This window comes from Macaca thibetana, chromosome 7, assembly GCF_024542745.1.
Source record: "Macaca thibetana thibetana isolate TM-01 chromosome 7, ASM2454274v1, whole genome shotgun sequence".
Classification (NCBI taxonomy): domain Eukaryota; kingdom Metazoa; phylum Chordata; class Mammalia; order Primates; family Cercopithecidae; genus Macaca; species Macaca thibetana.
The window spans coordinates 97,423,850-97,495,938 of NC_065584.1; the positions used below are offsets into that span (position 1 = coordinate 97,423,850).

General features: G+C 44.9%; 1 pseudogene; it reads right to left on the reverse strand.

Annotated features, from left to right (window-relative positions):
• Nucleotides 1–552: 552 nt before the first annotated feature.
• Nucleotides 553–39,789, reverse strand: LOC126959230 (putative uncharacterized protein UNQ9370/PRO34162; annotated as a pseudogene).
• Nucleotides 39,790–72,089: the final 32,300 nt, after the last annotated feature.

Consider the following 72,089-nt stretch of genomic DNA (forward strand, 5'->3'; position numbering starts at 1 on the left):
ATACAGCCTTTCTGAAATATGTTCTATTAGTTAGAAATTCATTGTCCATGACTTTTTCCCTAAATACAAGCCTCTTCTCTGAACAAACCACAACTCTGCCCAGTTCAACAGTTAAGAGTATCAGAAAACTCAGCAAACAGCTCCCCTCTCCAACTCTGAAAGCAGCATCTTAGCCAAGAGCCTATGCAGGGCCTGAGCCCTCGGGAAGTGTATGTAATGTGGGGTGGGCCTCCTCTCTGTTTGCCTAGGACTCATGTAAAGTGTAGCCTTTCAGAAATGCTTGGGAGAGCTGCCTTTCTAGGCTGCTGGGACCAGATACATCATCATTTGATTCCTGGACTCAAATAAATATAAGCGCAGAGAAGAGCAATCTGAACATCTCTAATAAAGCCATTTCAAAACAGAAAATTGAAGGTGATGGGTGTTGTAACCCTCCCATGAGCAGATCTTTACTGAGCATGCATGGGGAACTCAGCTCTGGATTAAGCCCTCGGGAGTCTTTATTAATGAAAAGTCCTATTTTCTGTGATGGGATCCATAGAAGCCCAAACCTCAGCACCACCCGATATACCCTGGTAACAAACCTGGACATGTGCCCCCTGAATCTACAATAAAAATGGACTTGTTTTCAAAGTCCCATTTTCCAAACCCAAAGGACTTTTTCAGAGATAGCCTGTGAATAGATTTCAAAGGCAAACTGAGATTGAGGTAAACTGCAGCCATGGGGCGTGGCTTTCAGTACAGACTATGGAAATTCAGGTCCAAGAGTCACTCAGCATGCTTTAGGGCTGTGGTCAGCTTGGGTGTCAGCTCTGGGCTGACAATGTTCAAATGTGAAGCCCCCCCAGGAGCAGTGGGGAGGTTTGGAAAATGCTGAGCAGTCTGCAGGGCGATGAGCAGGGAAAAAAAGGTCCCCTCTGCTCTGCCAGGCCCTCTCCTGCTTCTTCCAGCCTTGGGCCAGGCTCACCCGAAGCCCAACCTGAGCTATGGCTAGGGTTGCATGATCCGTGCATGTCCTGTTCATGGCAGGTGAGCTCATTTTGCAGATCATCAAGAAACTAGGGACCTCTTGGATCTCTAGAATTTACAAAAAGGTGATGTCTGTCTTTGTAGCATAAGCTAAGATACCTCTCCTAACATATTGAACCCGGAGGAGTTCCACACAATGTGTGTATGCAGGTGAGAAGCTACATACCTTATTTGTGAGTGAGAGTGTGTGTGTGTATCCTTGTTGATGTCCAGGGCCTTAGAGTTTTATATAAGGAAACCCCGGGAGTAAAAATATGTTTCTTTGTGGAAAAGGGGCACGGTCATTAATTCGACACTGAACACTGCTCACCAAGCACAGTGGTAGGAAGATTTAATGAGATCATTTATGTGAAAGCACTTGGTAAAAGAAGATCCCTCAAGTATCAAGGATTGTATTATGTTAACATGTTCTGATGATCAAGTAGAAAGAGTAGTAAATTATGGAAAGGAGAGATGAAAGTGTGGGAAAGGAATTCAGAAGCTAGGATTTGAAAGAGACATTTTAGGCAAAAAATTGAGAGGGCGTGTTAAAAAAAAAAAAAAAAAAAAGCCCCTTCCAGTAGCAGACAGGGTTGGGAGCCATTTCCCTAAAGACACACCACATGGCTCCCTGCAGCTGTTTGTTGCAACCTCACACTTACAGGATTGCTCTGATGCCCCTAACTTCAAGCACAGAGACAAAGCTCCAGCCGAGATCCTGAGAACCAAAGGCAAAACTGAAGAGAGGGTTGATATAGTTTAGCAGCAGAACATGCCAAAACAAACAACTATACAAACCACATACCTTGGATTTAGCAGAAAATAACATAAGCCAACGGGAAACAAGAAAGTGACTGTATTAATTTCCGATTGCTGCTTAACAAATCGCCACAGGTTTCGTAGACAAAAACAACCCCTTATTTATTCTCATCAGTCTGGAGGTCAGAAGTCTAAAGTCAAGGCATCAACAGGGCTGTGTTCCTCCTGGAGGCTTTCAGGGACAATCTGTTCCCTTGCCTTTTCCAGCTTCTAGGGGCCACCTGCATTCCTTGGCTTGTGACACCTTGTTGTGCCAAGCCCCATTTGACTCCAATGGGGAGGACACCATGTTCAAAAGGCCAAAGAAGAGACCAGGAGCCAGTAAATAAGACATGGGGTTTTACTGAGAGCTTACAAACAGGGAAGAGAGTCCAGTGGCAGCAGGCTGGGCAGAAGAACCGCAACCACTTATAAAAGGCATGGAGTTTATATAGCATTTTCACTTAGCACCCTCCCCCTAACAATCTTCACCAGGCAACCTTCATTTTATCCAAAATAAAGGATCTCGATCCCCTATACAGCCTGCATTCCATGGGCCAGGCCAGAGTCTCAGATGTCCCTCATAGATAAGGAATGGATCTCCAGGTTGGCTACTCCCGAATTTCTTAGCCTGGGACTCTGAACACACATTCAGAAGCATCTGCCATATGGAGTGTATTAGTCCATTTTCACACTGCTATAAAGACACTACCTGAGACTGGGTAATTTACAAAGGAAAGAGGTTTCATTGACTCACAGTTCCGCATGGCTGGAGAGGCCTCAGGAAACTTACAATCATGTTGGAAAGCAAAGGGGAAGCAAGGCACATCTATTATGATAGCAGGACAGACAGAGACAGAGAGAGAGAGACCACAAAGGGGAAGTGCCACACTTTTAAACCATCGGATCATATGAGAACTCACTATCATGAGAACAGCATGGGGGAAACCGCCCCCATAATCCAATCACCTCCCACCAGGTCCCTCCCTCGACTTGTGGGGATTATAATCCGAGATGAGATTTGGATGGGGACCCAAACCAAACCATGTCACAGGGTCATTGTTAGTGTATGCTCAAATCATCACTGTCAGGTGTGTTTACCATACACGCCTTCCTCCATCTTCAAAGCCAGCAGCATAGAATCTTCCAGTCTTTCTCTCTGTCTCTCTCTTTCTCTCTCTCTCTCTGTGCTTCCATCGTCACAGCACCTTTTTCTTTCTTATAAAGACCCCTGTGATTACACTTGGCCCATCTAGCTAATCCAGGATTATTTCCCTGTAAGAGTTTTAACTTAATCATATCAGTAAAGTCCCTTTTACTATGTGAAAAATATCATATTCACAGGTTCCAGGGATTAGAACATGGACATTTTGGAGGGGACATTGTTCAGCCTACCATAGTGACTATCTCTTAGGCTATATCAATTAAGGTATTATGCTCAGGAAAAAGAAGGTGATGGAGTCTGTTCCTTTCTATCCTGGAGTCTGGGTTCACTCCTAGGGACTTCATCTTCAAAGGAATGGAGATCACCTATTACAATGCAAACACAGTATTATTTTATTATAGTATTTAATGTTGGAGAAAGTGTCAGAAAACAAATCTTCCAACAGGTAGCTGGAAGCAGTGCCAATTATTTTAAAAATTTTGGAGGGTAACCTGGCAACATACAGTAAAACTTTCTCAGATGTTCATTTCTACTGATCTAGAGATTTTACTTCCGCGGATTTATCCTATGGAAATAAACATGAACACATGCAAAGATTTACTGACAAGGATATTCACCAAAGTACTTTCAAAGTCATAGGAAGAAAGTAAATTGGGAGGAAAAACTAACTTCCTATTCCTCAAGGTTGAAATAAACTCTGGTACATTTGTTTTAAAATATATCTAAAACCTACTCAGCCATTCATCACATGTTGTAGAGGAATATTTAACAACATGAAAAGAGGTTTTCGATATCCCAAGAAATGACCCAGCAGGTTATATGTCAGTGTGCAGAGTCTGTTTCTCATTTGCAAAATACAATCATATTAGTTTTAAGTTCCTACTGGAAACAGCACTCAACTAGGACAAGGAAGGATGGGTCATTGACAAAGGGGTAGGAGCAGGGAACTACAAAGGCCAGGACAGTAGCTCAAAGCTAGTAAGTAGCAAAAGGCCCAGGACAGAAGCCACTACAGTCATGACAGAGGGAAGTGTTAAGTAGGCTGCCCTGAGTGGGACAAGTCAGCCCCAGGCAACTCCACAGGGAGGAATCAGGGACATAAACAATTTGACCTCTCTCCTCTGTCAGATCTGTGCCCTGAGCACCTCATTGTCTAAACCCAGCAGAAACCCAGGGACACAGAAGCCCCTGTGAAAGTGTGGCCCACTGTAGGCCAACCTCTTGGGCAGAGAGAAGGAAGAAGGGGGCACCACACCAGCACAACCACGTGTGCACCACATGCGTAAAACTAATGGAGGAAGAGCCATCAGAAGGTCAAAGGGGCTCATGTCTTGGCCGCTTACTCACAGGTGAATTTTCATTTTCTTCTTCTTACCTTTCTGCATAGTCTATGATGGACATATAGTACTTTAGGAATCACAGATGAAAGCAATCCCAGTTGAAATAAATTCACAACCCATTATAGTATGCTCATGGTAAGGCAGTGAAGAAAACCAACACTGGCCCCACTGGAAAAGCTGGGGACATTTTTCCGGTGTGTGATAGAGGAGGCTTAGCTATTTTCAACAATCTGAAAGTCAGTCCTGTGAAGGAAGGATTAGATTTGGTCTGCAGTTAGCTCAGGACCAAAAGGCAAAATGACAGGCGGGCAGATGCCAATCAGCCTGATTAAAGCTGCCTAGAAATGGCACATGTTTCCTCAAGCATTCCTGAGCTGTCTGGTCCTGAGGATAATTTAAGCAGAAGCCAGAAAACCTCCTGGTGGACATTCTGTAGAGGCACCTGAAGGATCAGATGGAGCTTTGTACTAGACAAACTTCCAAGTATCTTCTAGGAGCAAAGAGAGTAAATTACTATTTTAAATTATATGACAATGGTGACTGTCATAATTTATTTAATAGTGCTTGCTCTGGTTTTAGGGGTGGAGCCACGTGGGAAGGGGATGTTTAAGTGAATTCTTGTTATATCAGACATTTAGCTCCAAGAAAAAGTATCTCATGAAAAGCATATTGGTAAAAACACTTGGAGAGAAAACTCAAATTGGCATAACCAAACAGCCTAGACGCCAGGCTTGGCTGGATCCAGGCACTCAAATGACTCATCGAGGCCCAATATTTCTCCACATCTTGGCTCATTCCTTTATCAGGCTCTCTCTCATGGGGAAAGGGTATCAACAGGCTCACATCCCCACCACTCCAAGTCCAGTGGAAAAGACAACACCTGTTTGTAAATTGTTCGGCCTCAATTCCTGAGATAAGCTCTATTTGAGCCTGATTTGTTTATGGGTCAGCTATCTGTTCCTGAAATATTTACTTTGGCCAAAAGGATGCTACATTCTGGCCACCTCTGGTTCCTTCTGAATAATAGAGAGGAAATAAGAAGCTGGCATTAAAAACAGCCTCATTTGGCCTGCAATCCCAGAACCTGGGGAGACTGAGGCAAGTGGACTGCTTGATCCAGGAGTTTGAGACCAGCCTGGGCAACATGACTACCAAAAACATAAAAATTATCCAGGCATGGTGGTGTGAGCCTGTAGTCCTACCTATTCAAGAGGCTGAAGTGGGAGGATCTCTTGAGCCCGGGAGGTCAAGGCTGCAGTGAGCCGTGATCAAGCGACTACACTCCAGCCTGGGAGACAGAGCGACACCTTATCTCAAAAAATAAATAAAAAATAAATTAGTAAAAGTTTCATGCTAAGTTCTGAATGTTTTTTCCTTCTGTGTGGGAATTTGACTCAAGTTCTTTTCAGCTATTGGTCTTATTCTTCAAATGAAATCACAAGCAGAGCTACTCTATCTGGAATAATTTGGAGAGTATATTGCTAAGGAAAAATTCCCAAGTTGTTGATGCCACCAGAGAGGAAAGGAGTAGCTTCAGGAACACCACTCTGTGAGCACATCATGGACGCCTCGATTTCCCAACCTGGAGGCCAGCCCTTCTTGAAGTTCCATCTATTTGATATCAATGGGTGCCTCCTCCACCAAAAATGACTGGAATTCCCTGGCCAATTAAGTTTGAGAAATTTTCAGTTCAATAAAGTCAGAGAATTCTTGACTATAGGATATTTCAGAGCCTTTAGTGTTTGAATGTGTATTGGGAATATCAAGAGGAAAACACCATGTGCAGAATTTCTAAACCTACTTGATCATGAAACCATCTGAAGCATCTCTTGGGACTAGTATTCCCCATAACAAACTCGGGGACACACTGCTCTAGGGGAGACAGTTTTTCTGACTCTGCCCTACCCTGCCCTGCCCATCATTTTCATTGGGATCACAAAGTAATAAAAGATTACTGAGAAAGGCGGGCTTTGTTCCTCCATCACCTCTCTGGAATGTTTAGAAATGAATATAATAACTCAGAGATAAGACCCATCAAATCCTTGGCTTGTCAAAAGAAATCCTTTCTCCATCCAACCTGTTATATGGTTGCTGGAATCAAATTGCAAAAATCCTACACTAACTCCAGCTCCAGTCAGAGAAGAGACCACTGGTGGACTACACCAAGAGGACTTTTGGCCGCCACGGGAACTCACAGTCACCTCTGGCAAACCTCCGTCTGCAGCTGCAGAAGATCAAGTCAGGCTCACATCTGTTCCCCAGACACCCCACACTCCACTCCAGCTTCCCTGTCCAACAAAGCCTGGCCAGGTTTTCACAGTTAATCCCTCCAGGCCCCCAGCTCATCTTCTCCCTTCTTACTCCTAAGAATTCTCAGAGATCAAAGCCAAAGGCTTGTTTGCACAACATTCCGCAGAACACCTTAAATTCTCAGCTTGAAAGGAGGCTGAAAGAAGGTCAAACATACTCTATTGTTGAAATACTTAAACAGCAAGACATGACCAAAGTGTTAACAGATGAACCAGCGTCATCTCTCTGGACTTCGGGGTCCTGTGAAGTGAGGGACTTCCCCCAGTAAGTCAAATATAAGCATCTGATGAGAGGTCAACTAGAATTCTCCCTGGAGGTCACTCTGAGTTGACTCAGGCAATACACTGATTCTGAGATGGAAATTGAGAGCTACTGCCACAACCCAACGGGTCAAATTCAAATGAGGCCTGAAATGTCCATTCCGGATGGCCCTCTGATCCACTCAGTCCCCTGTTCTTCCTCCTCACAGTCTTGGTTCACAAAATAATATGGCTTTTTAGAACAGAAAGGCCATCTAGTCTGGAGATTTTCAAACTTTCTCGCAGCAGAAAAAAAAAAAAAAAAATTGCAGACACAATCTTACACGGGCTCTAATTTAAAGCAAATAAATTTGGGGTCCCTGGAGGAGGGTAACAGTGAGCATAGAAGGATTTTCACCTTCTCAGCCACCCCTCCACCATTGTGGCTTTGGACTCCCACAGCTTGAAAAGTCCCTGATATAGCCCAACACCTTCAAATTACATGAACGCTGAGGACCCAGAGAAGGAAAGGGAACTTCCCAGTCTCACATGGTACACACTACAGAGCCCACGAAACCCAGGTCTCAATTCCTGGGCAAAGCCATCTTCTCCTTCCAAACAGCTGATGCCACCACAATCAACCAAGTCTCTCTCTTGTGCTCCAAACCTTAAGTACTCATTGGAGCTCATACCTTTGCTTTTTGCTTCAAAACAGTCTCCAACATGGTCAGTCCTACTTTCAGAATGTCCCTTTTCTGTTCTCACCATCACCACCTTTCTTACTGGGAAACACATGGGACCTGACATCTGTCCCTCAGCCCCCGTGCCCAGGCTCTGCAGTTGCTAGATCCTGTTTCCTAACCTTGATTAATCATTAGAATCACCCAGGAGCTTTTTAAAAATATAAATTCCTGGGCCCAGCACTAGACCTAATGAATCAGCATTTCCAAGTGTGGGTCCAAGAATCTGTGATTTAAATAATTACCCCTAGATAATTGATGATTGGCTAGCTTTGGGAAGCATTACACTCAATGAGGTTGTGTTCCTTATTCATATCCATCACCCAAAACAAAGGAATTTTCACATTAAATCACAGCCCTCTTTGCTGGTGTAAATTCACTGGACACCTGTTAGGAATTATGGAGGGAATGGTCTCTGCAAAACCCTTCCCTCGTGTATTCTAAAGACACAACCATAGACATGAGTAAAGATGTACCTGTTATGATGCTCATTGCTGCACTAAAGAATGGAAATGTTCACCAATGAGGGAATTGAGTCAATAAATTTTGGTATATACATGCAATCTTATACATTTACTAAAAAATATTTAGAATATTAATAACATGCAAATACGTTCACATATTAATATAAACACGTTACAAGAGTCAATGTACAATAGGATTCTATTTTTTCATATGCATAAAATAACTAAAAAGAGAAACAAGAACATATTAATGATATCTCTAGAATGGTGGTGGGATTAGTGGCATTGTTTATTTCCTTACTTGTATTTCTTTCAATCTTCCAAAATGTCTATAAAGATCATGGATTTCAGCATCTATACAAAAACAAAGCTACCTTGAGACTATCTTGAGAGGAGAAAAAAAGAGCAAGTTAGAGAATCCAGATGATGGTTTAAGATATGTTACTGTTTATAATCTTATCCATATCACTTAAAGTGACAAACAAGAGTTTCTTGTTTTGCTGTTGTTATTGTTTTAAGTATAACTTCATAAAAGCTCTGGACAACAGGAATACATACCAGCCATAGGGCAGATATCATAAGAAATTCCTGGCATACAGAAATATCTAGGGACCCCATTAACTTTCTAATGGGGTCCCTAGATATTTGAGGAAAATCAATAATGTGAAGAAAGAGAATAAAAACAAAATCTCTTAGTATGTAGGGAAAAGAGACAGGTTCTAAATAAGAAAGAAAACATATTTAAAGAACCTATCCAAAAATCTAACTTCCATCCATTGGGAGGAGAAAACAGAGAAAATGGGGAAAAGGGAGAAAAATAAAAGAACTAATGGGGGAGGAGGGGAATGGTCAATGGAAGAAAGGGCATTCAGATTAAAATAGCCTACTGAGTAGATAATATAATAATAGTAAAGCTGAACTGTTTCAGAGCAAGACACTGGGCTAAATGGTTTCCATGCAGTATGTATTTTCATCTTTGTAGCAACCCTGTGAGTTCCCAACTCATAATTTATCCCACGGTACAGATGAGAAAACTGTTTGGAGAGACTAAAATCACTTGCCCAAGTACAGACAGCTACTAATTAATGGAGCCACATGCTTGATGAAATTTTAGTACACCTAAGATATTCTACGAACTTTCTTTTCCAGAAAGAAAAGTGCCTCATCTTTAAGAAATAAGAAATAGATAGAAACAAAACTCTTCTTCAGTAATACTGGATTTTAAAAGGCAAAAGATTTATTCATTCTGAAGAGAAGCCAGAGAATAACACTGGATTTTAGAAAAGAGCACCAAAGTCACAGAGAAAATTATTTTGAACTTAGAATTCTATATGTAGCAAAAACAACAACCATAAAATGAAGACATTTTTAATCACTAAGGACTCAAAATGTTTGAATCCAGACTGTCACTGGAGAATGAGTCAATAATTCTATAAATTAATTAATTAATTCCAAAACAGAAGGATGTGGGATTTGAAAAATAATGGTTAACAAATCAATGAATAAAACATAATTTAGTCTAAATAAATACTGTAACATAATGCTAAAAAGAGAAGGAAAAAAAAAGGAGAAAGAAGGAAGATGGAGAGGAGAAGAAGGAGGAGGAAAAGAAGAAGAAATAAACCCCCTGATAATTATAGCACGGAAGGGGATAAAAGCCGAGGAGGAAAGTAATAGTGTGCTAAAGTCAAAGAAGAAAAAATAAGAAAATTAAAAGTTATTTATAAATAATAATAAAGACAACATATGAAAATTTGTAGAAATATAGCTAAGGCATTTCTTAGAGAAAAATTTATGAGTGTGTGTGTGTGCATGTGTATTGTGTGTGCCTGGGTGTGTGTATCACTCATTCACATACACACACACACACACACACACACTCTTAATATTTAATTAACAAGGCCAGGCATGGTGGCTCATGCCTGTAGTACCAGCACTTTGGGAGACCGAGATGGGCTGATTACTTGAGGTTGGGAGTTGGAGACCAGCCTGGCCAACGTGGTGAAACCCTGTCTCTACTAAAAATACAAAAATTAGCCAGGTGTGGTAGTGGGCATCTGTAATCCCAGCTACTTGGGAGGCTGAGGCAGGAGAATCACTTGAACCTGGGAGTTGGAGGTTGTGATGAGCCAAAATTGTGCCACTACACTCCAGCCTGGGCAAAAGAAGGAGACTCCGCCTCAAAAAATAAAATAAAATAAAATAAAATATATAAATATATATATTTAAGGCGTGACATCAGTGGAAATAGTGGAGTAAGCACCTCTGAAAGTCTTCTCCTCCATTAAAGAAATAAAAATGCTGATAGAAATGGTCAAAATCAGCATTTTCAGAACTGTAGAAGTTAATCAGTGGTTGTAGAAATCCATGAGGCATTTATTCAAGAAAATGGCTGAGTCTCAGTAAGAACAGCAAGCTTTGTGGCATTTTAACTTCCTAACTCCTTCTCTCTAGCCCCTTAGTAGCTTTGAAAATTGACAGTCCTGCAGACAGTCCTGAAAACAGCCCTGAAAACCAGCAGCCTGACAGCCACTCCAAGAGATAAAATGAGGTTGAATGTTCTCCAGAATCCCCTTCCCAGAGAAATGTCATAATTTTTCATATCTGGCATTTTCCTAGAAAATCCCACCACCAGCATTTGTCTTTATTTGACCTGCCTCAGAGCTTGCTCAGTACAAACAGCATTTCCCTAAGCTTTTATCCAAAACAATCAGCAGCAACTGTGTAACGTTGCAGCTGCCTGAGGCAGTGATATCAGTTAGGACAAACAACAACCAGAAACCAAAAAAAAAGAAAAAAAAGAAGGAAAAGCCAGGAGTCAGGTATCAATGGGGCTTTGGAAATGTCTGTCATATTCCTGAGAATCTGAGAGGCCACATGCATGCATAGGGCCGTGTGCATGCCTGGGGATACACATGTGTTTAGTAAAGATCTGAGAAGGCTCTAAGCTCTCACATATGGATGACCCTGAGGCTCTGCACAAACAGAAGGTGAGGGCTAAGGCAGAGTTGCAAACTGTCTGTCTAAGGATTGAAGTGTGCTTCCAATACACATGTCACTAGCAGGCCTGCCTAAGAGAAATAAAGAGGGCCCCAGAGGCAGATATGAAAGAACACTAGACAGTAATGCAGATACATGTGAAGAAATAAAGAGCACTTATAAAGATAATGACATAAGTCAGTAAGTAAATACAAAAGACAATGTACATTTAGTTTTTGTTTGTGAGTCATTTTGGCTCCTATCTGATTTAAAACACAACTAGAGGCCGGGCACGGTGGCTCACTCCTGTAATCCCAGCACTTTGGAAGGCCGAGGCGGGCAGATAACAAGGTCAAGAGATTGAGATCATCCTGGCCAACATGGTGAAACCCCGTCTCTATTAATAATACAAAAAAAATTAGCCAGGCGTGGTGGCAAGCGCCTGTAGTCCCAACTACTCGGGAGGCTGAGGCAGGAGAATCTCTTTAAGCCAGGAGGTGGCGGTTTCAGTGAGCCGAGATCTCACCACTGCACTCCAGCCTGGCAACAGAGCGAGACTCTGTCCCAAAACAAACAAACAACCAAACAAACAAAAAACAAACAAAAAACAAAACAAAAAAATAGATAAAGTGGTCATTATAAACATTTTTATAAATTATAAAAGTATGCAGAAAGTTTATAAAAGTGTATAAAAAGTGTATTAGTCTGTTCAAGCTGCCACAACAAAATACCACAGACTGGATGGTGTAAACAACAGAAATCTATTTATCCCAGTTCTGGGTACTGGTAAGTTCAAGATTAAGGTACCAGTTGATGTGGTTTCTGGAAAGGACTCTTTCTAGATTGTAGATGGCCACCTCCTTATTTTGTCCTAATGTGGCTGCAAGAGAGAGCACTGGAGTTTCTTCCTCTTCTCAAAAGGGCACCAGCACCATTAAATTACATCTCTACACTTATGATCTCATTTAACCTTTATCACTTCCTCACAGGCTCTACCTCCAAATGTAGGGGATTAGAGCTTCAGCATACGAATGGGGTCAGGGAGACACAAACATTCAGTCCATAACAAAAAGTTTATAAATTATAAATGTATACAAAAAGTTTATTTTAAAAGTGATTATACAGAACATTATTATTAACTATAGTCACTGTGCTGTGCATTTGATCTCCAGAATGTATTCATGTCATAACTGGAAGTTTGTGCCCTTTGGCCAGCATCTCCCCATTCCCCCTGCACCCTGTCCCCTGATAACCAGTCTGTGCTTCTATGACTTCAACTCTTCTAGATTCTACATATAAGTGAGGTCACGCAGTATTTCTCTATCTCTCTGGCTTATTTCACTTAGCATAATGTCCTCAAGACATTTGCCAACTTATAAGTGGGAGCTAAGTGATGAGAACAAATGGACACATGGTGGGGGAAACAGTCACACTGGGGCCTACTGGAGGGTGGAGGGCGGGAGGAGGGAGAGGATCAGGAAAAATAACTAATGGATACTAGGCTTAATACCTGGGTAATGAAATAATATATACAAAAGACCACCATGACATGAGTTTACCTATATCACAAACCTGCACATGTACCCCTGAATTGAAAATAAAAGTTAATAAATAAATAAAAATTTGGTAAGAGAGATCTTAAGTATGCTCACACACACAAAAAGGTAACTAACTATGTTAGATGATGAATACGTTAATTAGCTTGATTGTAGTAATCATTTCACAATATATATGTATTGTAAAACATCACATTGCACACTTTAAATATATAATTTGTGTCTGTCAATTATGCATCAATAAAGCTGGAAAACAAGATGATTATAAATGTGCTATGTTGAGCACATAGTGTATGTAATTTGTAATAATAACAGCATAAAGAAGGAAAAGGGAATGGAAATATCTCAGAGCAAAGTTTTTACACACGAGTGAGATTAAGTTGGTATTAATCTGAACTATATTGTTATAAATTAAAATGCTAACAATAAGCACAGAGCAACCACTAATAACCTAAAAATACGTAGTAAAAGAGACAAAGGAATTAAATGGTGCATCAGGATATATCGATTTAACACATCGATAGAAAAATGACCACAGAATATAAGCAAATATTCAAAAAATGAAAATAAGAATGGAAAATAAATATACAAAAAGATGATCAACCACCCTATTAAATGGAGAAATATTACTGTAAATGGTTGGATATTTTTAATCCATCAAATCAGCAAAAATTAAAGACAGTGTTGCCAAAGTATGCTAAAATTAGGACCCTGGTATGCTGAATGTAGGAGTGAAAATTGGTGTAGCCTTTGGGAAAGGCATTTTGGCTGAGTCCATCAAAATTTGAAATGTACGTGCTCTTCGACCCAGCAAGACCACTTCCAGAAAGATATCCATATATGCATGCATGCCCAGGGTCGAGTGTGAGAATGTGACCTTGAGCAAAACACATGTTTGAATATGGGGTATTTTGGTCTTTAAAAAAACCAGATAGTTGATTAAAATGATAAATGTAAAAGTAAAAATACTTTATATAATCCTGAGTCTTTTTTTTTTTTTTTTTTTTTTTTGAGACGGAGTCTTGCTCTGCGGCCCAGGCAGTAGTGCAGTGGCACAATCTCTGCTCACTGCAAGCTCCGCCTCCCAGGTTCACGCCATTCTCCTGCCTCAGCCTCCCGAGTAGCTGGGACTACAGGTGCCTGCCACCACACCCGGCGCCTGCCACCGCACCTGGCTAATTTTTTGTATTTTTAGTAGAGACGGGGTTTCACCATGTTAGGATGGTCTCGATCTGCTGACCTCGTGATCCACCCGCCTCGGCCTCCCAAAGTGCTGAGATTACAGGCGTGAGCCACCGCTCCAGGCCTAATCCTGAGTCTTATAAAAACACACCAATCACACTATGCCTCCTTTTGTGTTTTTGTAGCTAGTAGAAGACTTTTTGTGGGGAGAGATTCACTTACTTTGAGAAAATCTGAAGATTCTTTGCCAAACAGAGCTGAGCTTCTAGGATCCGAATGTGGGCAGGAAAAGATACTACTTCACACAGAGAAGAAGGAAGAAGAAAGGAAAGGGGAGATAAGAGAGGCTACATTCTTTATGATATGTCCTTTTTCCAAGACTCTGCACCCCCTCGTTCTCCAAATAACTGTCAATAGCATTAATAAATTCATCAGGAACTGTGGATCCACTATATTTAATCTCTATGTCCCAAATCAATCCTTATGTATCCCCAGGGTGTAAGCCCATTCCCCCAACATACCCTGCTCCATGACTGTCCCACGCAGACATTCTTCCCCGCTTAGCTAACAATCTTTTACCTACATGGAGTTACCATTGGTAAGATTGTTCCAGTGATACATAAATTGGTATAAACATTTTTAAATCAATATCAAAGGAAAAGCTTTATGATTTTTTTGGATTTGTCAATAATTTCTTTGTTAAGACATCAAGAGCGCAGACAACAAAATTCAACAAAAGCAAAAATAGAGAACAGAGACTACTTCAAACTTAAAAATTTTGTTCATCAAAAGACACAATCAATATAATGAAATGGGAGAAAACATTTACAAATCACATAGGTGATAACAGATTAATATTTAGAATATGCCAGGCACTCACGCCTGTAATCCCAGCACTTTGTGAGGCTGAGGCAGGCAGATCACGAGGTCAGGAAATCGATATCACCCTGGCCAACATGGTGAAACCTTGTCTCTACTAAAATACAAAAAATTAGCCAGGTGTGATGGTGCACGCCTGTAGTCCCAGCTACTCAGGAGCCTGAGGCAGGGGAATCACTGGAACCCAGGAAGCGGAGGTTGCAGTGAGCCGAGATCGCACCACTGCACTCCAACCTGGCGACAGAGCAAGACTCCGTCTCAAAAAAAAAAAAAAAAAAAAAAATTAGAACATATAAAGAATTCCTGCAACTCGACATAAAAAAATCAAATAACCCAATTTAAACAAAGGACTTGAACAGACATTTTTCCAAAGGTGATATACAAATGGCCAAGAAGCATAAGAAAAGATACTCAACATCACTTATCATCAGAGAAATGCAAATCAAAATCATGATGAGATATTACCTCATACCCAATAGGATGGCTACTATAAAAAAAAGTGTTTGTGGTGGTGTGGAAAAGTTGGGACTCTTGTGTACTGTTGGTGGGATTATAAAATGGTGCAGCTGCTATGGACAGTATAGCGGTTCCTCAAAAAATTAAAAATAGAACTACCATATGATCCAGCAATCTCACTCCCGGGTATATACCCAAAGTAATTGAAAGCAGGATCTCAAAGGGATATTTGTATGCCTATGTTCATAGCGGCACTATTCACAAGAGACAAGAGGTGGAAGCAACCAAAACACCTGTCAATGTATAAATACATAAACAAAATGTGGTATTACACACAATGGAATACTTCCTTAAAAAGGAAGAAAATCTCATTACATGCTACAACCTGGATGAACACTGAGGACATTATGCTAAGTTAAATAAGTTCATCAAAGGACAAATACTATATGATTCCACCTATATAAAGCCTCTAAAGCAGTCAGATTCCTAGACAGAGAAAGTCTGTGGTAGTTTATCTATGGCTGGAGGAAACAGGACAAAAAGGAGTTGTTTTCTAATGGGTACAGATTTTTTTTTTTTTTTTTTGGAGACGGAGTCTCGCTCTCTTGCCCAGGCTGGACTGCAGTGGCCGGATCTCAGTTCACTGCAAGCTCCACCTCCCAGGTTTATGCCATTCTCCTGCCTCAGCCTCCCGAGTAGCTGGGACTACAGGCGCCCGCCACCTCGCCCGGCTAGTTTTTTGTATTTTTTAGTAGAGACAGAGTTTCACCGTGTTAGCCAGGATGGTCTCGATCTCCTGACCTCGTGATCCACCTGTCTCGGCTTCCCAAAGTGCTGGGATTACAGGCTTGAGCCACCACACCCGGCAGAATTTTTTTTTTTTTTTTAGATGGCTGGAGTGCAGTGGCCCGATCTCAGCTCACTGTAACCGCTGCCTCCCAGGTTCAAGTGATTCTTTTGCCTCAGACTCCTGAGTAGCTGAGATTACAGGCACCCACCACCACACTCGGCTAATTTTTGTATTTTTAGTAGAGACGGGGTTTCACCATGTTGGCCAGGCTGGTCTCAAACTCCTGACCTCAAGTGATCCACCCGCCCCGGCCTCCCAAAGTGCTGGGATTACAGGCGTGAGCCACCGTGCTCGGCCGGGTACAGAATTTGAGTTCTACAAGATGAGAAAGTTCTGGAGATCACTTTCACAGCAATGAAGATATACTAAACACTACTGAACTGTATACTTTAAAATGGTTAAGAAATGTTAAGATGGTAACATTTATGATATATGGTTTGAACCACAGTTTTAAAAAATATAACAAAAGATGCTCCTCTGATGTGGAAGGACTTTTTCTTGACTTTATGTGCTGGTGAATTCTTCAGAGCTGCAGCTAATTAACATTGGCTTGACAGGATGCTCACGGTTATGCCATTGCTGGGGGACTCTGGGAGAAAGTCCTTGGCCTTGATTCACACGGTACAAGAAGGTACTCTGACCCTCGGAGAACTGTGTAATGCCAGCTTTCATCCTCACTGCAGCTGCCTGGAACTAGATCGATGCTGGACCTTCAGTGGATCACAGAACCTTTCTGAGGTTGGGATAATAATGCAATACAATGAAACAATGTAGGTAACCTGCTCAGCCTCATGCCTAGCACAAAGAAGGTGCTCAGGAAAGGCCAGGCGCGGTAGCTCACGCCTGTAATCCCAGCACTTTGGGAGGCCAAAGCGGGCGGATCACGAGGTCAGGAGATCGAGACTATCATGGCTAACACGGTGAAACCCCGTCCCTACTAAAAATAACAAAAAAACTAGCTGGGCGTGGTGGCGGGCGCCTGTAGTCCCAGCTACTCAGGAGACTGAGGCAGGACAATGGCGTGAACCAGGGAGGCGGAGCTTGCAGTGAGCAGAGATTACGCCACTGCACTCCAGCCTGGGCGACAGAGCCAGACTCCGTCTCAAAAAATAATAATAATAAAATTAAATCGAAGATGCTCAGGAAAATAAAGATTCACTTAGTCAATCAGTGTGAGAAGCAGCAACCTGTTCCTCTCAGCACCAATGTCAAAAGGAAAAGACTCTCAGAGAAATTAATGCAGGAATGCAGGAATTAATTCATCGATCATGGAATCTGTGTGTGGGGAAGGTGAGTGGGGCAGAGAAGAGTAGAAAGAGGAGGAGGAAAAGAAGCAGAGGAAGGTAAGGGGAAGGAGAGGAGGGAGAAGAAAGAAGTTGAAAAACCGAGGAATCACAATACGCGGAACATTTCCGTAGCACCTCCCCCAGCGCCAGGTACTGCTCTAAATGCCTCGCGGATATTCCCTCATTTAATCATCACAGTAACTCCATCAGGCAGGAGGGACTCTACGTCCATTCCATGGGCTGATAAACTGAAATATAAGAGTACTTATATTATATATATCAGGTAACCTACCCGAGATGCACACAGAGCCAGAGCTTAAACCCCTTCTCATTATTTCCAGAGTCAGGCTCTTCGCTATTTCACCATCCTGCATCTCAGGAAAATGAAATATGAAGAAAATTGCCAATTCTTCCATTGCTCTACCAGAATATAACTGAGCCACTGACTGAGGCTCTCCTGTGCCCACTAGCTCACCGCTCTGACTGCATTTTATTGGAAATTTCAGCTAATTCCCACCACCTGCCACTAAACCGCTTCCCTGAGGGCAGAAATCCATCTCCCAGCTGTGAATCAGGAATTTGCCACAGGAAACCCCTGCCTGCCTCCTAACACCTGCCATTCATTAGACACTGAATCTGATAGGGCCGTCCTGGGACGTGAAGATCTTTAGATCGCCAGGGCCACGTTTCTGGGAGGCTGGTGTATTTGGAACCGCCCTGCCATTCTGGTGGAGCCCTCTGGGTCTGCAGCTGCTCTGGGGAGTCGCTGTTAGACACTGCACGCCTGCCCTGCACCCCGGATGCAGACTCCATAGTTCTTCAGGACAGCCCCAGTTCATGCAACTGACTTTTCGCAATCAAAGGCACTTGCCAAGTGTTCAAGGATTATTACAGCAATTTGTTACACTGGAAGACTTTTCATCTGGATACATTTGCAAGTCAAAGAAAATCGTTTCTTAGCCCACAGGTCTTAATCACTTTGTTAATCTTAAAGCAGCTGTGATCTTAAAATTCAGTGCTATCAGTAAAGACAATATATAGAGACAAAGACAGAGATAAAGACAGAAAGAGACTAATGTGGAAAACACATTTTAATTTTTTTAATTAAAATGTATTTTAGACCAGGTATGGTGGTTCATGCCTATAATCTCAGCATTTTGGGAGTCTGAGGGAGGGGGTATGGCTTGAGCCCAGGAGTTCAAGACCAGCCTGGGCAATGCATTTCTCCAGAGATCCATCTCTAGGGGGAAAAAAAATTAAAAATAAATAAAAATGTATTTGAAATAGAAAAAAAAAAGAGAGAAAATGTCCATAAGCAAATAGTGGAGGAAAAAAAATCACCCTATTCAGAAACAACTACCATTAGTGTTTTAATATATACCCTTTCAGATATTTTTCTCTGCACATATATTTATATAAAAGTGAGATTATAGCTGCCGCTTCTAATCTGCCTTTTCTCTTGCATATTATCATACCATTCTTCCAGCTTTCCATGCTTCTTGTCATTATTCTCACCGTATCTTATTGGAATTTTCTATCATGTTTTTTGACCCAAAAGTATTCTATAAAATGAACGTATCCTACATATTTTACCAATCCTCTATTCTTGAACATTAGATTGAGTCCAATTTTTTTCTCTTGTAAACAATTCTTTAATTATCTCAACATCTGAAACAAATGCCACTCATCTAAAAGACTGGAACTCAAAAAATACACTACCAGCAGCGGTCTGAAATCATAGGAAATCTACTCTTACCCTGAATTTCATTTTCTTTCTGGACTTTACATTTCTAAGTCCTTTTCTGTCACCAAACCATTTTACTCATCTGAGAACTCCCTCTCCTTACTCCTTCTCTCCGTTCCTGGCTACTTATTTACCAGTTTTTCTGAAACAGCTTCTTCTTTCCCTTTTATTAAGTCGACTCTGCTATATCCCTCCCCTTGCTTTTATCCACTCACCCTCCATGCTATTGACTCATGCCACCCTTTGAAGCCTACTGCACAAAAGACACACGCAAAGCCCTGTGGGGATCAAAGGGTGAAAACAGAACATCCTGAGTCCTAAAGGAATTCTGAATCTAATTGGAGATGCAAGGTATATATACACAGTGCTATGCTGGTAAACTGGCTCTCTGAGGGGGAAAAACCCTTGATGTATAGGTTTACAATTTCCATGCTATAAAATATTCCCACCATGGCCAACTACCAACATGATACTACTGAGCTGACAGCTGGGAAGAGATGAGATGCACACAAACCAGCTGTGTGCAGGACACAACTACATGTACATGAAAAGCTGTAATACATACATTTGTATATACACACACACATATACACAAATGCATATATGTATACATGTACATGCATATGTATTTTAGCTTTTCATGGACATACAATCATGTATATTCACACATATAAATAGACAAGACAACCAGAGCAGACATTTATAAGTAGGCAATCATGTTATCACCATTATCATCCCATCAGTAAAGTTTATTGAGAGCTTACAATGCATCCAGTGCTATGTTCAATGTTTTAAATGCATTGCTTTATAACTCTTCTATGAGAGGTGTTGTTATTACTACCAATTTTACAACTTCACCCATGCAAAGTTTGCAGTCTTGAAGAAGGAGTTAATTTGTCCTTGGTCATTCAATGTAGTAAATGGCGAAGCCAGGATTAAATCAAGGTCCATCTGATTCCAGAGCCCAGTCTCTAACGACTGCCCTCTCCTGCTGCTTCAGGCCAGGAAGCCAGGCCTCAGGGCTTCACACTGGGACCCCAAGGGGCAGACCAGCCATGAATCCAAAGAGGTGAACTGGTGGTCCTATCAAGCTGTGTGACCAAGGTTCTCAAATGCACTGTTCTCCAGTGCTTTGGACCCACTCTCCAAAGCACTGTGAAGGCTGATTCCTAACACCCAAAATTGCCCTTCAACTTACTATATAATTTTATCTTCATTTAGTTCCCTCCTTTTCTTACCAAAAGCCTCCCTGGGTCTTTTTGTTTTATTTTTAACTGTAACTTTTCTTGTGCTTACTTGTTTATAATTTGTCCCTGGGATTCTTTATTAAAATTTCTACCTCATTATTAATTTTCATTGATAATTCTTTGTTATGAAAACTGGGAGACAAAGAACTTGTAAAACAAGAAGGAATAAATAAATGTAAAGAAGGCAGGTGATGAAACTATAAACATCCTAGAAGATAATGTCGTAAAAACTCTTCTGGACATTGGCTTAGGCAAAGAATTCATGACTAAACCCCAAAAGTAAATGTGACAAAAACAAAAAAAGTAAATGGGAGCTAATTAAACTAAAAAGCTTCTGCACCGCAAAAGAAATAATCAGCAGAGTAAATAGACAACCCACAGAATGGGAGAAAACATCCGCAAACTATGCATCCGACAAAGGACTAGAAGTCAGAATCTAGAAGGAACTCAAACAAATCAGCAAGAAAAAAGCAAGTAATCCCATCAAAAAGTTGGCAAAGGACATGAATAGACATTCCTCAAAAGAAAATATACAAACAGCCAACAAACATGAAAAAATGCTCAACATCACTAATCATCAAGGCAATGCAAATTAAAACCACAATGAGATACCACCTTACTCCGGCAAGAATGGCCATAATTAAAAAGTCAAAAACAACAGACTGGATGTAGTGAAAAGGGGCCACCATTACACTGCTGGTGGGAATGTAAATTAGTGTAACCACTGTGGAAAACAGTATGGTGATTCCTTAAAGATCTAAAAGTAGATCTACCATTCGATCCACTACTGGGCAATGCCACTACTGGGCATCTACCCAAAGGAAAAGAAGTCATTATATGAAAAAGCACATGCACACACGTTTATAGCAGCACAATTCATGACTGCAAAGATACGGAACCAACCTAAGTGCCATCAACCAACAACTGGATACAGAAAATGTGGTATATATACACCATTAGATATTACTCAGCTATAAAAAGGAATGAAATGATGTCTTCTGCAGCAACTTGGATGGAGCTGGAGACCATTATTCTAAGTGAAATAACTCAGGAACGGAAAACCAAATATTGTATGTTCTCACTTATAAGCGGGAGCTAAGCTATGAGGACAAAAAGGCATAAGAAGAATACAATGGACTTTGGGAACTCAGAGGGAAGGGTGGAAGGGGGTGAGGGATAAAAGACTGCACATTGGGTACAGTGTATACTGCTCAGGTGACGGGTGCACTAAAAACTATTGAAATAAAAAGTAAAAAAAGTTTTCAAGTAGGTGAAAGGTCCAAAGGGTGGGCCAGATGGCACTGTGTCAGCAGGATAAGGTTGTCATCATTCAGAAGACACAAGTATATATACAGTAGGAGTGTTAGTGTAGGAATTTTGCAATAATTCTCCCATTCCTCGGCTCTGGAGATTCTGAATCTAGTTCTACAGCAGAAGGACTTCAGAAAATTGAACAGAATTCAGCAGAACCCCCTGATTAACGAATTGAAAAAATGAGACCAACGATGCCAGGTTAAACACACAAAGAATCTTCCTGCTGATGGAGAAGGCTGAAAAGAAGAGCAAAAATAATTTCCATTGAAGAAAAGAATGAGGAATTAATATTTCTCAAGCAGTAATCAGGTGGTGGGCAATTTATTTGGCATTTTATATACATTACCTCAAATAACTTACAGTAACCTTTCAAAGTAGGTCTTATTAACCTTGTCAATCACAGAAAACGATGAGACAAGTCTCAATCACTTTTGGAGATTTATTTGCCAAAGTTAAGGACGTGCCCAGGAGACAGGTCAATGCTTTTCTCTGAAGATGATTTTGAGGTCTCCAAATTTAAAGGGGAAAGGGCGGGATATTGAGAAGCACACAGTTTTCACTTAAACAAAAGGGGCAAAGAAAAAATATGGGGAATCTGCATTTTATATAATATAACACACACAAAATACACGTTTGTGTCTGGCAGGCTGGGGTAACTGCACCTGTAAAGATAAGCTATCAATTAACATTGCCATGGCGAGTTTGGGGTCCCAAAATTTAATTTCCTTTCACAATCTCCATGCTTTTTGGTGGGAACACAATGTCTACAAGGGTTTGGTAACTTGTTCAGCCCACACAGCTGACATGTGAAGAATCAGAAAGCAAACCCTTGACTCATGGTGCTCTAAGCCCATGTCTTTTCTACTGTAAAGACTGCCTCTTGGCCAGGCATGGTGGCTCATGACTATAATCCTAGCATTTTGGGAGGCCAAGGCAAGTGGATCACCTGAATCCAGGAGTTCAAGATCAGCCCAGGTAACAAACTGAGACCCTGGCTCTACAAAATTAATAAAAATTAGTCGGAGATAGTGGTGCCTGCCTGTAGTCCCAGCTCGGGAGGCTTAGGTGGGAAGATTGCTTGAGCTCAGAAGATCAAACCTGCAGTAAGCTGTGATTGTGCCATTGCACTCCAGCCTGGGCAACAGAGCAAGACCCTGTTTTAAAAAAAAAAGACTGCCTCCTATTGAGCTAGCACAGTTTCTCTACTGTGGTGTGACTGACATTTGGGATCAAGTGTTCTTTGCTGTGGGTATAAGGAGCAGGATCAGGTAGGGGTTAAGAGTACAGGCTCTGACCACCCTCTGCCCAGATTAGAATCTCCACCTTTCCACTCACTAGCTGTAAAACCTCGGGAGTTGTTCTTAGTCTCTTCTGCCTTAGTCTCCTCATCTGTACAATGGGAATAATCATAGTATCCACCTCATAAGCTACTGTGAGGATGAAACTGTTAATGACTGTATATTAAGCACACAGAACAGTACCCAGCCTGACCCAACGGCTCAGTCAGAGTTAGCTTTTTGTTATTGTTATCTTTGAGAAGGAGAGGCCCTTACAGGCTGTAGTATCTATTCTCTAACTTTCAGGAACCCCATACATGCCAAAGTTAATAGCTTACATGGTCGATTCATTTTTCCTTATATCTGGCCAAAATGACTGCTAAAAAAAATTCTTAGGTAACATGGAGATCCACTGAGCACTGGATCTGCTATAAACTTCCACTTCAGTGACTCTTAATTGGAGGTGATTCTCCCCCTGGACACATTTGACCATATTTAGAGACTTTTTTTTTTTTTTTTTTTTGGAGACGGAATCTCACTCTGTCACCAGGCTGAAGTGCAGTGGCGTGGTCTCAGCTCACTGCAACCTCCGCTTCCCAGGTTCAAGCGATTCTCCTGCCTCAGCCTCCCAAGTAGTTGGGACTACAAGCACGCCTCACCACATCCAGCTAATTTTTGTATTTTTAGAGATGGGGTTTCACCATGTTAGCCAGGATGGTCTCGATCTCTTGACCTTGTGATCTGCCCGCCTCGGCCTCCCAAAGTGCTTGGATTAAAGGCATGAGCCACCGCGCCCAGCCGAGAGATATTTTTTATTGTCACAGCTGGTAAGGCCAAGGCAGAAAGGGCCAAGGAAACTTCCCAAGGTATCACAGCTAGTGAGTGGTGGGGTTGGGATTCCAACCTGGGCAGAAGGCTGTCAGAGCCTATGCTTTTGACTCCTACACGATCCTGCCCCTTACACCCAAATACAGCCAATGAGGCTGCACAAAACAGACTTTTCGCCTGAAAACAATTGTCTTTTTCAATATTAACTCTGCACAGAGGGGCTCAAGATGTGTTTATTCTGACCCTCGCCCTCCCTCCAGCACACAGACCCAAAAGAAAACACCTGGTATGAATTCCGGTCCCTAAAGCTGTGGTTAGGAACATTTGCAAAGAAAACACCTGAGTGCTGTCTTTGACATTCCCCAAAGATTCTGATTCCCTAGCTCTAGGGAAGAGCACAGGAGTCTGCATTTTAAACAAGCTGCCCAGGTTCTAATGGTTCTGATTAAAGTAGCTCAAGGGCTATCCCTCAAGAAACTGGGCTCTGAAACCTTGGGCCTAGCTCAGCATAAAAGCCACTAGGATCCAGGTGAGATATTAAACAGGCTTGATTCCTATGCTAATTTCAGCAGGCAGTGGCTTTCCTGAGACAGATCAAGAGATCCACATGGATGAGTGTGACAGCTGACTGGTGCTGCCTGCCACAAGTGCGGGAATGGAGGTAAGGGTTCACTTGCTCTGTCTGCCGACCCTGATCAAGAGTCAATGTAAGCATCATAGCCATTCCGGACTGCAAGCTCTCAGCCTTCCACCAGCTCCTGGCAAGAGGCCTTACCATAGTAAGCTACACTCCTTTCTTTAGACACTGGCTATTATTAGTGCGCATAATGCAATTTTTGTTACAGTGGTTATTAAGATAAAAGCAGGATTAAAGCCTGTGTGTTATTGGTGGCAACCACCCCAGACCTGCTGTTAGGTTTTTCACAGCTCCTCTTGCGGCTCCCTCACTGTTGCCCACGGCAAACCTCACCTCACAGAACACAGGTTCAGCAATGCAGCACTGCAGCCTGGGGAGCATGGGCGGCCTGGACAGGCTTTCTGCTCCCCTTTCCCTCTCTACAGGAATGAGCCCAGCCAGAGGAGGTAGCCAGGAGGCAAAGTCCTCTGCACACTGAAGTAAGACAAATGCCACAGGAAACAGGAGCTGTGTCCTTTGTGTGCTGCTGCCTGCCCAGTACCCAGCACAGATGAAAGGCCCAATGCATGAAAAGCACTAATCAATAACTGTGGAATGAAGGAAGGAATTGGTAGTGGGCCAGTCAAGCAATAAGTAAAAGAGAGAGACAGAGAGAGAGAGAGAGAGAGAGAGAGAGAGAGAAAAGATTGCAACAAGCATGGCCCCTGACCCTCATAGAAAATGACTGATGAGGCCAGTCATGCTGGCTCACACCTGTAATCCCAGCAGTTTGGGAAGCTGAGGCAGGTAGATTACTTGAAGTCAGGAGTTCAAGACCAGCCTGGCCAATATGGTGAAACCCTGTGTCTACTAAAAATACAAAATTAGGTGGCGTGGTGGCACACACCTGCAATCCCAGTTACTTGGGAGTCTGAGGCAGGAGAATCACTTGAATCTGGGAGGTGGAGGTTGCAGTGAGCCAAAATTGTGCCACTGCACTCCAGCCTGGGCAACAGAGCAAGACTCCGTCTCAAAAAAAAATGACTGATGGATCTGATGGATCCCAAATGAGGGCTTTCACCTGCAACACAGGATCTATGGAGACGCTGAAGATCTGCCCCCATATAACTGTGCCAACTGAGGGACCTGGACTGAATCTTTCACTGCTTTCTTAAGATCTTACAGTTTTTATGGGTGACTCTGGCACAAGGGAAATGGATCAGATAGGAGTATTGAAAACTGGTTTGGGGAGAAGTTCCTCTCAGATGACAAAAAAAAAAAATATAGCAACAACACTACCCTTCTGATGTCACACAATAACTGAACGCATCCTTTCTCTCCACTCTCTGGGGCAGGAATGTGAAGTCTGCCCTTCCTAGGACAGTGGGATCCTCACTGTCCACTCCCCTATCTTCTCTCTTTTCCCATGCTACTTCATTCCCCATCCCCAGATCTCATCATCCTTTAATAATGACAATGGTAGAAATTATGCTGAAATTCACCAATGCATCCTCTGGAGCCAGGTACCGTATGCAGTAGTTTATATGAATCCTCTCATTTTGTCCTCCTGACAGCTTTGAGAGCCGAACTGTTGTCATCCCCATTTTATAGATTAGAAAACCAAAGTTGAGTCTGTCTCCTCCACGAAGCCTTTCCTGATGGCCCCAGCAGACACCTTTGCTCCCTTCTCTCACTTTCTGCCCGTGTCTGACGCCCAACACAGCCACAGTGTCAGGCACTGATCTGCCATTCTAAACAACAGAAATGTATTTTTTTTATAATTTTGACAGCTAGGAGTCCAAGAACAAGGTGTCGGCAGGGTTGGTTTCTCTGAGGCCAAGCTCCTTGGCTTGTGGATGGCTGTCTTCTCCCTGTGTCCTCAGGTGGTCTCCCCTCTGTGTGTATCCACATCCTAATCTTTTCTTCCCTTTTGTTTTGTTTTTTTTTTTGAGATGGAGTTTTGCTCTTGTCGCCCAGGCTGGAGTGCAATGGTATCTCAGCTCACTGCAACCTCCGCCTCCTGGGTTCAAGCAATTCTCCTGCCTCAGCCTCCCATGTAGCCGGGACTGCAGGTGCCGGACACCACACACGGCTAGTTTTGTATTTTTAGTAGAGACAGGGTTTCACCATGTTGGTCAGGCTGGTCTTGAACTCCCGACCTTAGGTGATCCGCCCGCCTCAGCCTCCCAAAGTGCTGGGATTATAGGCGTGAGCCACGGCGCCCGGTTTGTTTTTTGTTTTTTGTTTTTTTTGTATTTTTAGTAGAGATGGGGTTTCCCCACGTTGGTCAGATTGGTCTCGAACTCCTGACCTCAGGCGATCCACCTGTCTCAGCCTCCCAAAGTGCTGGGATTATAGGCGTGAGCCACCACGCCAGGCCATCTCCTTTTCTTATAAGGACACCTGGCCCATCCTAAGGGCCCCAGTCTGGCTTAACTGACTCCTTGAAGACCTTATCTTCAAATACAGTCACATTCTGAGGGACCAGGGGTGAGGACTGCATGTTATTTTACAGAGACAGTTCACGTGACACCTGAATCATGGTTTGCAGCCCCCAGGAAAGAATGACACTTGTCACCCCCTCTGCCCATAAAGCAAGCCTGGAAGGTGAGGATAGCAGGCATTGTTATTTTTCTCTTCCCCACGGTTGCCCACACTTCCTGATGCCTGGAGGTGGCCCATCTCAGGTTACGGCTTTGCCTGGGGAGCTGGTGCAACCAGGGCTGCAGCCCAGGCCTCAGATTCCACATTCTCTCCTCTTTTCAAGGCACAGCAAGAGAATGGAGTGACCAGTGGCTTTGCTCGATGTGACAAGTTAATAAAGTGTCCTCCTCTCTGGGCTGTAGCGCCAGTGTCTCCACAGTGAGAATCCGGCAGGGTCTCTCCTGGCAGCCTCCACAGGCTCTGTGTTGTCTTGGAACGCAGCGCAGGTCTTCTCCATTTCCACACCTGTACGTTGCAGGTCACACCTGAGGAGAGGGTGACCTGAGGGCTGAGTGAGCTGACACGGTGAAGAGCCGCCAGCACCTGCCCCACTGGGGGCTCCCTATTCTGTTCCATATGCACCCAGAACTCCCCTTGAACACAGCAGTCTCCCCCTGCCTGGGGGACAGTGAGCCAGGGCCAACACTGTGCAAGAAGCCGTGGGAAGCCACCTCCACCCCCCAACAAGCAGCTCAGAACATCAGCAAGTCAAGAGCGTGGTTTTTAACTACAACAGGCAGAGAGGAAAGAGATGGTGAGTGTAAGGCTCTCACTCCCAGGCATTTACCAGGACCCTGTGGTGAATCTCTTCCTTAGTTCCCTCCTGGCCAAGATGTTCTTCCCTGACTCTGATGCAGGTCACTGATGTCCCTAACCTCAAGGCCTTGTGATGGGCCCAGTGGGAGGTCGGAGCCAGGCACTATGATTGGGGGACTGAGTGGCTTGGAAAGATGTGCCCTTCTTTTCCTTTCAGCTTAGAAGCAGCAGCCCCAGCTCTCAGCAGCAGGCTCCCTGCAAGCTGCTGCATACACGGCAAACCTCCTCTCTACGCCAGACCCAGTGTGGTTCCCCCAGCAAATCAGGCCTGGCTGCCTCCGTGTCCACGCCCTAACCTGCGGCTGAGGCCCATTTCTGTCTCTGGTGGTGACCCTACCTCCCAGGACGCTCCCATGTAGCTGTCGATTGTTCTCCTTCCCTTCCTCTCATCCTTTCTCCCTCTTCCCTGTCTGTGAATGGCATTTCTGGAGTGTGAGAGAGGCCCGGGACCGCAGGTATGTTTCCTGTCTACCCGTTCTAATCAAAGGCAGATGCCTGTGGTGCGCCTGGCCTCGCAGAAGAGGAGAACCCATCCTCGGAGAGCGGCCAGAGGAGAACTGTGTGCTGCTTCACGGCTGCGTGCTTCGGGTAAGGGCTCCCTTTATGCTTTTTACTATTTTAACTTCAGAGAGGCTACCCATCCTGTCTGGGGGCTCCTGCCCTGCCTAGGACAGTAAGGTGGTGTAGAATCGTCATGCAGCTGTGAGCCTAGATAATCCTGAGTTCAAATCCCGTGCCATCATTTCTTAGCTTCCCCTACCTTTCGTCCTATGGGAAAAGGGGACACTAGATGAGGGAGGAACAGTACAGCCACTGGCCCTGGCTTGCTGTTGGAGGGATGAGGCAGCAGACTCAAAGGTCTGGCATCTGACGGACACTTCATAGTGCCAGCCACCTTCCCGCCCCACTCGACAGTGCCTGAACCTGCAGGCGAGGTTGTAACCATGAGGAAAGATTGGGGACCCGGTCACTCGTGCTCACGGACAACCTGCCACTCCCAAGCCAAAGGGTGACGCAGGGGAGATGCCCAGGAAAGGAAGCGAAACCTGGCGTTGTTCCACCAACCTCTTAGGCCCTGAATTTCTGTTTCTTAACAAAGTCACGTTGTTACATTTTGTGTTGAAACATAAGATCTAGGCTAACTTCCTTCTTGGGTCTTGGGACACTTTCTTGCTGTTACATGATCAAGGTGGGGGCTGCATAACTATTCCCCACTGCACATACTCCCTCCCTTCCCCCCCAACTGCCTCCTTCCCCAACGCCCCCCACCCAGTGCAATCTACTAACTGTCTCTCCCACAATGTTTCCCTGACCGGCTCCTGCTGGCACAAAGGGTCCCACCTTTGAAGACCTTTGGGTTTAAATCCCAGCTCAGTTCCTAACCAGCTGTGTGACATAGGGAAGTTGCTTAACCTCTCTGAGCCTCAGGATCGCCATCTGTAAAACAGAAGGGCGGATGGCAACATCTTCTTCTCAGGACCCATGGAAAATTAAAAGAGTGCCACTTCCAAAGATGTTTGTGCAGGGTGGAAACTCAGCAGAGGGTCGTGTCCATTTCACGCCCTTCTAAGGGCTGCAGCCTAAATGTGGTCTCCAGCCATGGGAGAGGATAACAGCTGCCCTTCTGTGGCAGGCCCGGGAGTAAAACTCCCAAACCATCCCCAGTCAGCAGAGGCTGCCCAGCCCAGCCCCTCCAGCAGGGTGGCTCCGTAGACTGCAGGGCATCAGGGCCCAGAGGCTGTTTCTGTCCACCCATGCTGCACCAAGCTGGCTCTGGGAGGGGCTGGGGAAGGCAGCCAGGGGAGGAGGCAGGAGACTGGGAAAGATGCTACAGACACAAGCTTGATTTTTCATTAAATCCTCTAAATATTGTGAAAGGAAAATAAATCTTGGAACCCCAAAATCACTAAGCCAAAGGATAAAGTAAAGCTGGGAACTGCTTAGGGCAAACCTGCCTCTCATTCTATTGCTAATAATAAAAGATAGCTACTAAGATTCAAAAACCACCAACCTCTCTCACAAGAAATTTCCTTCTGGACAAATGACAAACAGAACGCAAAGTCATCCCTCTGCTCGCTGAGATAAATGCATATCTGATTGCCTCCTTTGGAAAGGCTCATCAGAAACTCAAAAGAGTTTCACCAGGTGCGGTGGCTCAAGCCTGTAATCCCAGCACTTTGGGAGGCCAAGGTGGGCAGATCACGAGGTCAGGAGATCAAGACCATCCTGGCTAACCCGGTGAAACCCCGTCTCTACTAAAAAATACAAAAAATTAGCTGGGCGTGGTGGTGGGCGCCTGTAGTCCCAGCTACTCAGGAGGCTGAGGCAGAAGAATGGCGTGAACCCGGGAGGTGGAGCTTGCAGTGAGCCAAGATCGCGCCACTGCACTTCAGCCTGGGCGACAGAGCGAGACTCCATCTCAAAAAAAAAAAAAGAATGCAACCATTTGTCTCTTACCTACCTATGGCCTGGAAGCCCCTCCCTGCTTAGAGTTGTCCCGCCCTTCTGGACAGAACCGACGTACATCTTACACATATTAATTGATGTCTCATGTCTCCCTGAAATGTATATAATATGGTCTGGTTGTGTCCCCACCCAAATCTCATCTTGAATTGTAGCGCCCATAGTTCTCAAGTGTTGTGGGAGGGACCCAGTGGGAGATGATTGAATCATGGCGGCGGTTTCCCCATACTGTTCTCGTGGTAGTGAGTAAGTCTCACAAGATCTGATGGTTTTAGAAGGGGTTTCCCCTTTCGCTTGGCTCTCATTTCTCTCTTTGCCTGACACCATGTATGACATGCCTTTTGCCTTCCGCCGTGATTGAGGCCTCCCCAGCCATGTGGAACTGTGTGAGTCCATTAAACTTCTTTTTCTTGATAAATTGCCCAGACTCGGGTATGTCTCTATCAGCTGCGTGAAAACGGTCTAATACATGAATAAAACCAAGCTGTGCCCTGATCACCATGGCCACATGTCATCAGGACCTCCTGAGGTTGTGTTATGGGCATGCGTCCTTAATGTTGGCAAAACAAACTTACTGAATTGACTGAGATCTGTCTCAGATATTTTGGGTTCACAATGTCAAAGGTGATTCTTTATGGAAAATGTAGGTTAGCATTATGGAAAATCTAGAAAACATATACAAAGTCAAACATATTTTGAAAGGCTTATGATCAACCCCACACTGTGAATAATGGAGTCTTTTTCTCCATCCTCTACCTCTGACTTTGGCTCACTGGTTGATGATATCTTATTGTACACCCTGCTTTGCATCCTGACTTTGAGCCTACCATTATACAGTCATAAACCCAAGGAAATGGTCTATTTCCCAGTTTTATTGATAAAGGTATTCAGGCTCTAAATAAGTTGGCCAAGGTCATAGAGGTCAAGGTCATATGGAAGAGCCACTTGTATCCTTTCCACTGGCTGCTGATGGTGACCTCCACTTCTGAGAAATAACCACAAATAATAACGAAAGAACTATTAACCCTTGGCCTTCAAACAGCACTTTATTCTCTAAGAAGTCCTTTTATGACTGTTATTTCTTCCTGTCCTCCAAACCCCCCTGCAAGACAGACAGGAAGGCTACCAGCATTTTCAATTTGTAAATGAGGATCCAAGAAGTGAATGACTTGGCCATAGTCACGGAGGTGGAGGCAGAATAAAAGACGGTGGCTATGCCCTTCACACGCGCCACCACCTTCTCAGATGGCGCTGGGCTACCCCCTAGGGCTTAGGCAGAGTGAAGAAGAAGAGATGAAGGTTAAGATGAGGCAAACAGGAGGTGAGAGAGAAGTTCTGTCAAGAAATTCAGAGGAGGGCTGCAGAAAACTCATCTTTGCCTGCAGTGCCTACTCCAGCCAGATATCAACACAGTGGGCTCCACACCAATGTTCTGATAGATTCTGAGCTACAAGCTTCCAGAATATTAGCAGCCGAGCTCCTCCGCCTCGGGCCAAATATGCCACCAAAAGGCCGTTTCCCAGGTGATTTATCGTAGGTTAGAACCCTAATCAAGCTGAATTCAAGTTAACCGCTGGTGATTTTAGCACAGTGCTCTGAGCTTCCATTTAAATGCAAGGGGAATTGACTTTTGGAGTAACAGCTTCAGGGGAGGCTTTCTTCCCACGCCTAGATGGAGCAGAAGCTCACACTGTGCACCCAGCAATGAACGGGGACCCTTTTGGAGGCACCTGACTCAGGCTTCTGGATTCTGTCAGGAGGCAGATGTGCCATTTCCAAGAGGCCAGGCATTAGAAAGTGCTCAGCATGGTTCTTGCAGGGCAAAGGCAGCCCCCTGCTCAACTCACTCATACCTGAGGAGACGTAAAGCAAAGGCCACGGAAGGCCCGAGGTACCCCGGCACCCCTAGACCCCAAAATACAAAGAGCCAACAGCACCATCAGGCACACACACTCTCTCTCCGCCCCTTGGCCTCCCTGTCTCTTCCGCTCTGTATCTCTATCTCTCTTTGTGTCTCTACCTATTTCTCTCTGTCTATCTCTTGGTCTCTGTCGGTGTCTGTCTCTGTGTATTTCTCTCTGTATCTGTCTCTATCTCTATGTGTCTGTGTCTCTATTTCTCTCTCTCTCTCTGCATCTCCATCTCTATCTCTTCCCATCTCTCTCTCTCTATCTCTACCTCTCCCTCTGTCTCTCTAACTTTCTCTCTGTCTCTATCTCCTCCCGAGGGGGAGGAGCTCAGCTGCTAATATTCTGGAAACGTGTAGCTCAGAATCTATCAGAATGTTGGTGGGGAGCCCTCCGTGTTGATGTCCAGCTGGAGTAGCCATTGCAGGCGAAGATGAGTTTTCTGCAGCCCTCTCTCTGTCTCTGTTTCTGTTTCTCTCTGTCTATCTCTTTCTCTGTCTCTTTCTATCTCTGTCTCCATCTCTCGTATCCCTCTGTGCCTTTCTGTCTCTGTCTCTATCTCTATCTCTTTGTCTCTGTCTCTATTTGTGTGTCTCTGTCTCTGTCCCTCTCTGTCCCTGTCTCTCTCTGTCTGTCTCTCAGGTTCTGTCACTGTCTCTCATATGCTCAGGGGTATTTATGCTATGTGGGCATTTGCAAGGAGCTTTTGAGTCTGAATTATCATCTGGGATTTCGATCAGGCTCCATCTGCTTCCAGAACTGTGTGCAAACAGTAACATCCAAAGCTCAGAAAAGGGAGGACATGAAACATTTTTATTTGTTCTGACCAGAAAAGCCATATGATCTAGAATGTGTGAAAGAAAGTCAGAAAAAATAAGGGAAAACAGATTGTCAGTGCTGGTCATAGCCCACAAGAGTCTCTCAGACCCAAACAATGTGGCCCAGGCATATATAAAACAAGCCCACAACATATGCCTGTGGCCAACAACACAGCCTTCTGATCCACTCCTCCTTGTCTACTGGAAGAGCAAACAAACCTGGTTGAAATCCTGGCTCTGCAGCTTTCTACTGTGTCATCTTGAGCAAATTCTTAACTTTTCTGAGCCTCAGTTTCCTCCACTGTAAAATAGGACTAGTAATTTCTACTACGTAGGAGTATCATGAATATTAAACCCTTTAAAAGCCTCTAGCATGGTGTCTACCATGTCACAAGAGTCCAGTAAATGGTAATGGTGGTGATGACCGTTGTGGTGGTGGTGATGGTGGCAAAGATGATGGCATTGAAGGTGGTAATGAGAGTGAAGGTTGTAATGGTGGCAGTGGTGGTGGTAGAGGGATGTGGTGACGGGAACTGTGGAAGAGGAGATTAAGATGGCGCTGGTGGAGGTGGTAGTTGCAGTAGCAGCATCAGCATTTTAGGAAGACCAGGCATATCAGTGACAAACTGCTCCTGCTTTTCAGATGCATTTCTCCCTAAAAGACTTTCGGAATCACCATTATGCATTCCAATCCTGCTATGATTGGATATTTGACCCTCCGTAACTCATGTTGAAATTTCATCCCCGATGTGGGAGGTGGGGCCTAGTAGGAGGTGTTTGGATCACAGGGGTGGATCTCTCATGAACAGCTTGTGCCATCCTCACAGGAACAAGTGAGAGTTCCTGCTCTATTAGGCCTTACAAAAGTCCCCTTGAGAGCTGGTTGTTAAAACAAGACTGGCACCTTTTCCCTTGCTCTTGCTTCCTCTCTCATCATGTGATCTGCACACACCAGCTCCCCGTTCACCTTCTGCCTTGAGTGGAAGCTTCCTGAGGCCCTCACCAGAAGCAGATGCCTATGCCATGCTTCTTGTACAGCCTGCAGAACTGAGCCAAATAAACCTGTTTTCTTTATAAATTACCTAGCTTCAAGTTGAACAATGAGAATACATGGACACAGGAAGGGGAACATCACACACTGGGGCCTGTCAGGAAGTGGGGGGCAAGGGGAGGGAGAGCATTAGGACAAATACATCTCCAAACCCAAGAAAACTGGCATGAACCTATCAATTGACATCAAGAGCTCATTTGGAATTTATTCTCCCAGAGTTCTAACATTACAAGTCACAGTTATAGCAATGGAGAAATAAGCCAAAATAATGTGGAATCCCAGAAATCAGTGGTGACAAGGATACAGATAACAAGGGAGAGCAATGGCACATGTATACCTATGTAACAATGTAACAAACCTGCACTTTCTGCACGTATATTCCAGAACTTAAAGTAAAATAATTTGTTTAAAAAATCACCCAGCTTCAGGTATTCCTTTATAGCAACACAAACAGACTAAGACAAATCCCTTCAGCCTAATTCAGACAATAGCTGTTTATGAGTCATTTCAACACAGCAAATGTTGAGCCAGGTCTGGGCTAAGGCCTGGGAGTGCCATCATGAAAAAAAAATGTGCATTCTTTCTCTTTTCTCTTGACTCTTTCACTTCCTGCCTCCTAAGTACTCAGCTTTCCAAGCACAGAGAGGCTTTTTTTTTTTTTTTTTAACCAGCTGCTATGGTTTGAATGTTCCTGTGTTGGAAACTTAATCCCCAATACAACAGTATGAGAAGTGGGACCTTCAAGAAATGTTTAGGTCATGAGGGCTCTGCTCTCAGGAATGAATTAATGCCATTATCATGGTGGTGGGATAGTTATCTAGGAGTGGGCTTGTCATAAAAGTTAGTTTTGCCCCTCTTGCTCTCTTACCCTCCCTCTCTTGCCTTTCTGCTTTCCGCCATGGGGTGAGGCAGCACAAAGGCCCTCATCAGAGGCCAGTGCCACACTCTGGGACTTTCCCTCCTCCAGAAACATGAGCTACATAAACTTACTTATAAATTACCCAGTCTGTGGTATTCTGTTATGGCAACACAAAATGGACCAAGACACCTGCTCTCCCTGCTTCCTCCCCATCTCCCTTTCTGCCCTGAAGTCCCAATTTCTTGTTGGCTGTTGAACTTCAGATCTTACACTAGGGAAACCCAAAGTGAGCAACAAAAATACTGATTTTTCTTCAATATAAGCCAATAACTTCCTCCTGCCTTGCCTTAAACTGACCTTGATAAATCCCCTCAACATTCAGAGAACAAACTCTTTTTAAAAGATGAGCCTGGGCTGGGCGCGGTGGCTCATGCCTGTAATCCCAACACTTTGGGAGGCTGAGGCAGGTGGACCACTTGAGTTCAGGAGTTCAAGACCAGCCTGGCCAATATGGTGAAACCCCGTCTCTACTAAAAATACAAAAATTAGCCGGGCGTGGTGGTGCGTGCCTGTAATCCCAGCTACTCGGAGGGCTGAGGCAGAAGAATTGCTTGAACCCAGGAGGCAGAGGTTGCAGTGAGCCAAGATTGCGCCACTGCACTCCAGCCTGGGCACCAAGGACGAGACTCCGTCTCAAAAAAAAAAAAAAAGTGAGCCTTGTAATTGTAAACTCCAGTTGGATTTAGAACAGAAAAGCCAAGAACTGAGTGACAAATTTTAAAAGGCAATAGTCACTCAAAGCTAATTTCAGCCTTGTACACACTGAAGGCTCTTGAGAGACAGAGAGATGTGTCCTGTCAAGTTTTGCATATGACACATTTTTCTATGGAGATTTCAATAACAATGATACAAGTGAAGCAGACAGCAGATCTGGGGTCAAAGCTCTGGGTTCAGGTCCAGGCCCTTTTAGTAGCAACTCATTCAATCTCCCTAAGCCTCAATTTTCATATCTTCAAATTGGGGATAATTCCCCATGATGAGGAATGGATCAGTTTTTAAATGGTGAAGAACTCTGCAAATGTGAGCATTTTTTATTCTTCTGGTTTATTTGTACATCTTTCCAGAACAACCAACTTTCATTCTTCAGGCAGGGCTGTGGCTCCCCGCTGTCCCTGTACAATGTCTGTTAGTCTATCTCCTTCTATTTTCAAGCCGCTTCCTAAAAACTTAAGTGATAATAAGGTCTGTGAAAAACTCCCTTGAATTAGGGTCAGGGTAGGACCACACGCTGCATCAGATTGTAGCCTATGATAATGGAAACTTCTGTAGATTGAGGTTGAGGGGCTAGAAAACATTTTGCTGGGGAATTTGCATATATATGTATCTTCCTGGGCTTGGCAGTCTCTTCCGGGGAAAATTTCCCACACAACAGGAAATGAAGTGATTTTTAAAATCTACTCTGCCCTTTTCCAACAAATCCATTCCCATTCCCATAAGCCTGAGAATTTTTAAGGGACAAGGTGAGGAAGGTAAACTGCTGAAAGATTGAAATATTCCAACTGAGGCTTATTTGGAGAACATCACTGTACTGCAGCATGAAGGGCAATGCCTGGTATGTCACAACAATTCAAGAAATATTTGGGAAAGCTGATTGCTGGCAACCTGAGAGCCTGCACCTGTTCTTCCCTTTTCCTACAATTCTTTCTACTTAACCCCCGGTCACTTTTTTTTTTTTTTTCCAGCACAAACTGAACTCGGTTTCTTTTTTCTGGGAAGCCTTCCCTTACCATCATCCTGCACTCCCACTTGCTCTAAATGGTCCCAGAACAACTTGGACATAAATCTCTAGATCCCTTTCATACTTCACTGGAATCATTGGTTCAGTGGCATCCACTCCACTAGTCTGTGAGCTGCTTTAAAGCTAAAACTGTATTTTCTTTTTTTGTGTGTATCTTCACATCTCCAAACCTAAGAAAACTGGCATGAACCTATCAATTGACATCAAGAGCTCATTTGGAATTTATTCTCCCAGAGTCCTAACATTACAAGTTACAGTTATAGCAATGGAGAAATAAGCCAAAATAATGTGGAATCCCAGAAATCAGTGGTAACAAGGATACAGATAACAAAAGATCTTCTTCCACTCACCCAGGGCCTTAAAAACAATGAGCATCAAGAAGAATGACTATGTGGCCTCCTAAGAATTGGTGCTTATGCCAGAGCCTGTTCTGTGACTTCCCCAGCAGCAGGGTGGTCTGGCTGCTATGGAGCCTACCTGGCTCAAAGACACCTGGCTTCCCTCTTCAATTCACTTATGAGCCCTGACATGTGAGAAAACTTCAGGGTCCTCAACAATGCAATGGAGGTACTCATCCTTCACCCCCATCTGTCTCTCACCACTTTCCAAAACATTGACTTTATTTTATTTTTAACCATGGGAAAATATCCCAAGCTTCTCATAGCCAGGTGGTGCTCCCAGAATCTTCCCCACATTCCACCACATGTCTGCCCCCGTCACTGTTAAAGTTAGGTCTGGTTGGGAGCCAAGAAATTCTGATTAATCCCAAGCCAGAAAACTTGTTTCTAACACATCTTTCAGGTTTCTTGGTGCCATGTTTTCAAATCCCAACATGTGGCTGATTAGACAAACAGAGCTTCGCCTTCTTGCTAAGCAGCAGATGTCATCTACTGACTGAAGGGAGAGTCTTTTAAAACTCACAGCACATATTAACATAGCAGAGAAGAGTGGCTACACTTGCCTTCACTCAGAGAATGTAGCTGGACAGCTCCCCTGAGAAGTGTCTCGCCCGGGTTTAATGCAGCCTTGCAAATAACTTCACAGCCACTTGTCCAGGGCACTGCTGGATGCCGAATAAAGGACAAAGAACTATTACACAGAAAGCCAGACAGGGGCTTGAAGAAGCCATTGACAAAAAGGAAATATACATGGCTGATATTATAGAATTGAACCATTTGTTTTGGAAAATGTACAAGTCAAAAAGCACATTTATCCACTCACTGCAGGTGGGAATGCGAAATACTAACTTTCTACAGATTACTTAGAAATACTGAGTTACTTAGACATACTAAATCTGCAAAATGGGGTGGGTGCGGTGGCTCATGCCTGTAACCCCAGCACTTTGGGAGGCCAAGGCAGATGGATCATTTGAGGTCAAGAGTTCGAGACCAACCTGGCCAACATGGTGAAACCTCATCTCTACTAAAAATACAAAAAATTAGCAGGGCATAGTGATGTGTGCCTATAATCCCAGCTACTCAGGAGGCTGAGGCAGGAGAATCACTTGAACCCAGGAGGCAGAGGCTGCAGTGAGCAGAGATCTCGCCACTGCACTCTAGCCTGAGTGACAGAGCAAGACTCCATCTCAAAAAAAAAAAAAAACAAACTGCGAAACGTACCCACCCTTTGAGTCAGTAGTTCCACTTCTAGGAATCTATTCCAAGGAAATTATCAATGATTATGGTTGTGATAAACGCGCAAGGGTCTATACTGTTACATTGTTTGAATAGGAAGAATCTAGAACCAATATAGTTGGACATTATGAACATAAGAATTTCTAATATGTAGATATGATTGAAAATTATAGAATATCATGCAGCTCTGAAAAGCCATTCTACATAATAGGGTTTGGCAAACAGTTTCAACTGCCAGAGGGTGAATATTTTAGGCTTCGTGGGCCATAAGCCAAAATCAAGGCTATTACGTGTAATACTTATAATAATGAGAGAAAACAAATTTCCACACATTTCTGGACAAATTAAAAATACAAGAATGATTAATTACAACTTTTTGTAATACAAGTCAACCAGTGAGAATACTCTAATTCTCTCTGGACTAACAATATTTTGATTAATTGGAATTCAACATCAGTTTTCTTTACCATCAAGTTGATTTCAAATGTTTGTCTGTAAAAAAACAGCTGGCAGACCAAATGAAAACGTACAACAATCAGATTTGGCCTGTGCCTATACTTTGCGGATCTCTGCTATAAATACTTGCTCACATGGAAGAACATTCACGAAATATTGTTATGCAGAATCTGAAACAGTATAAGCAGTGTGTATAGCAGTCCTTTGTACTATTCTCCTACTATCTCCAGTTCTCTGCCTTTCCAGGCACAGAGTAGAAGTGCATGTCCCAGCCCCTTTGTGACCACATGTGACCACAAGACTAATTCTAGCCAATTTTCTCACTGTAGAAATAACCCATGTTATTCTAAGGCCACAGATTGGGAGAAAATATTCGCAAATCACATATGTGGCTTCTATCCAGAATATATTCTTTACAGTCTCAAACTCACTCAGTAAGAAAACAGACAACTCAGTTTTTTTAAATGAGCAAAAGATTTAAATAGACACTTCACCAAAGAAGACATATGGATGGCAAATAAGCATGTGAAAAGACACTCAATGTTATTAATCATTAGGGAAATGCAAATGAAAACTACAACCAGATACCATTTTGCACCTATTAGAATAGCTTAAAGTAAAAAAAAAAAAAAAAAAAACCTGACATTATCAAGTGTTGGGAAGTAAAAGAAGGAAGTAGAACTCCCACATATTCTTGGTGAAAATGTAAAACAGTACAGCTGATTTTGAAAAGTGTGGCACTTTCTCATAAAGTTAAATATACCATATGACTCAACAGTCTTGCTCCAATATATTTGCTCAAAAGATATAAAAACCTATGTTCACACGAAGACCTATATGTGAATGTTTATGGCAGCTTTATTTGTGATCATCAAAAACTGGAAACAACCCAAATGTCCTTCAGCTGGGGAACAGATCAACAAATTGGGGTACATCCATGTAATGAAATGCTACTCAGCCATGAAAAGGAATGTAACTGAGACACAGAATCACATGGATGAATCGTGAACATAATTTCTAAACGAAAGTAGTCAGACTCAAAAGGTTAAATATTGTATGATTCCATTTATATTACATTGTAGAAAAGGCAAAACTATAGGGACAGAGAACAGATGGTTGCCAGGGGCTGGGTGTAGTGGGAGTGGATGACCACAAAGGGGCAGCATGCAGGGTAGTGCAGGGGGTTGGTAGAAGCTCCTTTGTCTTGATTGTGGTGCAGTCGCATGATTATTGCATTTGTCGAAACATAAAAAACTATACACCAAAAAAAGTGAATTGTACTGTATGGAAAACACAAAACAGATTTTTTTTCAGTGTTTAATGCCGATTCTGGAAGGAAGGAAAGAAGGAAGGAAGGAAGGAAGGAAGGAAGGAAGGAAGGAAGGAAGGGAAGGAAGGAAGGAAGGAAGGAAGGAAGGGAGGGAGGGAGGGAGGGAGGGAGGGAGGAAGAGAGGGAGGGAGGGAGGGGAGGAACGAAGGGAGGGAGGGAAGAAGGAAGGAAGGAAGGAAAGAAGGGGAAAGGAGGGAGTAAGGGAAGGAAGGAAGGAGGGAGGAAGGAAGGAAGGAAGGAAGGAAGGAAGGAAGGAAGGAAGGGGGGGGGGGGGAGGGAGGAGGGAGGGGAGGAAGGAAGGGAGGGAGGGAAGAAGGAAGGAAGGAAGGAAGGGAGTAAGGGAAGGAAGGAAGAAGGAAGGAAGGAAAGGGAGTAAGGGAAGGAAGGAAGAAGGAAGGAAGGAAGGAAGGAAGGAAGGAAGGAAGGAAGGAAGGAAGGAAGGAAGGGGGGGGGGAGGGAGGGAGGGGAGGAAGGAAGGGAGGGAGGGAAGAAGGAAGGAAGGAAGGAAAGGGAGTAAGGGAAGGAAGGAAGGAAGGAAGGAAGGAAGGAAAGAAGAAGGGAAGGAAGGAAGGGAGGAGGGAAAGAAGGGAGGGAGGAAAGAAGGAAAGAAGGAAGGAAGGAAGAAAGAAGGGAGGGAAAAGAAAAGAAAAAAAGGAAAGAAGAGAGGGAAGGAGGGAAAAAGGGAAGGAGCAAGAGAAAGAAGGGCTGAAGGGTGGAAGAGAGAGAAGAACCACTGCATGGGCCATGTGGATGGGCAGCTCAGCTCTGCTTAGCCCTGAGATCTAGCCTGGCTGCTGCCCCTCCTTGGACCCAGTGTGGGAGTGAGCAGAAGCACAGGCTGCAACTTGGAAGCTGATGGAGCATCACTCGCTAGTGAGGCCTTCAGGCAAAGGGAAGCCTGAAGTCACTGAAGCTGCCCAGCGAGTGCCTACAGTGCAGAACTGCAAAGGCATCTCCTGGCACCTGCCTCTGTCCTTTGCACACCCTGGTCAAGCAGCTCCCTACATCTGCAGGCAGGGGTTCTGCCACATCCACCAATTCAATTCTTTTGGGCCCAATCCTGCACAGAAGCAAACGGAAGTCAGAGAGAGAGATCGAAAGCTCGTTGCAGATTCAGCAGCCTGCATTCAATGCCTCACTGAGCCCAGGCTGAGCATAGGGTGCTACTGCCCACCATTTTGCCCAGTAATCTTATTCCTGGGCCACACATATGAAGCCCACATATCCCAGTTGTCATTCTGCAGATTAAATGAGACGAAGTGCAATGTCTAACACCAAGTATCACCAAACAAATGTATGCTGACATGTGGTTTTTGTTCCTCCCCTTGATCCTAAGGTCAGCATCCTGGCCTGAGAGCTCTGGTTGAAGGTGGAAGGTAAAGTAACCAACCAATGTTTCATGAGCACCTGTGCAGCTGACATCCTGCCACTGTCTGTGAACTGCAGCTGGGTGCTCCCTCACCTGCCCCTCCCAGACCCCACAGTATCAAACAGGCTGTGTGCTGCTGAGAACAAGCCTTCAGCAAAAGCTCGATTCTGCAGAGAACCAGACCCTCGGCTCCCTGGGGAAGCTGGTGGGTCTTACTCACCTGGGGTCCCAATGAGGTTGGCAGCAAGCACAGCGTTGAGTCCCATCTGGTGAAGAATGAATGAATGAATGAATGAATGAATGAATGGACACGTGCACTATCACCTGTATCTGTTCACACCAAAAGCAAATGATCAAAATCAGTCAATGAAGCATAGAAAACAAGGTATATCCTAGTGCAGGGCTTAATGGGCCAGCTGGTGGCCAGTCAGACTTGAGATCAAATCCCACCCTGCTGCTCGCTGGCTGGGAGGAGCTGGACAAGCAGTTTCCTCTCTGGGAGCCGTTTCTTCATTAGTACAATAGGGGAGCATGTGATATCTCCCTCATAGGGTTGCCGTGGGGATTAAATGAAGTAATTCATGTGAAGCACTTAGGACAATGCCAGGAACAAAGCAAGTATCAATGAATAGTAGCTATCATTATCACTGTCATCATCGTTATCACTATTCAGCTATGGCAAAAGAATAGAGCCACAAAAGTTGAAGCGGTGAAGTGGATGCTGCCTGCTCTTAAGCCCGGACTCCACTGACAGACTTCATGAAAGAGACCAAATTAACAGGTCCCTTTATGGTGTCTCCATCTCTGTGATAACAAGGAAGGGCAGGGTACAGACTATCGTAATGGTTCTTTTTTTTTTTTTCCTCCTATACCTCCCAGAATGGAAGACAATAGCAACACCAAACAGCCCCTGACTGCCGTGTCTTGCATGTTGTCCCTGGCATCCTGTGTGTGCTGTTGCTGTTTGTGCTCTGTTTGCTTATTTCTCCATCACTCTCCTGGGCAAAATTGATCCCCTCATCAGCAGCTGGGAGACAACCGGCTATGATCTCACGCCTTTGGAAGGTCAGCTCAAGAGGCAGCATCTTCCTAGCAACAGTTGCCAGGGAAGATTATGAGGGTGGACTCGACTCCCAGGGGAGAGGAAGACATGGAGGGGTAAATAATTGGCATTTGTTTAAATGAGTGGGGGTGGGGGGTGGGAGGTGGGAGGGCTTGCCACTGTGAAGGGGATATGCAATCTCCCCGGGTAGTGTGCCTCTCATTCCCTCTGTTAGAAGTTCTGGCTGGCCTTTTTGTCTTAAAGTATTACGCTGAAAATTATTCAGTCCAAAGATTCTTAACCCTGTCAGACCCAACATCCCATTTTATAAAATGGTCACGATAGTAATTCACAACATCCCTTTGGCTATTCTTAAATGAAACTATAGATATATAAGCTACCTAAGTACATTTCTTTTTTTTTTTTTTTTACTTTGAGACAGAGTCTTGCTCTGTCACCCAGGCTGGAGTGCAGTGGCGTGATCTTGGCTCACTGCAAGCTCCACCTCCCGGGTTCACGCCATTCTCCTGCCTCAGCCTCCCAAGTAGCTGGGACTACAGGTGCCCACTACCACGCCTGGCTAATTTTTTCTATTTTTAGTAGAGATAGGGTTTCACTGTGTTAGCCAGGATGGTCTCAATCTCCTGACCTCGTGATCCACCCGCCTTGGCCTCCCAAAGTGCTGGGATTACAGGCGTGAGCCACTGGGCCCGGCCTAAGTACATAATTTTTAAAACCAATATAATGCCCTGTAATATAAATGAGAAGTAAAGTAATATATAATACAATGAAAGTCCAGTATGTTTTCCATTTGTTCACAAATACACCTGGAAAACATAATGAATACATCAAGTGCTTACACCTATGTAATCATATGTATGGTATGTTATCTACATTGGTCTTTTATTTTCTCTCCTGCCCCTCCTCTACATCCACACTTTCTAGTTGACATTAGAAACTGGGTAATTTATAAAGAAAAGAGGTTTAATTAGCTTATGATTCTGCAGTCTGTACAGGAAGCATTAACACTGGCTTATGTTTCTGGGGAGACCTCAGGAAGCTTCCAATCATGGCAGAAGTTGAAGGAGGAGCAGGCGTCTCACATGGCAAAAGCAGGATCAAGGGACAGGGGAGGTGCCACACAATTTTAAACAACCAGATCTAGATCACTAGAATAGCACCAGGGGAGAGTGCTGAACCACTCGTGCAAAATCCACCCCCATGAGCCAGTCACCTCTTACCAGGCTCCACCCCCAGCACTGGGGATTACAATTCAACATGAGATTGTGGGCAGGGATACAGATCCAAACCACATCAGTGACAGATATGAATCACCAAGAATCCAATGGTTAGAAGTGCAGTGTGAGAGCACTGTATCAGCACCTCAAACCCTAAGAAGGGTGTTGTCATCAGTGATGTGATTTTCTAAAATGTGAGCAATTCTTGGTAAAGCTAAAAGCAAAACAAAGTATACACTTAGTTCTATTTGCACAGTACTTACTTTCCTTGAAAATTCAGTGTATATTAAAACCATGAAACAGTGGATTGAGTTTATATGTAAAACAGAGTGGGATTTGAGGCCCAGATCATTACAACAAGTTTTGTACCCATTGAATGACCAGCAGAGAAATGTCAGTGGGCTATGCCTTGGGATGCCTTGTGCCCCACAGGGTCCCATGACTCTCTGGTCCCACCAACTAATGCCAGTAGAACCCTGCCTCATTGCTGTGATGGTCAAAAATGTCCCCACGGCTGGGTGCGGTGGCTCATGCCTGTAATCCCAGCACTTTGGGAGGCCAAGGCGGGTGGATCACGAGGTCAGGAGTTTGAGACCAGTCTGACCAACATGGTGAAACCCTGTCTCTAGTGAAAATACAAAATTAGCCAGGCGTGGTGGCACACACCTGTAGTCCCAGCTACTCAGGAGGCTGAGGCAGGAGAATCGCGAGGCGAAGGTTGCAGTGAGCCGAGATCGTGCCATTGTACTCTAGCCTGGGGAACAGAGAGAGACTCTGACTCAAAAAAAAAAAAGAAAAAAGAAAAAGAAAAGGAAAGAAAGAAATGTCCCCACAAATTTCCCAAATGTTTCTATGAGTACCAGTGGTCCAGTTCAATCCCCTCAATTTAAAGGTAGATAAACTGAGGTTCAGAGGGAAAAAAGTGGCTTGTTCAAGAGAAAGCCAAGATGAGAACCAGGGTCTTCTAATGTACAGGTCGGGGACTGAACAATTAACTGAAATTTTGTGAATCATCCCTCACTCCCTGGATGTGGAGACATGAAGCTGTGATCACACGATGATGATATTCATGGCTCTATTTATTGTCTCCTCCTCTGTCCATTTTCAAGGTCAACTTTCCTTCTGATGGCCAGTAATTTCTGGCCATGTACTAAGTTGTGAGCTATTCTGAAGCTCTGCTTTTGGCAGGAAGACATTGTTTTTTAGAGAAACAAGTCATTTCTCCACTTTGGTGCTTATGTTGTTTGGGATGGCTCAACAATAGGGTCTGTTGATGCTGGGCCAATGAAGGAGGATAGGCTAAAGGCCAGTCTTGGGCCACTGTGAAGAGTTTTGATTTCACTGTATGTGCAAAGGGAAGGTTTCAAGGACAAGAGTTTTATCACCTGGTTTACCTTTCTAAAAATTATTAAAGGTCAGCCTGGCACGGGGGCTCACAGCTGTAATCCCAGCACTTTGGGAGGCCGAGGCGGGCGGATCATGTGGTCAGGAGATCGAGACCATCTTGCCTAACACGGTGAAACCCCATCTCTACTAAAAAATACCAAAAAAAAAAAAAAAAATTAGCTGATCATGGTGGCAGGCACCTGTAGTCCCAGCTACTCTGGAGGCTGAGGCAGGAGAATGACGAGAACCTGGGAGTTGGAACTTGCAGTGAGCCGAGATCGTGCCTGGGTGATAGAGCAAGACTCTGTCTCAAAAAAAAAAAAATATATATATATTTTTTTTTAAAGGTCATGTGTTAATTAATAGTATCATTTTTAGGAGAGACATTAATTGATTGCCACATGTTCAAAGGCAACGTCCAGAATGTGAAATTGAAGAAGGAATTCATGACTTTTACAAGTAAAATCAAAGACAACCAAAAATTTTTACTTTTTCCTTCAAAAGCTAAGTGTAGTGTAGCGCCCCCCGTAGTCTAAGTTAGAGAAGAATACTAACACCTGTTTTTCCTTCTGTGCTCAGCGAGCCTTATCTGTACTCCCCAGTTTCACATTCCTTGAGGCTCAGCGAGCTCCTGCTTCACCTCCCTAGGGGAGCTGCAAAGTTACAAGGTTGGTACAGAAACATGGCTTCCCAAGGATGTAAAACATACAGTATAGATAAATGTAAAAGACCGATTAGCTGCCTTTGTTCTCGCTTCCGTAAGTACGCTTCCTGCATCACGTAGCTCCCGGCCACTGACTGCTTAAAAGTTGGCTGCTTTCTTTATCTGGGGCTCAGACTTTCCTGGACGCTAGTCCTACTGAGCCAGGTGATCACCTTTTAATAAAGACCTTTTCTGAACTCACTCTGTTCGGTCTCTTCTATCTTCTGATTGTCCTGCAACAAAATAACTATGAACTAGACACCCAAGAAAGAAGAGACAGCTGAGTTTGTCTGGTGGGGAGGGGGCTGTGATGGTAAGATGACTTCAGACGTGGAGGTGCCCATGAAACAGCCACATGAAGATGCCCAGCGGGCCTTTAACAAAGTGGTCTGAACTTTGCAACAGAGGGGTTAAGCTGAAAGCCCAGCCCTGGGGGTGATAACCAAGGAGAGAAGTGTTGGCCACCACAGGATTAAGTTTAATCGCCCCTAAAACCAGGTGTTACATATGAAGAAAGGGAAAAAACAGATTAAAGATAGAACCCTCAGGAAAGTCCATGTTTTAGTGACAAACAGAGACAAAATGCCAAGAAAGGACACTGAGAAAGAACAAACAGGAGATAAAGGAAGAGAGTGTTGTCGAAACAAAATAGCTATTGAGGACTAGGCCCCATGCTAAGACCTTTCACAACACACACCATCTCATTTAATCCTCACAATAGACCAAGAGCTCATGCCTGGAATCCCAGCACTTTGGGAGGCCGAGTTGGGCAGATCACTTGAGCCCAGGAGTTTGAGAACACCTTTGGCAAAATACCAAAACTCCATCTCTACAAAAAATACAAAAATAAGGCAGGCATGGTGGCACGCGCCTATGGTCCGAGCTACTAGGGAAACTGAGGCTGGAGGATCACTTGAGCATGGGAGGTCCAAGCTGCAGTGAACCAAGATGGCACCACTGCACTCCAGCCTGGGCAACAGAGGGAGACCCTGTCTCAAAAATAATAATCATCATCATGATCATTCCCGCAACAACTCTGACAGCAAGGTAATATTTTGGTCCCCCAATATATCCTTAAAGAAACCACAGAAAAGAAAGGTTAGGTTACTTGTCCACAAATACACAGCTAGTAAGAGGTCAAGCTAGAATTTGAAACCAACTTGTCTGACTACAAAGACTACACGTTAACCTCCTGTTGGATTAAAGAAAGATAAGAACTAAAAATTATGCCTTGGATCTAGCATTCATAACAAAATTCTTGGAAAAAGCCAGGTTTCGGCTCACACAGTTGAGTTGGGGGCCGTGACTCCTGCCCCCGGTAAGCATGGTGCAGGACTCAGAAGGACAGCAGGCTCTGTCAATCTCCATCAGCGATTCACAGCCTCCTGCCACCCTCAGCACAAGCGTGAAGATGGAAAATTTCTCATTATGGATTACATTGTCTTCTCAATAAAGCAAAAATTGCCCCCCAAAATAGATCTTCCCAGACAAGTGAGTAAATGGATGAACTAAGAAAACATGTGTCCAGTCTATTATACAGAGCAAATGAATTTGATTTTAAAATGTGGAAAGCAAAAAATTGATTGTATCACCGACATTGGTCGTCTCTCACTCTTACCCTTAGCAATCTGGTCACCCACACGACGCAGCAATTCCTACACTCTTAGGAAGAGTTTTCTGACAGGCAGTAAGAGATGAGCTCCAACTCCACCCTACAAAAGAAAACCAAGCTTGGACTAACTGGACCAAGCCATCCCACAGGAACAGTTTCCTGCCATTTGAATGAAACTCTCCTTATAGAGAATAGATGACGTTCGTTGTTTGTCCTGGACTTCGAGCGATACTTAGCTTTGCCAGTCTCCTCCAGCAGAAGAAAAATCACGTTATGCTCAAAATCAAAACAATGATAGCCCTCCTGAGGTTGTGGTGATGGGGGATTAAGAGACTGGAGAGGCCAGGCGCAGTGGCTCATGCCTGTAATCCCAGCACTTCAGGAGGCCGATGCGGGTGCATCACGAGGTCAGGAGTTTGAGATCAGCCTGGCCAAGGTGGTGAAACCCTGTCTCTACTAAAAATACAAAAATTAGCTGGACGCGGTGGTGGGCACCTCTAATCCCAGCTACTTGGAAGGCTGAGGCAGGACAATTGCTTGAACCCAGAAGGTGGAGGTTGCAGTGAGCCGAGATCGCGCCACTGCACTCTAGCCTGGGTGACAGAGCAAGACTCCATCTCAAAAAAAAAAAGAAAGAAAGAAAGTAAAAAGACTGGAGAGCAGCCGGGGAGGCAGGACTGGAACCTCCTTTTTCATGGCTGTCCTCAACACTACAGCCCTTGCCTCACTTTGCAGCCAGCTGTGGGGAGCTGGAGAGGGCTGGTCCCACCTAGGGGTTAGGATATGGAGAGGAGCCCACTGGCCCTCAGGGACTCCAGCTTTAGAGGGCTCAGCTATATACACAGAGCTCTGCATTGATTGAAGGCCCAGGGGACTTTGGTGGAGGCCTTTACAAGTATGTGCCTTGGAGGGAAGAAACAGGACACTGGGAGGGAACCACCAACTCTGTTGTGGGTAGAGGGTCAGGAAAGCCCACTGAGGCTGTGACACTGAGCTGAGTCTTGACAGATAAGTGTCCCCAAGCAGATCAAGGGGACCAGGCCACATTCAGGCAGAGAGAGGCGTGGAACAAAGCCTGAATGTGGCAAACACTCCAGAAACACTAGCCAATGGTCACTCGCCAACCTTAGCATGCAGCCAAGTCACCCGTGGAGCCTGATTCAAAATGAAATGGTTGGTTCTCCAGCCCAACTAACAAAAAAATCCCCGTTCCCTAGGTCTGGAGAGGTGTTTGGGAATATGCATGTTTAACTACTGTCCTAGGTAATGTTTATGCAGGTGGTCCCCAGAAGGAGCTGAGGAACATCACTTAGTGGGTGTACGGGCTGGCTCCCAAAGGAAAAAGGCAGAGGCATGAAACAAGAAAGGAGAGATAAACAGGGCCTTTTATTCCTGGAGGCTGAGAGATCAGGGGACAGATTGCCTTTTAGAAAGACCACTCTCAGCAGTGGCCACCTCTGCCACCAAAATATCAGCGCTTGGGGGTCTGTTTTTGCTGCCACTGTCTTGCTACCTGAGTGTTCAGCACGTAGTGGGTACACAGAAAGTATTTCTGGAATGAATGAATGAGTGAGTGAATGGATGTTTTTTGAGTTTTTTTTTTTGTTGTCGAGATGGAGTCTCGCTCTGTTGCCCAGGCTGGAGTGCAGTGGCGTGATCTCAGTTTACTGCAAACTCCACCTCCTGGGTTCACACCATTCTCCTGCCTCAGTTGCCCAAGTAGCTGGGACTACAGGCACCCGCCACCACACCTGGCTAATTTTTTGTATTTTCAGTAGAGACAGGGTTTCACCGTGTTAGCCATGATAGTCTCGATCTCCTGACCTTGTGATCCGCCCACCTCGGCCTCCCAAACTGCTGAGATTACAGGCGTGAGCCACTGTGCCCGGCCAAGTGAGTGAATGGATGAGTAAATCAGTGAATAGTGGCAGGATAGAGGATGGAAGGAGGGTGGGGGGCTCTTACTGCAGCCCTGAGTGTGGTTAAGGAGGTGTTCTATGCCAGGGGAATGGCGCTAGAAAGAAGAGGCAGAATTTGCCATCATCTGGCATATTCGAGGCCATACAGGCCTCACAGTGCTTCTTGGAGGTGTTTCTGTATTTCTGGCAAATTCAGAAATGTCTACAAGACTAAAGCAGTCGTGAGATATAATCAGGATTGAAATATATTCCAAAGCTTGTCCACCGCCCTGCCCCAGCCCTGGGAAATATTGTTCTTCGAGCACAGACAGCTGGGCAGTGGGATGCGGACTCTGTGTTCTCCAGACCAGAACACACCCAGGCCAGGTGGACACGTTTGTGGCTCCCTCCAGCTAGAGGTTTCATTCTGGGTTTGGCAGTCATTTTGGGGTTTCTGTGTCCTAGAGACATTGAACTCTGTACTGAATTTAGGTTTAATAGGCAGCTATTATGTTAAATAGAGACCAGCTGAACTGATTATTTAAGCCATAGTTACGGTCATTTAACAACTATGTGGTTTGACTGCTACATCTCAAGAAAGGTTTTCCAGCCCCCCGCTATGATTACCATTTTGGTAACTGTCCTCACCTAGCCGCTGCTTGCCTGAGGGCCCAGAAGCTCCCCACTCTGCCTCTTTCCCTGGTCCCCAGACTGGTTTCTTTGCAGAGTGTCGGAGTGTCCATGGAGGTCAATGAACTGGAGCTGAGGCTACACATGGCTGTGCAGGAGGGCGTGGCCCTGCAGGCAGGGTGCCTGCCAACCACCTGTCCACAAGGCTCTGGATTTGTCTCTCAATGAGAGTATGGCTTTGCTGGAGAGCTCAGAGGCCACAGCTGAGCCCAGGAGGGGATGAAGTCACTTGGAACCCCTCTAGGAGAAAAGAGTCTGTGTGTAAGAAAGAAATTGGGAAGAAAACTATAGGGGTACAAATTCGCTAGAAGTTTCGCTATTGCAAGGTTACTTAAAGGAACACTGGACCAGTGCCGATGAGACCTGTTCCAACTGGCCCACAAATTAAGGATAAGAATTCAGGAACGTGCATAGCACTTTAAAATTGCCACAGTACCTAAGCATCACATCAACATGCCCAGTTCATTGAACACGGCGTAGACCAGTTTGCGCACTGAACTCACTAGCTGCAATTAGTCATGTGTGAGGACCATGTAACTGTCCAGCAAGGACTGGAAATGTTAAAGCTGGTCTTCTGGCTCAGATGCTTTAAGGACCACGGCTTGAGTGCAGTATCTCTCACCTCATTTGTTTCCCCACCCTGCCTGCACACTTTGAGCACATAGCAGGACTTTTAAAATCTTCCTTATGGACATTTAGAAATGCTTATAATGGGCCAGGCATGGTGGCTCATGCCTGTAATGCCAGCACTTTGGGAGGCTGAGGTGGGCAGATCCCTGAGGTCGGGAGTTCAAGACCAGCCTGGCCAACAATGTGAAACTCCATCTCTACTAAAAATACAAAATCAAAATAAAAGAAATACAAAATAAATAAAAGAATTTTAATTGGCTCATGGTTCTGCAGGCTGTACAGGAATCATATTAGCTTCTGCTTCTGGGGAGGCTTCAGGAAGCTTCTAGTCATGGCGGAAGGCAAAGGGGGAGTTTTCTTCTCACATGGCGGGAGCAGGAGCAAAAGAGAGAGATGGGGGAGATGGCACACCCTTCTACATGACCAGATTCCATGAGAACTCACTCACTGTTGTGAGAATAGCACAAAGGGGATGGTGCTAAACCATTCATGAGAAATCCACCCCCATGATCCAATCATCTCCCTCCAGACCCCACCTCCAACATTGGGGATTAAAACTGAACATGAGATTTGGATGGGGACACAGATCCAAACCATATCACGGGCACAGGACTAATGGCATTTAGTGGCCAGGAGACACAGATGTCACATGTCTTCATGCACAAACTGTTCTGCACAACTTTCAAATGTACTTACAGACATTACGTCAGTTAAAAAAAATTGCTTATAGGCCAGGCATGGTGGCTCACACCTGTAATCCCGGCACTTCAGGAGGCCAAGGCGAGCAGATCACCTGAGGTCAGGAGTTCAAGACCAGCCTGGCCAACATGGTAAAACTCCATCTCTATTAAAAATACAAAAAATTAGCTGGGTGTAAGCAACAAAAATTAATTTCTCACAACTCTAGAGGCTGGGAAGTCCAAGATCAAGGCACCAGCAAATTCAGAGTCTTGCAAGGGTTTAGGGTCTACTTTCTGGTTCATAGATGGTGTCTTCTTGCTGCATCCTCATGCAGTAGAAGGGGCGAGGCAGCTCCCTGGAGCCTCTTTTATAAGGCACTAATCTCATTCATGACAGCTCTTGCCCTTGTGACCTAATCACCTTCCAAAGGCCCCACTCCCATTAAAATACCATTACTTTGGGGATTAATTTCAACATGTGAATTTGGGGGAGATGCAAGCATTCAGTCCATAGTGCTGTCTTTCTCCTTGTAGGCAGTTTATAGGCACATCGTGCTCAACTTTATATCCCCAGCACCTCGAATGTGGCCTGGCTCACCGGTGTTTATGGAATGATTTGCTCCCTCAGGAAGACACATAATTTGAAGATGCTCCACCTGTGTGGCTTTCCTATTCTATATATTAACAATGTATGACTTCTTTGTTTATCCAGGATGTCATATATTCCTTCCCTAGAAGTAGCTTCAGCTTGGGAATTATGAGTCAGCTGTCCCTTTATAAAACAACCCAGGAGACCCGGAGAGTAGAAGGAGTGATGAGAAACTGCAGAGAGGAAGCAACACTCTTTGTAGCCTACTCACATTGGTTCCTTAGAGATTTTCTGACACAGGACTGGAAGTTGTGTGTGACTGTGAGCTTTTCCACTTAGGGACTACCCACTGCTGTCTCCTGTAGGACTTTGCTTATTGGAATTTCAGGATTCACTCGGAATACACAGAAAGCAGATTCTTCCTTTTGTCCACCCACCACCACGAGGCTCCTTCTTGGAGTTAGGCTGGGAGAATCCACTGGTTTCCAGTGTGGCCCAGCCCAGTGAGCCAGTGTGTCAAGTGTCCCTGCTCCGTGTGACTGACTTCGTACCCTTGGAGGAAGCGGAAACATCTCTAAGAATTAAAATTTAAAAAACCTGGAGCGAATGACAGAGGGAAAGGGGCAGATCTGAATGTGTCTGCTTCCAAAACAGAGGGCGCAAGAAGTAGATGACTTCCCCCCGAGCTCTTTAAATTATATTTTACATTCAGAAATTGATTTTTAATCCTGACTCAGTGCATAAACACACATATTGTGATGGTCAGTTTTATATGTCAACGTGGCTGGGCTACTGCCCAGCCATTTGGTCAAACACTAAGCTAGGTGTAGCTGGGAAGGTATTCTGGAGATGTGATTTAAAGTCTATAGTGAGTTGACTTTCAGTAAAGAAGATTACCCTAGATAATATGGGCGGGCCTGGTGTAATCAGTGGAAAGGTCTTAAGAGCAGAATAGAGGCTTCCCTGAAATAGAAGAAATTCGCCCTGGGGATAGCATCAACTTGTGCTGGAAAGTTTCTGCTGCCCTTCCTTCCTGCCCTGTGGACTTGACTGGCCAGTCCCAGAATCAGGCAAGACAATCCTTGCTGTAAATTTTTTTGGATGTATACATACATATTTTTTAAGATAGAAAGAGTTTTAGGCTGGGCATGGTGGCTCACATCTGTAATCCCAGCACTTTGGGGGGCCGACACAGGTGGATCACTTGAGGTTAGGAGTTCAAGACCAGCCTGGCCAACATGGTGAAACCCTGTATCTACTAAAAATACAAAAATCAGCCGGGCATGGTAGCACACACCTGTAATCCCAGCTACTTGGGAGGCTGAGTCAGGAGAATCACTTGAACCCAGGAGGTGGAGGTTGCGGTGAGCCGAGATCATGCTACTGCACTCCAGCCTGGGCAACAGAGAGACACTCCACCTCAAAAAAAAAAAAAAAAAAAAAAAAGTTTTATATATGATTATTTGATTATTTATTCATTTATATTTCCTACTGGTTCTGTTTCCCTGGTGGAACTCTAACTGATACACATACAACTAGCAAAAGATACTCAAGACAGTTATTAACCTTTCCTATGTACAACAAACTTCTATACAGTCAATGCAGGACAGCCCTCTAAATCAGTTTTTTTCCCTAGTAAAGGGTTATCAGCTGCCGTTTAAAAACCATACAGTGCTAGTGAAACTTCTCACACATGCTCCACTGGAAGGTCTGAGCATGAAACAAGTCTGCATGGACACCCTTCTAAGAGGAATCCTTGAGGGACAGAGCACCCAGACTGCACCTAATGGCCCTGCCCAAGTACTGCTGAGCAAGTGTCTCTAGGCCAGATCCTGGAGGAATTTGGACGCCTGCCCTCAGAAGAGGGGGAGAGGAAGGGTGTCAGAGCAGTAACCCTGGGGTCCTCTAAGAGACACAGAGAGGAAGGTGGAGGCATTGATGGGCTCCCCAGGAGGCCAGAGCACTGGAGGACAGGCTGTTCCTTTCCAGGAGCAGAGAACAAGCCAAGAAAACTCTTGGCAGAAATCCAGTTGGAGACAGCATCATGGAGCCATGGGACAATGTTTTGGCAGTGAGAACAATGTGGTTTTCATCGTTTTGAGACAGTAACTCAAAAGGACCTCACCTGCTGGGTTGATGGACTCAGTGCAAGCAACATCGGTTGATCGCATGCACCCAGAATGGGGGTGACTATCCTAAGAACATTTATGGGAAAAGAAAGCTGACGGTTTTAGTTTACCATGAGCTCAATCTGAACCAATCATGTCTAAAAAAAAAAAAAAAGAAGAAAGAAAAAAAAATCTCTCATTAAACACCCTGAATAACAAAAACATACTGTATCACCAGGTTCAATTGCAAATAGCATGAAACACTCTATCTAGTTTACACAGAAAGGGACTTCATACAGTGACTTACGTCCTTGCAAAGCTGATGGAATGGCTGTAGAGCAAGCTCAGAGCTAAGCTGCCAGGAATGACTCCCAAATGACAAGCTGCTGCCTTGGTCCTGATTGAAAAGCCAGGTAACGAGGAGGCTGCTGTCTCGCCTGCTGGGACCAGGGCCACCAGACAGCCTGTTCTAACTCCCTCACCTCCCCAGTGCTGGGACCTCTGCTGCGGTTGTCACAGGAAAACCCAACACTTCCTCAATCACACAGAAGCAGTGGAAACAGTTGCACTTCATGTTATTCACCCTCTCCTTCCACATCTCATGAGACAGGTCTTCTTGGGGAAAGCCAGGCCACGGACTAGAGACAAAGATGCAAGGGAGTGTAGGAAGTGGAAGCTGCGGTTTCCACTGGGGAGCACGGCAGGTCTCTCTGCAGGATCTGTCCCACCCTCTCTTCCCACTTGCACACCTAGGAACACAGAGAAAGCAAACAAACAAACCAAAACACCCAGACACTCATAGCACCACTGAAAGTTTAGTACTCAACAGCTGACCTGCTAACATCTTGGAAGAAATGCAAGAAACCACTTTATTTTTACTCCTGAACCTTTTCTCTACCCACCGGCTCATCATCAGCACAGAGTTTAATGGCTCTAAAGGAAGACTGCCTAGGTTTGAATCCTGGTCTCGCCATTTATAGCTGTGTGACCTTGAAAAAAGTACTAACCTCTCTGTGCCTTGGTTCCTTTTCTGGGGGGGGAGGGAAAGTGAACTGCATAGAAAAAAAAGATAATTGCACCGATCTGCATAAGTGAGTTAATACGTATAAAACTCTTAGCATGGTGCGCAGTATGTAGTAACACTACTTGTTAGCTGTTGCTGTGGCAAATTCTATGTCCATTCAAGACTGGAACTCACGGTCACTAAAGGGTGGGTATTAATGTCGCACTGGTATGAGAGGGTGGTAGCAACAATATTAGCATTGCCATGCAAGGGATGCACATTCTGTGCCGTAAGACAGAGTAGATTGGTGGTTACTAGAGGTTGGGAAAGGGAGGAGGAAGAAAGGATGAAGGGAGAGAAAGAATATGAACGTATTCATCACCACTCAACTGTACACTTAAAAATGGTAAGGATGGTAAATTTAAAAAATTAATAAAAAAATTATTTGGGATTATGTTGTAATTACAAACCAGTTTTGTACAAATCATATCGTTATATGAGTCATCCTCATTTTTTCTTTTTTAAAGTTGAGTTTATGGAGAAAACTTATGAGCAGAGACGTGGGAGAGCACATGCAGTCCTGTGAACTGTCATTGTCCCCAGCTCAGGCCAGCTGTGGCTGGACTGCAGGCCCCACAGCCAAAGCTCCAGGCAAAAGGAAAATGTCCCCGTTAAGCTCCACATTTTATGAGGCCACGGAGCAGCTACAGACACATGATTATGTAACAAGTGAAGTTCTTGACCAGGATAGAAGAGGCAGCCCTAAGAATTAAAGGCTGGTGGCACCAGCCGGTTCTGCCAATGATCTAACTCAGACCTGCTGAGCCAGCCCATGGCTCTGCTGCTGAAAGGGAGGGGGAAGTGAGCCATCAGCCATGCAGATCTGCCTCTCCTCAGTTCGTCCCCTCGCTCGTGGGGGAATATTAACTACAAGTTCCTCCATAGGCTCCTGCTGACACCAGGATTAATGGTTTCCGAAGCATTCCATCACATCCGGGAGGGAGGTGCCAATAGGGCCCCCACACTTATGTTGGATGGAAGTGGACATGTCTAACATCATGAACAGTTTGGGCAGAACATATTCATAACCAGAAAAAGAAGAGTTCTTCATCTATCCCCTCTGGCCTTTAACCTCTTCCCCGGGGACAGACGTGGTCGCATCTTTCCAGCTGAGGTCTCTCTCCCCTCTGGGGCTGAGCCAGATGGTCTTTCCTTTCTCCAGGGCGATGACTTCCACAAGGATCCAGGTGCAGCATTTGTCATGGTAAGTGATGTTGGGGGCAGAAGAGGGGGCTAGAAAACAACCCAAAGCAAAGTCAGGATCCAAGTTCATGTCTATTCAGAAATCCTCAATCTGAGCACTATCAACATATGAGCATCATATGACATAACATGAATTTCCATCAATCCAGAGAACAGAGTGTGTACAAAAAGGAAAAAGGGAGAGAGAGAAAGAGAGAGAGAAGGAAATTGTTTTATTTATTTATTTATTTATTTATTTATTTATTGAGACGGAGTCTTGCTCTGTTACCCAGGCTGGAGTGCAGTGCTGTGATCTCGGCTCACGGTAACCTCTGTCTCCCGGGTTCAAGCAATTCTCCTGCCTCAGCCACCCGAGTAGGTGGGACTACGGGGGCCCGCCACCATGCCTGGCTAATTTTTGTAGAAAGGGGGTTTCGCCATGTTGGCCAAGCTGGTCTCGAACTCCTGACCTCAAGTGATCCGCCCACCTTGGCCCCCCAAAGTGCTGGGATTATAGACGTGAGCCACCGCGCCCGACAAAATGATTCCTCTTTCAATATGTCCAGCTCAAAAGAAAGGAGAGTAGTAGACTGCTGCTTCTCACGTTCTCTTTGTTCCCCATCTCTGCCTCCTGGGTGCCAAGGAGCTCAGACAGACAGACAAACAGGCAGACAGGGCGAGGCTATGCAGAACTCATAAATAGCTGAAGCCAGTCTGACCAGCGGGCCCTGTATAAGTTGTCACTGGAGACACAAATTACCAAATTTGTCTCAAAGAGAAGCACAAAGGCTAGGCACAGTGGCTCACGCCTGTAATCCCAGCACTTTGGGAGGCCGAGGCAGTCGGATCACCTGAGATCAGGAGTTGGAGACCAGCCTGGCCAACATGGCGAAACCCCGTCTCTACTAAAAATACAAAAATCAGCCAGGTGTGGTGGCGCACCTACTACCAAGTAGTAACCCCAGCTACTTGGGAAGCTGAGGCAGGAGAATCGCTTGAACCTGGGAGGCAGAGGTTGCAGAGAGACTCTACCCTGGGCAACAGAGTGAGACTCTGTCTCAAAAAAAAAAAAAAAGAAAAGCACAAAAATTTGTGTTAACCAACAAGAATGTAAGAAAGCAAACCAGGTTTAAAGAACTGCCTCCCCCGAAAAAGGCTTTTGAGTCAGATTGTTGTCACAGCACATTCCTTCAAATGTTCATGGAACAGATTATTCTCATATTATAAAAACTGTTCCAAAGTGTGGAAAAAGATGGAATACAATCCAATTTATTTTATCAATCTAGCACAGTACTAATACCAAAACATTAAAAAGGATGTAGCAAAAAAAGAATAAATTCATTTCAATAATAGGCTACAAAGATCCTAAATAAATTCTAATTATGTCCTAGCACTCTGAATTTGATGGCTCCTCAAAAGACGTTGACAGCTTTGGTGAGACACAGTGGGCTGCATGTGCTCCTACCATTTGCCACAGTGAGGATGCATGTGTTTCCTCTGGGCCCACTGACACCTGTGAGGGTGGCTGGGATCTTTCCCTAGGGGGCAGCCCACTGGGCAGGGAAGCCCCAGCAGCAGGAGGACAGATCTGAGGCTATAGTAGAGTTGTCAAGAGAGTCGAAAAATCACTTGGCTCTTGTAAATAATGCTACAATAAACATGGGAGTGCAGATATCTATGATTTTATACTTATTTCAATTCCTTTGGATATATACCCAGAAGTGGGGTTGCTGGATCCCATGGTAGTTCTGGTTTTAGTTTTTTGAGGAACCTCCATACTCTTTTCCATAGTGGCTGTAGTAATTTACATTCCCACCAACAGTGGGCAAGGGTTCCCATTTCTCCACATCCTCCACAACACTTATCTTTTGTCTTTACTGGATTTTTAAAATGTGGTATATATACACAATGGAATACTATTCAGCCATTAAAAAGAAGAACACTTTGTCATTTGCAACAACATGGATGAACCTTGAGGACATTATGTGAAGTAAAATAAGCCAGGCAAAGAAAGACAAATACTGCATGATGTCACTGATATGTGGAATGTGAAAAAGTTGAACTCATAGAAGTAGAGAGTATAATAGTTACTGGGGCTGGAGGAGCAGGGTGGGAATGGGGAGATGTAGGTCAAAGGGTACAAAGTTTCTGTTAGACAGAAGAGGCTTTAGAGATGGATTGCACAGCAGGGTAACTGTAATTAATGATATGGTTTGGCTGTGTCCCCACCCAAATCTCATCTCGAATTGTAGCTCCCACAATTCCCACATGTTGTGGGAGGGACCTGGTGGGAGGTAACTGAATCATGGGGGCAGGTCTTTCCTGTGCTCTTCTCGTGAGAGTGAATAAGTCTCATGAGATCTGATGGTTTTATAAAGGAGAGTTTCCCTGCACAAGCCCTCTTCTCTTGTCTACCACCATGTGAAACGTGCCTTTCACCTTCCGCTATAATTGTGAAGGCCTCCCCAGCCACGTGGAACTATGAGTCCCTTAAACCTCTTTCTTTTGTAAATTGCCCAGTCTCAAGTATGTCTTTATCAGCAGCATGAAAACAGACTAATACAGTTAATCATGTGTTGTAAATTTCAAAATTGCCTAAATGGTAGATTTTAAATGTTCTTACCACATTGATGTGATGGATATGTTCAGTAGTATGATTTAATTATTCCACAATGTATACAGGTACCAAAACATCACATTATACTCCACAAATATGTACAATTATTATTAAAAATAATTTTTTTTACATAAAGGTCATGCAGAACTAGAACTTTATCTAGAATATTGGGGAACAGCACCTTGGGGAGCTCTGCAGCTCTCCTCAACTAACCCCTTTAGCCCCATGTGCCCCCACGAGATCCCCAGCCTTCACAGGCCTGGCATGCGTGGGCTCCGACATCACACAGCGGGCTCCGACATCCAGGGAGAAAAGAAGGTGACAGCATCGAGGGAACAAAGGAAAGTCCTGGCTCCTCCCTCCCTGCTGTGGCCCCAGCATGCTAGAGGGTCTGCCTTCCAGGGAGGGGGTGGCCAGCGGGACTGTCTTCCAGGTCAGAGGTCCCAGCTCCAGCCTGTGCAGAGGAGGGCAAGGAGGTGCAGTTTAAATTGAGTTTGAGACTGAAGCATTGCACTGGGCTGAATTTTAATAACTCAGGGGACCTGGGGTACTACAGGACTGGGATGCGGTTGCAGGTTCGGTGACCTGGCGGAGAGCACTGCCCAATGAACTGGGTGTATTTACCCAATGTTCTCCAAGCATATATTATTTCTATAAATATGGCCAGGCATGGTGGCTCACACCTGTAATCCCAGCGCTTTGGGAAGCTGGGATGGGTGAATCACCTGAGGTCTGGAGTTCGAGACCAGCCTGGCTAACATGGTGAAACCCTGTCTCTACTAAAACTACAAAAAAAAATTAGCCAGGCGTGGTGGCAGGCGCCTGTAATCCCAGCTACTCGGAAGGCTGAGGTGGGAGAATTGCTTGAACCCTGGAGGTGGAAGTTGCAATGAGCGGAGATCGTGCCATTGCACTGCAGCCTGAGCGACAGAGCGAGACTCCATCTGAAAAAAATAAAAAAAAATAAATAAATAAATAGGAAAAAAGATTGAATCTGAGACTGTGGGTTCTATGGAAAGGAAAAGTTTGCCATTTAAGGAATGTATGAAGAAGGCTGTGCTATTTGACCTAGGGAAGAGGAAAGGGAATTTATCACATATTTAAAAGGGTATCCTTTATAACCATCAACTCCACAAAAACATAAGCTCTAAATAATAATACTTGGGAGAAAGAATAGGCTTATTGTGTGATCTTGAAAATGCCAGGACAAGGGTCTGAGGGCCACTGATTTCTAACCTCAGGGAGGCAGATTTCTGTTCCGTATGAGGACAATTTTCCATCATCGCAGGATGAGACAGCATCAGCTGTCTGCCCATGTGCCACACTGGCTGCATTACCACATTCTGGGAAGGAGCCTTAGTGGCCCATACAGCTCCAATGTTCTAGAATTCCTTGCTTGCCAGGGCTAGCCTAGAGCATACTATTTAATGCTGAGTCCAGCCAAGAAGGGGTGGCCAGTAGCTGGTATCATCCATAAATAGTGTGAATCTAAGATTGTCTCACACTCAAATACATGAGGCTGTGTATGCAGCATGGCTCACTGTGGATATGCTGTCCTAAAAATCTTACTCAAGGTGGTAGGGGCAGGTGGAGGATGGGTAGAAGGCAGTGGAACCCAGGCTTGGGAGAGCAAACTTCCCCTTCTCCCCAGGGAGAGGCAGCGGAGCCAGCTAGTGTGCCCATGGCTGGAGCCAGTCCCAAGCCCAGTGGTACTGGGAACGCTGCCCTCTGAAGTCAGTTAAGGACATAGTGCCTCTTGGAGTAGCCCCTGGGCAGAGTTGGATGCCCAAGTATCCTTCCTTCATTAGCACTCAGGAAACAAGTGCCCTAGGCCAACACTCAACGCCTCAACAATCAGCTCTCGGCAAAGCCTGGCCATCTTCCAACAAAAAGACAAGGGACATGGTGGCAATGAGTATGACCTCACTCCCAAGCACCATCTCCCCAGGCTTCCAGCTTTCAAACTTCTCCAAGTAAGTCCTTCACCAGAGGCCACGTTTGCCCAGGTGACACTTGATTGCAAGGGTCACACACAGGGAGAGAGAATGCAACTTTCTCTGCCTCTATTCCTTACAATAAGGTGGTGAGATCATTTCAGGAAGCCAGGAAGTTAGGCTTCACGTTTGCCGTGAAAGTGATGAGTTTGGTTAGCCTGATGTTGCCAGAACCTGCTATTCATTCTATGCATTTTCGGCAGCACAGACTTCACTAAAGTGATAAAAGTATTAGATATAGTATCAGAAGAAATTGAGTCACCAGATTCTCTGAGTTAGAGAGATTACCCCTTAAGGCAGCAGTTAGGATGATGTGCCGACTCCTTGACAGGCATGAGAAACCCCGCCCACCCCAGCTGCTGCCCCAGCCTCCCCATCATTCCTCCAGCCACCTGCAACTCCAGTCCTCCAATAAGCCTGTGTCTTTGCTTGGGCCCAGAGGCTCCTCTCCCTCCCTGTTCTTTGAATCATCCTTCTAGAATCCTCCAGTTTTCCCGAACTCCTCCCTGTCCACCCAAGTCACATCTTGCTGCTCGCTGTGTCCTCTCATGATGACCTGGATATGCCTCTTTCACAGCAAGCCAGACACTCCATCACCATTGCCCACCTGCCACTAGGCTGTGTGCACCTTGGGGGTGGGACTTCTGTCTTCTAAACTTTGAGTCTGCAGCACTGTGCCCAGCACAAGCAAGTGCTCAGCCAATGCTGGCTGAATAACTGAATAAAGGAACCACAGCATCCTAGAGGTGTTCCCTTTTTAAAATGCATGCAATGGACAGTACTGTGAAGCCAAAGTGACTGCATTTGGGCAGTGCTTAAAACCTCAATCTTTCTCTCCTTTCTGTAATTCACTGAAGCCCCATACATCAATCAAGGTGGACATGATCATTGTGCACTTTGGTTAATTGTAAAACCGATCAGTTCCAATCAATACCTGGCATTTTACATAAAGTCCACTGGTTTTAAAAGTGTGTGTGAGGTGGTTTCCTGATGGGCAAAGAACTTCAAGGAAATATTTATTGTGCTCACGGATGACATTCTAGCTATTGTCCGTGTTCCTTTTCACGGAGCTGTAAAGATGCCTTTTTACGGTCAGGCCAGCTGACATCTTCCTCATCCACTCCTCTAATGCACACATTCACTGTAGGATCTTTGTATCAGTGAGTAATATTCAGCCACGTTCCACAAAGGTTTTTTGAGTGCTTGCTCTGAGCAGGGCACTGAGTAATGTGATTTGTCTCCAAAGCTTTCAAACCTGCTAAAAATATTCTCCATTTCCCAAGCAGTTGGGACAAACAAAAATTTTGCTCGAGTCTCTCTTCTGGGGCCCACTGAGTAAAAACGCACCTAGAGTTGCCCAGGGAAATAAAACCTCCCTTCATGGACCTTCCAGATCTCCTGAAAGGTTTTGTCTCCAGCTGGCTGGAGAGAGCTTGCTCATTAAATTCAGCACACAATCTCTGTCTCTAAGCAGCTGAGCTTCAGGGCACGCTGCAATCCATCAACCCTAGGAACTTGCCCAAGACCAGTCCCAGAGATGAGACGAAGCGTACATGACCACGGCTCCTCATCCTTCCCTATTCAAAATCCTAAGGAGCCTCCAACGTAGAGGGAACAACATCTGGTTTCTTCATCTCCAAGTGGGGATAACATTGCCTTACCTCCCAGAAACGTTATGAAAGTTAAAGGTAATCTATTTCAGTTGTCTAGCATAGTGCAAAGTATCTAGTAGATGTCCCAAAACAGGCTCATATATTTGCTTTTTTTTTGAAACAGAGTCTCGCTCTGTCTTCTAGGCTGGAGTGCAGTGGCGCAATCTCGGCTCACTGCAAACTCCACCTCCTGGGTTCACGCCATTCTCCTGCCTCAGCCTCCGGAGTAGCTGGGACTACAGGTGACCACCACCACACCCGGCTAATTTTGTTTTTGTATTTTTAGTAGAGGCGGGGTTTCACCATGTTAGCCAGGATGGTCTCGATCTTCTGACCAGTGATCTGCCTGCCTCAGCCTCCCAAAGTGCTGGGATTATAGGCATGAGCCACCGCGCCTGGCCATCTATTTGCATTTTTTCTAGCCAAATAGGACACCCTGGCTACTCTGTGGATGTGGCAGAAGAGATAGAGAAGAGGGAACAGGGAGGCAAGGAGCACGTTAGAAGGAGACACCACTGGCCTCAGTGACAGGCCAGGCATGGTGGGGAGGGAAAACTAAGAGTCAATGATGGTGCCAAGGCTTCTAGCCTAGTGACCATGTGGTGATGACATCATGGACTATGGCCTGGGGAGAGGCAGATTTGCTTTGAGAGCTCTTTGCTGTGGTTTTTATCCTATTCCACCCCTTCTTCACTCACCAAACTCTGCTCCCCGTACAGCACCAGTGCTTCCCCCTCCAGGCAGCCTTCCTTGGGATCAGAGGGAGAAGCAATCCCTCTCTCCTTTCATGTTTTGTTTGTCACATCATTCCATAATCATGGACTCCCTTCCCTCTCCATTAGGTAGGAGTGCTTCCCCCAGGTGCCTGGGACAAACAGACAGAAGACAAATGGGGCTGAAAAATCATGAATGAACAAATCCCACCCATCGACACCCCAGCAGGAAACAGAATCCAATACAGGAGGTTCAAATGCAGAGAGTTTCAGAGGTGTGGGCAGGATAGAAGGATCAGAGGCACGCCCAGAGACACACACCTGAGTCCATGAACTTGCTAGTGTGCCGATGGTCCTGGCTGCCAAGGGATGGCTTGGACATACTACGCACACAAGGTGGAAGGGGCCACCACTAGCAAACGTTGAGTAGAGCACTGTAGAGATTAGAGGAGGGGGGTGAGTGTGAGAGGCTCAGAGGTGGAATGAACGCACCTAAATGCATCACTCGAATGTGGGAGGGGGGATGGCTATGATGGCACCAACGACCAAGGCAGCAAGCACAGAGGAGGATGGGATGGCATCCAGAGCGAGAGCGGAGTGAGGCGCCTGCATTTCCTCCAGGCAACGCATTCGGGAGGCAGATGGCTTCTATGCCAGAGGCCCGGGCTAGGAGACAATCCTGGAGGCAGCAGGGGATGGGTGGCAGGGGATCTTCCAGGGAAAGCCCAGACAGGCATGAGCAATGAAAAATGAGGAGAATCCCTGAGCACACCTTTAAAAGAAGGCAAGGCGTGCCACAGGGCGTTGAGCAGAACAACTGGAGAGAGGGAGCACGAAAAAGTCAAAGGAGGAAGTGGTCAGTAGCATGAAATGTTCCTGAAAGAACAAGTGGCGTGAGGAGGATGGGGGCAGAAGGGACATCCCATGCAGGCCTCAGGAGGCTATTGGCTCCATTGCAGGATATATATAGGCAGGCACCCGACTCTGGTGAGTGACAGTGAGACTGGCCGTAACTGCAGTGCTGGGATAGGCAGGATCGGGAACAAAGATGTGCATCCGTGAGGGATGTGTTAGTAAATTCTACTGTGGAGGAATCTGTAAATCAATGGAACAATGTGTAGACAGACATTAACTATAATGAAGTAGGTCTATATATACCATACAGAAAGAACTCATTACATGAAAAGACAAATTGCAGGACAAATGGATATAATATATGGATATGATCCAAATATGCCTAATGTAGAGAGATAGATACAAGAGGTGTACCAAAATTCATTGAGCCACATGCTGAATAGCCAATAGTTAAAAAAAAAAAATATATATATATATATATATAACTGCAAAAAAGATCCAAACCAAATATTGCCATGGAGAAGGAAATTTTGGGATCCAAAAATAAATCTCAAAGCCACTAAAAATTAATTATAGTTACTTTTTTGTTATTAAAAATTTAATAGGCCAGGCGTGGTAGCTCACGCCTATATTCCCAGCACTTTGGGAGGCTGAGGCAGATGGATCACGAGGTCAGGAGATCGAGACCATCCTGGCTAACACGGTGAAACTCCGTCTCTACTAAAAATACAAAAAAATCAGCCAGGCATGGTGGCAGGAGCCTGTAGTCCCAGCTACTCGGGAGGCTGAGGCAGGAGAATGGCGTGAACCCGGGAGGTGGAGTTTGCAGTGAGCCGAGATGGTGCCACTGCACTCCAACCTGGGCGACAGAGCGAGACTCCGTCTCAAAAAAAATAAATAAATAAATAAATAATACCTAAATTGTAAAAGTCTGACATTATACATTATGGGGAAAGAATTATTAATATACACACACTAAAGCTCGTAGGAAGGCAGTTTCATTTTTGTCTAATTTTACCAGGATGGGGTGCTGCTAATGGTGAAATCGACACGGAGTGATTTAGTCCCTTTTTGTCTTTAATAGTAACTGTCTGCAGAAAAGATACATCTCCTCCTCTGTGGCTGTGGTAGGTTGCATTACAGTGCCTTCTTCCCATCCTCTCCCTTTGCCTTATGACTCGGCAGGACCCCCTCTAGATTGCCCTCTCCCTCAGCCCCATTGATTGAGCTGGACCATGTAAGCTTCATCAGCCAATGGCCTGTTAGCAGACATAACATGATCAGAAATTTAAATGTATTTGAGTGATTTGGCTTGGCCTAGAGGCGTCTGCCACTTGCCATGAAAAGAACTTGTCCCACATACCCACTGGTCCCAGAACGATGGAGACATATAGAGCATACCTGAACTCGACCTGAAGGCTGGGGTTCACAGCGCCCGGCAAAGTCAGGGTGAGCCTGGCTAAAATCAGCTGAACCAAAGCTGTCTTGCAGACCTGTGAACAAAAACAGGAAGTGAGGGTTGTGGTAAACCACTAAGACGCTGGTATTGTTCACTTTACATCATTATTGTAGCAATTGTTGACTAATAACATGGCAATATACAAAACACTTCCAGGAAGATTAGAATTATGATATAAATTATTTTCTACCGTTTTGCCTTTTATTATTTAAACTTTTACAAACATTTGTGTTGCAAAAATAATACGTTCTTTGTAAAGTTACCCTAGACTGTCTTAATATTTGAATTGACTGTTGATCTGTTTTCCTGCTTATTTAACTATTTGAACATTCTTTTTTTATTATTTTTATTTATTTTATTTTTTTTTGAGACAGAGTCTTGCTCTGTCGCCCAGGCTGGAGTGCAGTGGTGTGATCTCGGCTCACTGAAAGCTCCACCTCCCAGATTCACACCATTCTCCTGCCTCAGCCTCCCAAGTAGCTGGGACTACAGGTGCCTGCCACCACGCCTGGCTAATTTTTTGTAGTTTTAGTAGAGACAGGGTTTCACCATGTTAGCCAGGATGGTCTTGATCTCCTGACCTTGTGATCCACCCGCCTCAGCCTCTCAAAGTGCTGGGGTTACAGGCGTGAGCCACCGTGCCCGGCCTGAACATTCTAGTTTTGTACATAAGATGAGTAGCATCCACAATCATTAGTTGTTGCAACAATTTGTCTCACAACAAATAAATACACATTTATGCTTCAGTTGATTAACAATTCAATGTGTGAAACACATAAGAGATCTTTACTCCAAATGACATATAAATACCTCCTACACTTAAAGTAACTATTTTTGCATCAGCCCCAAATCTCAATGACATGTCATGTTCATAATGTGGACATTATCATCCTGATTAGATATGCGGATGATTTCCACAAACACACAATCATTGATCAAGGGCAAGCTCAAGAATGCCAGAACTTACATCAACGTAGGCATAAAACTAAGGCCAGGGCAGATTCTAATTCCACTTCTTGGCTTCAAAACCTTCAGCAGCTCCCCACTAAGAAATACAGGTCAAACTTGCAAACAATTCACTCACTGGCCTCAGTCTCTTCCCTTCACAGCTCTTTAGGTCTCAGACACAAGGAAATCACCCTATCTTATTAGGGTGTACCTCGTGTCTCAGTAACTTTGTACTGCTGTTCCCTAAAGCCTAGGAGGCCCTTCCCTTCGCCCATTCCTTTGAGCCCCAATTCTTTCCAAATGCTCAAGTTGTAAGGGAAGTGCTCCTGGGGAACTCACAGGACGACCTTTACTTCTCTATTGTTATCTTCATCTCACTACATGGCAACTGTTTGCTAACACATCAATCTCCCCCTCTGAGTTGTGAAGGGCCTGGATTTTGGGGCCAGGACTGTATCATCTTTACAGGCCCAAGACCTAGCACAGTGCCTAGTGGTAGATACATGTTAAGTGGAAAGGTAATGGGGTGGATGCATAGACAATCAAGTGGATGGATCTTTTCTCATAGACACCTCCAATATTTTTAGAATAAGTACAAATAAAGAAAATATAGCAAGATGACAATGATAATAGTAAACCAGCAATTGGACAAGCATCCTCTGTGCAATGAGGGATGGTGGGGAGGCAATTCCCAACCTCCCCCATCTTTTTGGCATGAAATCACAGTTTTTTCAGATTCCCTGCAACTGGCAGAGGTCACCTATAGGAGTCTGCTTGCCAAGATTTATCCCTGGTAGCACAGGGGATGCCAATTCATGTATGCAGCCCACTCATCAGTCCTCCCTGCCTCTAGGAGTGTTCCTGACATCCCTGCTGGCCCTGCCTGTCTCCTGACTCTCCTCTTTCTCAGAAGGTCACCTATGCTGGCCTGAGCTCGTCATGACAACAGTCTTAGGTGCCATCATTCACCTTTGGAGGTAAATCATGCTGCCTACTTGGGCAGGCCCAGGTCTAGCTTAAGAGATGCGGAGTTCCACCACCCTTGTCCAGTAGATTTTTTTGAGGCTTTTCGGACATCTAAGTCCTTTTGTCAAATGGAAACCTATTGTGCAAAACAGATACAAGATGTGGCTGTGGTTGAAGCTGAGTTGAGTCGCACAAATCCTCCGGCTCCAAGGCCACCCAACCCTGAGACATCTCCGCCAGGCTGCATGGCTCTATGGCACATGGTCTACAATCCACTGCCCTCATCTCTAGCACTGGGCTTGCACCTTGACATGCCCCCCACCGCTCATCCTCTGCAAATGTGCAGGTACCCTTCCTGCTGTTCCAGACCCCCTATAAAACCAGTGTCCTACACTGAACGCCAGTAACTGAACTGAGTCCCTGAGGCCCCACATGCTTCTAGCAGACCTCTCTCTCTTCATGACACAAGGATTCTATTGTGAACAGAGAGATCTCCCAGAAATACAAGGCAGTTCGAAGCCACCTGCTGCCAAGTCCTTCCCCACCTGATTGCAAGATTCTTCCTATTTTACTTTTACTGCTTTGACTCACTCAAAACCTGACATTCCTTGAGAGAATACCCCCTCTCGATCCCATTCCTTGTCATCTAGATGGGGCTGACTCCATCTCTCCCCATCTCAACAGGTAGACATCCAACCGGGGCCAGATCTACCACAGCATTCATCCCTGTGGACACTGTGATTGGGTCACCGATGGACAAATGGTCCAACCCACGCAAATGAGATTCAATCCTGGTATCTTTGCCAGACCTTTCTTTCAACTAATGTTACTAAACTACATAAAACAAGCCACCACTGCTGGTAGCTACTGGACCGTCGTGTGGGGAAAGCCTGTCCAAACACAGGGCCACACAGAGGAGAGAGGAAAGAGATAGAGATATGTTCTGGTGCATTTGATCATCCGTATCCAATCATGCCTGATGCTGGCCCACCCACGGCCTCTCAGTAATATGAGACAACATTACTTTGCTTGAACCAGTTTGAGGTGGGGTCGAATACAATCCTCTAGCAGCTGAACTGTCCCTGACCCTGCTTTGCCCCTTAGAATATATGTTGGACAACTGCCCATTCTTGCCCAGGCAGCTTGGTGTCCCCAGCATCCTTCCTGCTGTCCCAGATCCCCTCTAAAACCAGTGTCCTACACTGCACCCCCAATAACTTAGCTAAGTCCTACAGGCCCCATATATTTCCTGCGGTCCACTCTTTTCAAGACACTAGGGCCCTATTGTGAATGGAAGAATCACCCAGAACTACAATGCAACGCGAAGCCACCTGGACCTAGGCCTGTTGCAACATCCAGCATCTCCTCTGCCCTTTAATCCTCCGTGGGCTATTGTCACAGGTAGCCGAGGCCTTCCTCTGTCCAGGTTTCTCTTGCAATCAACAATGCCACCTCTTCTAGCTCTTACTTCAGTATAATTTGCCTTTGATGACTTAAAGAAAAATGAAACAATCCATTAAATAGCAAATACCAGTCTCCTTTCAATGTGTTTCTTTTCAGTGCCTAATGCACGGGCCCGCCTGTAAGCTACACCTATCACTACAGAGTAAAATCATCAGAGTCTGAGCTGATGGGAGCATTTAAACTGATCAGAAAAGCAATTGATTGTTGACATGCTGCTGGCTCCTTGGTTTAGGATATCAACAGTTCATCAATGCCTCTTTCTGTGTGTTTGACAACTTGACTCCTTTTCTGCTACAGACAGAACAAGTAGAGTTCCAGCCATGGGAAGGAAAGAGTTTGACTATTTGGCACATGGAGCAGATTTTCACATAAAATACACTTTTCCCTCCGAATATATTTGTTTCCTTCAAATAATCTGGGTCCCAATGGCCCAATAGGTAGTCACCATGATCTCCTAACTTAGGTATCCATTCACCTCACAAATACCCACTCTAATATCAAAGACAGAGTTTAAACTTCCTTCCCTCTACCAAAAAAAACTGTGTCCCTGCTTGCAAGATGCTCAAAGCAAGATTTTCACACAAATCCAAGGGTTGACTCTCAAAGTGAAACAGAGTTTCTCACCTGGTTTCAAAGGATTTAGCTCTCAATGTCATCAGGGCACTGGATGGGAGAAATTTTACATGCAAACTCTGTTGACTAGATTAGGCCTGGTATCTACTTACCTGTAATCTCCACAGGCAATCTCATTCACGTTGGAATTCATTTCTACCCTAATGCTATTTCCCAGGTCTGGATATATGTCTGATGTGACAATGTCTTTGAGCCCAAACCTGGAGCTAGGAGCTCCCTTCCTTTAGGATATTACCAGGTAGCCTGCAGACACCTCAATCTAAATGTGTCCAAAACTGAACTCAGTATCTTCCCAGAAAATCTGATTATCCAACTATATCTCCTCTCTCGGTCTATTTTTTTTATTTTTTTATTTTTATTTTTTGAGATGGAGTTTCACTGTTGCCCAGGCTGGAGTGCAATGGCGCAATCTCAGCTCACTGCAAACTCCGCCTCCCAGGTTCAAGAGATTCTCCTGCCTCAGCCTCCCGAGTAGCTGAGATTACAGGTGCCCGCCGGCACACCCAGCTAACTTTTTGTATTTTTAGTAGAGACAGGGTTTCACCATGTTGGCCAGGCTGGTCTTGAACTCTGGACCTCAGGTGATCCGCCCACCTCGGCCTCCCAAAATGCTGGGATTACAGGCGTGAGCCACCGCGCACGGCCCTCTCAGTCTGTTGGATCACCCATGTGCTCATGCCTCATTCATGAAAATTATTTCCATCTCTTCCTAGAGCTGACTGCCCCCAAGGCCTGTTGACACTACATGCTTGGCTTCTCCTTGCCTGCCTTTCATCTTCATCAGTGCAGCAGCTTTGGCAGGGCTGAAAAGATAGCCTACTAGCTGATATCCCATTTCCCTCCAATCCACTTTGTCACTATACCCAGCATGACCTTCTCTAAGACTCAAATCCAACCCTGAGCTGCTTCAGAATCCTGTGCTGCTGCCAGATAGATCTGCCTGCAGTTACCACGACATGCCTGCTGCTTCCTGGCGCTCCTTCAGGCTGTCTGCTCCCCAGAAGGGCCACCCTCCCTGACACCTTTCCCTTCCCTCAGTGTTGACCATTGCATCATTGTATCTTCTATGTCGCCTGTAACTTGACCATTCCTCTAATATTGCACTCTGCATATGCCTGACAGTTTCTCAGCTCTGGTTCAGGCACTTAAAAACTTGCACGCCATGTTTTCTCCCCAGCTGAATCCCCAGCATCTAATCAGCATTCAGAAAATCTCTGCAGACTAAAGATCAGGAGAGTTTCTGTCTCATCAATAATGTTTCCCTTATTCCTGGGATGACCCCCAAATTGACCTCAGAATGCAGCTGGTCTTGGTGCATAGACCCCTGGGAACAAGAACCCATACGGCGGTTCAGATTCCTGGGCTAAAGGAAGATGCCTCAAAAGTTTGCAGCAGGGAATTTGCCCTTTAAGGGGAAAGAAAAGATGATGCAAGCTCCCTCCCTACCCACGACAACTGAGAGTGCCCCCAGAAAACTCTCTCTGCCCCCCTATGCATTTTCACTCGTTGCCTAGGAGTCCGGCTTGGTATTTATGAGTGTAAGGACTGCTGCTATCACAGGCCATTTAACCTTCAAAGACAGCATACTGCTTTTGAGAAGAGTGGCCTTTTTCCTTCTATTTCATTAGCCAGGAGCATTTTATGGTTTAATGCTTGCTGTTCTTCTCAGATGCAGAAATGTTAGTGGCTCCTTACTGTGAAGGCCTTTCTCATTCCCTGAGGGTCATCTCACCTGGAAGTAATCTACAGGACACTGAGTTCAAGATCCTCAGCTTGACCTCTGGTAAAACCAGCAGGAGGTGGCCCTCCAGCCCCAGAGGCCCCAGCTCCTTCACAATAAATTCCAAACTACCATGTGATATTTTATCCTAAGGTATCATAACACACATATCTTGTGTTATGGTATTTATATTTTCAAATGAGTGCATTCATCACAAACATCACTGCACAGCCATCAGTCTCAACTCACAGCCCTGGAATCCCATGGCCAGCAGCAGGTCCAGAGTCAGGTGGTCGGACAAAGCTGCAGGGAGACCAAGGCAGGAATAGAACCATCCACTCCATCAACCAGTCCTTGCTGCTTTGTGCCAACTCCTACTGTGTGCCAGGCACTGCAGGTTCAGTGGCAGACAAGACAGATAGTCCCTGCCCAAAGAGTGCTCATCTATACACAGCGCAAGAAAGTCTGTGAAGTGCGTTGAAGCCAAGAGGAGCCTGGTTTTCATGCAAGGGGCAAGCAGAAGTCATCGAGGGCTTTTGGCTAGAAATTGAGTTATTGGCCAGGTGTGGTGGTTCACGCCTGTAATCCCAGCATTTTGGGAGGCTGAGGTGGGTGGATCACAATGTCAGGAGTTCGAGACCAGCCTGACCAACATGGTAAAACCCCGTCTCTACTAAAAATACAAAAATTAGCCAGGTGTAATGGCACGTGCCTGTGATCCCAGCTACTCAGGAGGCTGAGGCACGAGAATCGCTTGGAGGCAGGAGAATCGCTTGAACCCAGGAGGTGGAGGTTGCAGTGAGCCAAGATCACGCCACTACACTCCAGCGTGGGCGACAGAGAAAGACGCCATCTAAAAAAAAGAAAAAAGAAAAAAAAAGAAATTGAGTTCTCTGGTTTGCATTTTGAATGGGCCATCTGGCAGTTAAGAATGGATTGTTGGAGAGTGACAGGAGATGCAGCAGATTAATCAAGGGCTACTGC